The following is a 72,089-nucleotide window of genomic DNA, read 5'->3' as shown; positions in this document are numbered from 1 at the left end:
CATTGGTGGCCACAGTTTCTTTTTTTTTAATGTTGAATATGTCTAATCTGGCTTGACATTTACTTAATGAAGTGCTAGCCTGGGAGTTAGTTTAGAGCAGAAGTTCTTAACCTAGGGTCTATTAATTTGCTTTTAAAAATTCTTGATGACTGTGTTTCAGTATAATTGGTTTTCTTTGTAATTCTATGTATTTTATTTTGTGTATTTTAAACATTATTCTGAGAAAGGGTCCAGAGGGTTTACCAGACTGCCAAAGATCTCTATGATACAAAAAGTTAAGAACTCTCAGTTTGGGACATTTCCTGTAAAAGTCAAAATTAGGAGGGAAAAAGGATTGAGGGTGGGAGAAATGATTGGTATTTCTTCACATGTTGAAAAAGCCATAGTGACAAATGTGAATGGCACCATAGAATCTCCCTTAAGACAAGCACCCTCTCCAGTTCTCTGTTCTAACCTACTTCTTCCTGTTTTAAAAAAAACAAGACAAAACAATTCAACACTATACTTCCCTTGCAATTTGATCCAGCTGATTGCAATGGTAGCTTTCCAGCACTTTCACTTGATTGCATCAGCCCCTGTGATAGGACAGATGACTACCAAACCACAAGTACAAGAGCTCCAACTAAAAATCAGTCCAAGAGGGCCTCAGTCTCCTTATCTGTAAAATGAAAGGCATGTAGTAGAGGTCCCTTCCAGCACTCAACATATGATCCTTTTGAGCCTATGAATTTGTTGCGACTCCTCAGAGCCCGTGTTACAGGCTCTGCAATAGGTTTCTGTAAGTATTACCCTTAAAATCTTTGTCCCATTTAGCAGGCTTCTCCTTTTGCATGGGGACTCTAATAATGCTGCCCAGAAAGCAGGCATGGTTTTGCAATGCAGTCAACCCCTTTTGGGAGATGTAAGCAGCATCTATGACAAAGAAAAAGGGAGTGGGGGGAGGAGGGAGGAAGAAGGGATGACATTTCACTTGGCATTTGTACGAATGCCTTGGCACTGTCTAGTTCTATAGCATTGTTTTAAACAGAGAACACTCTGCACAGTGATTTTCGCTGTAAACCAAATGCCCATGACGTCAAACTTCCAAAATCGTTTTCTAGGAAGTGAACTTGCAACTCCCTGGGAAAATCCTGTTCCTGTAGTAGCTATATTAGTTCTTTTTCATGTGAAGGTGGTAGAGTCCTGTTATAATGCGGCTCATTATATTCTAGATTTACATGTCTCATGGAGTCATGAGAAAAGGACTGAGAGACAGAAGACCCAGGATCAAATCCCACTTTTATTATGTACTGCCTGTATGATGTTGAACAATCTCTAGGGTCTCAGTTTCCTTGTCTGTAAAATGAGGAAGTTAGATTACAGTAGATACCCTCTAAGGTCCCTCCCAGTTCTAAATTTATGCTTCTATGAAAGCTTGATATAACCTGGTTTGTTTTTAAGAAGGATGTTGGTCCTTTCTGTTAACACCAGGGTAATAAAGGTATCCTCAACATTTTGAAACTTCTCTGTAGTTGACCTCTCTCCTCTCAAATCCTCTCCTTTTTGGATTGTCATGGCACTGCTCTCTCTTGGTTCTCCTCCTACCTGTTTGATTCCTTCTCAGTCTCCTTAGCTTGCTAATCTTCCTTTCATACCCTCGAACCTCTTCTTTTCTCTTTCTACCCTCTATCACTTGATGATTTCATTTGATCTCATAGGTTTAGTTGCCATCTCTATGCAGATATCTCTGAAGTCTATATATCCAGCCATATATTCTCTGCTTAGCTCCAGTCATGAATATTTCCAATGACCTATTGAATATTTCACATTGGAAGTCCCACTGGCATCGCAAACGCATAACATAAAAGGCAGAGCTCATTATCATTTCCCCCAAACACACCCTGCTTCTGAACTTTCCTATTTATCAAGGATGCTACCATCTTTTCAGTTGGGTTCACAACCAAGTAATTGTCCTTGATTCATTGCTCCCTCTCACCCTAAGTATCCAATTGATGGCCAAATCTTGGCTTTTATACTTCTGTTGCAGTTTTGTGGTGTGTTGTGGGGTCATCTCAAAAAATTCAGTCAGACCACCTGTAATCCAAGTATAGGCATTTATTGAAATTGATGCCTCTCATGAAGTGGGGCTAGGTTCCAAAAGGAACTAGCAACTTCAGAGAAAGTGAGATGGATTTTTATAGGGTAAAGAGGTAATTATATCATGGAAATTATGAATATTAAAAAGGCAGGATAGGTTTGTCAAGGGATTAAGTAATAGGGGAGGGGTCCCTTCTATGGTTCAGCAGTCAAACATCCTGATCATGCTGCCCCCTGTTTGGCTAGCTATTGTGGTTCTGTCTGGTCAAGATGGATAGTTAGGTATTATGGTCCTGTCTTGGGCTAAATGGATGATGTGATTGTAGTTGAGTACAGGAACACACCTGTTCAAATATGTGAATTAGATCTGGGGGCGGTGGCTAGTTAGGCAATAGTTGTATTGAATCTGGGGGCCTATGGTGTGGTTAAAGTCAGATTGTGTGGCTAAATCAGGACATACCTGCTGTTCAGTGGGGCCCATAATATGGAAGTTAGAATGTTGGAGTGGGTGCAGCTTTATTAGGATTCCATCATTTCCATAACCTTTCTTGCATCTCTCCCCTTCTCTACCCATCTAGTTCAGTTGCTCATCATTCCTACTTGGGCTGCTTTAGTAATCTTCTAATGGATCTGCCTGCCTAAAATCTCTCCCCTTTCCAATTCCTCCATATAGCTGCCAAAGTGATTTTCTTAAAGTACAAGTTTGACCATAGCACTCCACTAATCAAAGAACTCCAATGGCAAGTTGACCAAAAATGGAAAGTGGAAAATGTTGGAAAGTCTGTGGGAAAATAAACATATTAATACACTGTTGGTGGAACTGTGAATTGGTCCAGCCATACTGGAAAATAATTTGGAACTGTGCTCCAATAGTTCTTAAATTATGAATACTCTTTGATCCAATGATACCTCTACTAGGCCTATTCACAGATTAAAAATAAAGAAAAAGGACCTATGTGTACAAAAATACTTATAGTAGCACTTTTGAAGTAGCAAAAAACAAAACAAACAAGAACAAAAAACCAAACCCACAACCCAAACCTAGAAACTAAAGAAGTTAAAAAACCCAAAAAACCATAGTAGCCCTTTTGCCTTTTGAAGTAGTAAAAAACAAACAAACAAATAAACAAACTAAAAACCACAAACCCAGAAACCTGGCAAATGAATATAATGGACTCCTATTGTGCCATAAGAAATGACAAAAAGGGACTGTTTCAGGGAAACTTGGGAAGATTTGTATGAATTGATGCAAAATGATGTGAGTAGGACTAGGAAAACAAGTTGCACAATAATAACATTTGAAAGACAAAACAACTTTGAGAGACTTAAGAACTCTGATCAACACAATGACCAACCACAACTGCAGAGGACCAATTATGAAATGTACCACTTACCTCTTGACAGAGAGTTGATGGATTCAATGTGCAGAGTAAAGAATATGTTTTTGGATATGGCCAATGTGGGAGTTTGGTTTTCTTTACAAAACATATTTGTTGCAAGAGTTTTTTTTTATTTTTTCCCCTTTTCCCCAATGAGGCAATGTGGGAGGGAGTGAAAAGTTAATTTAAATTGTTAGTAATTAGCAATTTTAAATGTTAGTATTTAAAAAATAGACCAGGTGACTAAATAGACATTAGCTGGCCTTCATCTGATGAAGTGGTATCTCCCTGGATGTCATCATGTGCTTATGGACAACATGTGGGACAGTTCCTCCAGCAAGTGAGAGAAAATGAGAACCACCACCAAAGAGACTAGATGTCAACAACCCAAGGAATCATCCTTGTTGAGTTGCTACATGGCAAATGCTTCTGCAGGTGCTGCAGCCCTTCCTGCTTCAGCAACCACTGCTGTTGAAGATCCAGAAAAGTAATTTCTGGCTTCTCTACTCAGACAACCAATGTGGGTGATTCGCACTTTACATCCAAGATGGGTGAGACAAGCTTTGGAGGCATATCCCTCAGAGAACTAGAATAAGCACAAACCAGAAGACAATAGCAACCACTTCTCATCTCTAAAGACACCAGCCTACAGATGTGGACTCCTGTGTTGTTGGAACTGCTGCATGAAAGTGAGACCAAGGATTAGTTAAATATATTTGCCCCCTCCCCCAAACTAAGCCCAGCAATGGGCTATTATTTCTAGGATGAAACATAAGCTTCACAAGTTGATTCTAACCTACCTTTCAACTCTTAATCCATGAACCTCTTCCTTCTCATTATGGTCTAGCCAAATTTACCTTCTTGCTGTTCCTCATACAGGACACTAAATATCCAATCCGTATACCTTTGCAGGGCTGTCTACTATGCTTACCATGTACTCCCAGCTCACCTTTGTGCGTTAGAATTTCTTGTTTCCTTCAAAAATCTACTCAAGCTATAGTCTTTTCTGATTCTACCCCAACCAATGATTTTTCCCCTTCCCCCTTTGACAATTTGTATTATATTTTTATGCACACTTTCTATGTTATTTCCCTCAATAGAATGTAAGATCAAGGGCAGGTCTATTTCATTTTCTTTTTCTTTGTATCTCTAGTACCTGGTACTATATCTGCCACAGGAGGTACTTAATAATGCTTGTTCATTGATATGTGTGTAGGGTGTGTTCAGGGAAGACTAGGACCTCTGGTGTAGGTCTGCTGGGCTCTTTTCAGGGCTACTTTCCACATTTGGTGTCCACCTGATCCACCCAACTCTCACCTGTGGCTCCAAGAAGCTGTGGCATGTGCAGCAGTCACACCCCAGTAAACTTTTGGCCACTTGAGGTTAACCAGGTTGAAGGTAATTGAGGGATCTCAAACCCTTCATTGAGTTAGAGGGCTGTCTATTCCAAGCATGTGAAGAATTCCTCTGGTGGAATGGGTGGATGAGAACAATTTGTTCTAGCAGCAATGAAGTCAGCTGAAGCAGGTACCATGGAGCTCTTAGAGCTTGGTTAGACATCAGAGACGCTAAGGTCATCCACTGCATCCTGAGCCATCACCAGTCATCTTGACTCTGTCCTGCCCCTGGATTGTGAAGATTTTGGAAGACAGAATGAGGCTGACGACTTTGTGAAACTCTGCTTCACTTAAATCCTATTTATGCACAAATCCAAAAGATCACACCCATACTATTTTACCATTTTTTACCTCTCGGAGTCCTGTGGCGACAGGCAAGTGGTGAAGCAGCAGGTGTGGATACACTGGGAGCTACAGTTGCAACTCTGGCCGCAGTGAGATTTGGTAGCCCCCTAGGTGTCTGAGCAGCCTTTGAAGGGCCATACTACTCACCTCCTAGTGTGAGGAAGAGGCTGGAAAAGGTGCCCTAAAAACTGTCTGTTTTACCAAACTCTAGCCTGTTTACTGAGGCAAAATTTGGACGACTGGAGAAGTTTATCAGCATTGTATGTTAGTTTCATGACAGCATTCTTGCCCAGGTTCTGGATGATGCTCTCATGCTTTTCCTGTCACCAATGGAGGGAAGCAAGGTTGTATGCCTGCTCCCATGCTTTTTAGCATGATGTTTTCAGCAATGTTGTCAGTGACCTCACTGATGGCGAATTATTTAACTTAGAAAGATTACAAGCCAAGACTAAAGTGGGGGGAGAGATTGTGCATGATTTTTTTTTGTTCACAGATGATTGCACACTCAATTCAGCCTCTGAAGCTGAGCTGCAACAAAGTATGGATTGATTCTTTGCTTGTGCTAATTTTGGCCTAACAATTAACACCAAGAAAACACAGGTGCTCCACCAGCCAGCACCACACCATCCATGTGTGGAACCATTGGTTACAGCAAGAGGAGAAGTTTTCAATATTGTGGATCAGTTTATTTACCTTGGCATTATACTTTTCAGGGATGTACACATTGATAATGAGGTTGATGCATGCATTGCCAGAGCTAGCTCAGTGTGTGGGAGTCTTTGAAGGAAAGTGTGGGAGAGAAAACTGAAGGTCTACAAAGCTGTTATGCTGACCTCATTGATGTATGTCTGTGAAACCTGGACAGTCTACCAGCGCCATGCCAGGAAACCAAATCGCTTCCATTTTCATTGTCCTAGGAAGATTCCGAAGATCACCTGGCAGGATAAGGTACTGGGCACTGAGGTCCTTTCTTGAGCTAAACTGCCAAGCATTCACACTCTACTGCAGAGAACACGACTCTGATGGGCTGGCCATGTTGTTTGAATGCCAGATGTATGCTTGCCTAAAAAACTGTTTTACAGAAAACTCACACAAGGCAAGTGCTCACATGGTAGTCAGAAGAAGCAATACAAGGACACTCTCAAGGTCTCTCTGAAAAATTTTGGAACTGACTGAGTGACATGGGGGACTCCGGCAAAGGACTGCCCAGCATGCTGTGCCCTCATCAAAGAAGGTGCTGTGTTCTATGAACAAAGTAGAATTGAATTAGCTCAAAAGAAACTTGTGATGTGCATTTTTAGAGAATCCACCCCAAATCTTCACATGGACTATTTCTGCCTGACCTGTATTGATCTGATCAGCCACAGTGGGACACACTGTAACTTGACTCTAGCATAGTGATGTCACTTTGGTCCTCTTTAAGAGCAAAGGACAGCAAATAACCAATCAATCATTGGCTGATGGTTAAAACCATCCTAATGAAGACAGGAAGAGAGGAGAACAGTGTGGATGGATCATTTAAATGAATTAAAACTAACAACAGGATCGAGATTATCTAGAGGCTGGTGAGGTACCATGTCAGGGTTCATAGTTACCTGGTGAAGCAGACAACCTAGACACATGGAAACAAGCATTGTTTTGAAGACTGGCTCTGCTCCTTCCTAGAACAATAAAGAAATGAGAGTGTTTCCTAGATCCTAGGCTCATGGAGTTGAAAAGTTACAGTTGGAATAGAAATGACTCTGGAATTAGAACAGGGTTCACAGCTCACCTCAGTTACTTCCTAATACCGAGGTCCGTTCTTTCTCCAATCTGCCAAGCATTCAAACTCTACTGCAGTGAGATTGGATACTTCCTCTCTGGGCCTCAGTTTCTTTATATGTGAGATAAAGACTATGGATTGTAAGGACTTTGGAGGTCATGTAGTCCAACCTGCTCATTTCACTTATAGGAATGTTTTCCTATTTATTTCATTTTATCTTTATTCTGAATTTAAATGCCAAATAAAATGAGTATTGCCATATGTGTTGTAGAACAGGAGAGAATGGTACATAAAACTGTCAATCTCTATTGTGCAGAGTTTGAGTCTGAAAGTTTTTTTTTCTTTTTTTTAAGGGTATGGAGGGAGAACCAAGGATGTTTATAGTTAGTGGAGAAGGAGTCACTAGACAGTGAGAGATCAAAGATGAGAGAGGGAAAATGATGGATGAAGAATGGATAGAGGGCATGAGTAGCAGGCTTAGCCTTGGTAAAGAGACAAGCCCTCTTTCACTCAGAGATAGAAAAAAAGGAAGAGAGGATAATCAGGTCCTAGGATCCTAGATTTAGAGCTAGAAGGTACCTTAGAGGTCATTTGATTCAACCCTCTGACTGCCTCCCCCATTTTATAGATCAGGAAACTGAGGCCCAGAAGGAGGAAGCTGTGTTTGAGGCATAGATCAGGGTAGGTAGCTAAAGCAATTCACAAGGAATGACCTTGACTTTTTTTTAAGCTAAGTTGGAAATGAAATTCCCTGCTTAGTGAGGTTGTTTTGCTTAGTGAGAGGGGTAAGAGGATGCCATTAGGGGCCTGAGGAGAGAGGAGAAAATTAGCCATTGAAAGGAATATGATGAGGAATACATCAGGGAAGAATGAAAGGATAATCATGTAGTGCTATGGACCCAAGTGAGATGAGATGATAGGAATTTGTTGTGGACCCAGCCAGAATAGTTTCGGGGCTTTCAGCAACACAATAGTAGTAGCAGAATGGGTTTCAGTATTGAGTGGTAAGTCAAGTACAGCTGCCTCTCTAGTTGGCTGTGGTGGAATAGAAGTGTAAGACACGAAAGTTGAGGAGGCTGATAAACTGTGAGGCCAAGGTGTTCAAGAGGACATTAGGGTGTGAGGTACAGAGGAAGATTATAAGATAAGCACTGAACTCCGTGAGAAAGGAGGATGGGTGAACACATCTGGAGGCAGCCAGGAGCAAAATAGTGGCATGGTGGCTTGTACAAGTTGGGAGTCACTAACTACAAACCTTCCAGTGCTAAGGTCTTACCATCTGCCCTGCTATTATTGCTGATGGAGTGAAAGACAAAGTTTCTGAATAATTTCTTCAGAGGGAAGATCTGGAAATTGAATAGTAGGTCAACTCTTCTTCCTGATCCAGTGTGTTAGTAGCATGAGAAAAGGAGTAATCAGCTGTGGAGTGATCAAGGATGAGTTGACTTTTAGTGGGAACCAGGCTTTTGTGAGGGCAAAAAGATAGCAAGATTAAGAGATGAAAGGAGATTTGCCATGGGAAGTTCAGGGGTTCCAGAAGGTACTGTGGAAAGAGAAGGTAGAGAAAAACAAGGATTGGAAAGATGTAGGGCTGAGCTGGATAAGAGATGACAATACATGGAGGAGTAAGAGAGAGAAAGGGTTTTTACCTTGTGAACTCTGAATCACAGGGACCGGGGTGGGGTAGGAAGTTGGAGTTTGCTATCCAAAAGAAAGGGGAAGTACCATTTCATCAAGTCCCTCACTCCCTGGATTCCATGTAGGATCCGTGTAGAGTCCGTGGTTGGACAAGAGAATTGGTGTTCACAGTATGTCCTCTCTCAAAATATAAGCACCTAGGGACTGGAAAAGGCAGGAAGTTGGAAGCAGGTGTTTGGGTCAGTAGGTATTTGAGACTTGGGTTCCTGAGGTATGGGACCAGGCAGTTGTAGGCCATATTGCTCTGAGTCTTCATTGTCTTTTGGACAGAGAACATAGACCTCTTGGGGAGTTCCATAAATGCTATTAAATGGTAGTTTCCTGAGCTATGTGGTGAAGGCATCCCAGGCAGTCCACAGTTTTGCTTTCTTTTTCCTTAAATTAGGGTAGGGTACCCCTTATTCGTGTGTATGTGTGTGCGTGTGTGTGTGTGTGTGCACACGTGCACATGCGCATGCGTGCATGTGTGTGTTTGTGCATCCTTTGTGGTTAGTGAAGCAGTTTGAGAACCATAAGAAGGTCTATGACTATTTTATAGTTCATCTCAATAGTAACCCTAACTAGCTTGATCATCCACCTTAGAGACTTGACATGGTTCTCAGTGAGTTTTGGGTAATTCCAAAAATGAAATGTAATCTCAAAAGAGTCAGAGAATTTCATAGTTGAGACGGGCCTCAAAGGCCACCTAGTCCAACCCATACCCAAAAAAGAACCCCCTCCACCATCCAGACTTTGCTTAAATTTCTACCGGGAGAAAGAACCCAAGGCTGCCCATTCCACTTTGAGATTACTGTAATTGTCAGGAAGCTTTTTCCTTATGCCAGTCCTAAATTTGCTTCTTTCTCATTTCTATCCATTGTGCCCAGATCTGCCCTCTGTAGGCCAAACAGAATAAGCCTAATTACTCTTCCACATGCCAGCTGTTCAAGTATTCAAAACAGTTATCATGTCCTCTCATCTTTTTCTCCAGGCTAAGCAGCCCCAGTTGTTTTATCTACTAAAGATGTGTGCCATTCAGAACTCTTAAAGGAATGTGCAACCATGCTGGCTACTCTTAAACAAATAGCCCTCATTTGGATCAATAAGTTCCATTAAGTTTGTTGAAAAGTCAGTCACTTGATAGTCATCTGCTTCATGAAGGGCAAGAAACAGTCTTTAGGCCCCTCTGGTTCCTAGAGCTTTATCTCAAAATTTTTCGCACCAGGATCAAATAACACAAAACAGTCCCTCAAGATAGGGACGTGTGTGTATGCGTGTAGGACAGATACCCAAGCTACTGTGGAGCCACTGGTTATGGGGAGCCCAATGGGTAGGGCCAGGTAGTAGCAACTGGGAGGAGGAAACTGTCATCTGGCAGCTTCCTATTTTTATTAATTATTCTAACTGACTAGGTGCTAATCTCACTTCTCAATTAATCAACCAAACTTCATTAAACACTTACTTAAAAGAGCTAGGCATTGTGCCAAGGACTGAGAATAGAAAGACAGAAATGACAGTTCCTGCCCTTAAGGAACTTATATCGTATCAGTTGCTTCAGTGGTGTTGAAGGACTGAAAACAATGTGTCCCTCAAACTTTTGGAGCCTTCACAGCTCCACTTTACCTATAAGGCTGCTGCTGATGTTGTTGTCCAGTCATTTTCAGTCATGTCTAACTCTTTGTGACCCCTTTTGGGGTTTTCTTGGTGAAGGTATTGAATTGGTTCACCATTTGCTTCTCCAGCTAATTTTACAGATGAGGAAGCCAAGGCAAACAGGGTTAAATGACTTGCCCAGGGTCATACAGCTAATAAGTGTCTGAGGCCAGATTTGAGCTCAAGAATATGAGTCTTTTAGACTTTATTCATTCTAGGTCCTTGCTAAACTACTAAACTAAAAGTACATCTCAGGAAAAGCATGCACGATCCCACCTCGTGAATCTAACTACGTGCTGAATTTGTTTGAAGCCTTGAGAACCTCTGGGCTCCTTTGTACTTCAGTGACCTGAATAGTAAGCTACTTTTAACTGGCAGTGTAGGATAAACTCACTGACATCTTATCTCTCTCATTAGGAAGGCAGTTCACAGAGTGCCAAGAACACAGTGTCTGCCATGGAGGAGGAAGACGTGAGGGAGAATGGCACGTAGTCTCTTCATTCCAAGTTGATATTTCTTAGGACTCTACTAAAAGGACTTCCTTTCTTAGGACTCTACTAAAAGCAATTAAGTATTTCAGTTTGTGTTTACTAAAAATTGAGATATAGGTATGGGTATTTGGGATGAGAAAGACCTGCTTTAGGTAGTCCAAGATTGTCTTCTTTTCACTGGGTTTTCCTCATCACCTTGGGGTGGAGACTCTCCAAAGTCCTTTAAATGAGCCTCTATTCATTTAGTTCACAGGTTCTAAAATTGGGGCCCCTGAATCAAAAAAAAATTTCGATAAGTATGTTTTAATGTAAGTGCATGTATTTTATTTTGTGCATTTAATAGCATTCTTCTAAGAAGGGGTCCATAGCAATGCAAAAAAAAAATTGAGAATGCTGTGGTTTAGAGAGAGATCTGCTTGAGGCAGCTAAATGGTGCAATGGATAAATCCCTGGACCTGGGATCAGGAAGACCTGAGCTCAGATCTGGCCTCAGACACTTATTAGCTGGGTGACCCTGGGCAAGTCACTTAATCTTTGTTTGCCTCAGTTTCCTCAATTATGAAATTGGGATATTAATAGCACCTACATCACATAGATATTATGAGGATCAACTGAGATATTTATAAAGCACTTAGTACAGTGTCAAACACATAGTAGGTGCTTGATAAATGCTTCCTTCTTTCTTCCTTTTTTAGGGTTCCCTTCATTACAGGGAATGCCTACAGACCCTTCTTTTGGTTCTACCACTGATATTAGGCTTCCTTCATTACCTTTATGGTCAGGCAACCAAGTGCTCCTATTAATAGCAGGCAAGTAAAGCCCAGCAGATATGGGAGCAGCTGTCCACCTAAGAACAATGCCTCCATTTAGGGGATATGTGTCATTATTTGACAAAGATGAGTTGCTGATGTTGGTAAGTTGTAAGGCAGGAACTTAACTTATGAAGAATCCCATTTCAAAATCTAGTAAAAGAAAACAGATAGCTAAAGAAAAAATGTCACCTGGTTCAGGAGGGGACTGAAATCCAGGTAACTTGAAGAGTGATTGCAAGAACTGCGGATACTTAACCTGAAAAGAGAAGGCTTGGTTGGGTGGGGCGGGGTGCAGGGAGTAGGAAGTATCTCCCAGTATTTGAGGAGCTGTGAGGGTAAGAGAGGAATATACTTGTTCTGCTTGGCTCCAGAGAGCAAAACTAGGAACAATGGAGGGGGGAGGGGAAATGGTAGCTTGCTTAGGGGTAAATTTGGGCTTAAGAAAAGGGAAAAACTCATAATTTGAATTGGTTTTAGTGGAATGGGCTGAATTGGGAAGTTAATGGGTTCCCTCTCACTGAAGCCCTTTAGAAGTGCCTCTTGTCAAGCGTACTGCTGAAGATGGCTCAGTACAGTGCCTGGAGCATAGTAGGTGCTTGTTAACTGACATTTTTGGTCTGGTTCAGGATGGAACAGAATGACCTCTGACATCTCCCCCAGCTCTGAGATTCCATATTGTCTATGCCCTCTCTCCTTAACTTCCCCGTGATTTCTAGGAGATCTTCCTACACAGCATCACCTTCCAGTTGATAGTTACTGAGTTAGTCAACAAGTATTTATTAAGTACTTACTATGTGTTAGGATGGAGCACTGGGCTTGGAATCATGGATACTTCTCTTCCTGAGTTCAAATCCAGCCTCAGACACTTACTAGCTGTGTGACCCTGGTCAAGTCACTTAATCCCAATTGCCTCAGTTTCCTCATCTGTAAAATGAGCTAGAGAAGGAAATGGCAAACCACTCCAGTATCTTTGCCTAGAAAACCCCAAATGGGGTCATGAAGAGTCAGAAATGACTGAAATGGCTCAATGATAATACTGTGATGCAAAGAAAGGAAACAAAAAGCATCCCTGTTCTCAAAGAACTCATGGACTAAGTCAGGGGGTGGGGAAAGAAAGAGTGCAAACAACTATATATAAACAAGGTATACACAAGATAAACTGGAGATCATTTCAGGTGGAAGGCACTAAGAGTAAGAAGAACTGGGAAAGGCTTGTTGCAGAAGGCTCAAAGTCAGCAGACACTTGAAGCCGGGAGGTAGAGAGGAGGAGGAGTCGTGGAGCACAACTATTGAAAAATCTTGGAGTCTGGAGATGGAATGTTGTGTGAGAAGAACAGCAAAGACACTAGTTTTACTATTTTTCGGACTATGTGGAGGGGATTAAGGCGTGGGAAGACAGGAAAGGTAAAAAGTGGCCGCGTATGAAGGTCTTTAAAAAGGACAAAAGGGGATTTTATATTTGATTCTAGAGGTAATAGGGAGCCATTGGAGTTTGTTGAATGGTGGGGGGTAGGGTGAGGGAATGACATGATCAGACCTCTGCTTTAGGAAGACCAATTTGATAGATGAATTTAAGATGGACTGGCATAGGGAACTATAGGCAGTGACTCTCTCTCAAATTCATTTTTAAGAAAGCACTTATTAAATGCCTACTATGTGCCAAGCATTGTATAATTCCTGACAGTAAGGGGAAGATGGTAGTCAAGAGAAGCATCAGTTTTCCAGCAATCTTCTCATTAAGGCCTATTCTGTTTCTAAACCCTACTCAAGAAATTATAGGGCTTGTGGCAAAGGTTAAAATACAAGAGTTTTCAGGTAAAGAATTAAGCCATGATATACCCCATGAGTATGTAAGATAGTCAAGTAAATCAGACAGTAGCATTGTTTTAAATAACATACTTGCATATGTAAGTAATGTTGCTATATTGAAAGCAAAGTGTCAGTTTAGAAGTTCAGAACTGAAATTTGGTCACTAATGCCTGGATTTTCGAATTATTGGCCAATTACACATGCTAAGCTTGATTAATATTCTAACCCTTTTATCCACAACTGGTACAGACAAGATAGCCAATCTTCCCCTTTCCAGAAGCCATACAAGCTGTACCATGGAAATAGGGGAAAAACTTAAGCTCCAGTCTATTTTCATCGGTCCAATAAGAATGCTTGTTCTTTCTTCCTTCCTCAAGTGATCTGGAAATGTAATGCCCTACCTATGTTAACTTTCTCAGTTAAAATTTTTAAGCATACTGATCAAAATTAAAAGCTATAAAATCTTCCTTCAAAATGCAATAGGTCATGTTTATGTAACTTTTTAAGCTTTGGAAAGCCTATTTACATGCATTATCTCACTTGATCATCACAAAAAGTGTTATAATATCCACTTTACACCTGAAACTGAGGCTTAGAGAGGTTAAGTGACTTGCCAAGGGTCATACAGTTTCAGAGGCAATATTTGAATCCAGATCTGACTCCATGCTCAGCACTTTGTTTACTGGTTTTGGGGGGACAAAGACTATAAAGGGCTGCTTTTGACATCTTTTTGAGAGTTCTTCCCACCTTCTCTCAACCTTTCACCACCATTCAGGGTAGGTTTCTCCCTCATTTTACTTTTCTCACCTTTTCCTAGTTCCAGTGGAGTGCTGAGTTATGGAACACTGGTAACACTGAAAGCCAAGCAAGGGACACTAGGTGAGCAAAAATAAAAGAGCCTTGAATGAGCTTTTTGAGTGGTGTGTTAGAAAAAGGTGGCAAAGAAAGGGGTGAGCGAAGCAGGGGAATTCCTCAGGACTGTGAAAGCTGATAAAAAGGGCAAGTGCTTCAATAATTCTTAGTGACTATAAAGGCTTTTATAATACCTTCCTGAAAAGCCTCCTCTTTAGCTAACCAAATAAGTCCTATCAGGCTAGGCTATGGTTAAAAAAGCCACATTAGAAAGTTCTGGTAGACTCTTAAAATTGTTTTGTACTGCCCCCCCCCATTACCAGGAAAGAGATATAATATCCTAATTTATAATGGCAATCTCCATGGAGCACGTGCACTTCAAAGCCTGGCAGTGAGCAGAAATACTCACTTCTTACCTTTTGGGTAGAATTGCAAAGCCAGGTTCTATTGGCCCTAGTTGTTCCCTAGATGTGGATGATCAAGTAGTATTCAATGAACGAATGATTCAGCCAAGAAAAAGAGGGTAAAGAAGAAGGGTTTCTATTTCTACACCCCTGTCTTCAGAATCGGCAATAAAGGGAGAGACTTATGACAAGGTTTTTGAAAAATAGATTTTATTTAATCATAAGGGTGATTAAAAGGGTTAGAGGCTAAAAGCTCTTATCTACAGATCAGCAGCACTGTACGTTTTCCAAGTGGGGCTATCTAAAGGTCCCAATGTGTGACAATGTGGTTTTCCCAGACTGGACTCAGTTTCCCAAAAGAATTACAGGATTTAGATATCCTAGAGTATACTCAAGGGGCTAAAGCAGGGGTTCTTAATATGGAGTCTGTGAATGTTTTATTTTTCACCATTTTGATAACCATATTCCAACGTAATTGGTTTCCTTTTTAATCCTATGTATTTTACACACTTAAAAACATTCTTCAGAGAAGGGGTCCATATGCTTCACCAGACTGACAAAGGCATCCATGACACAAAAAATCCCTGGATTATTCAATGTTTGTCACAGGCCATGAACTAGAAGATGATTTCTCTTCTGCATGTATGGATTGCACAAATCAACAGATGTCATAGCTGACTTTTTTCCATAGCTGACTTTCAATACAAGAATATGCAGACCAGGGTCGATTCTGAATCATCACATCTGTTATACCAGCACACAATAGCTCCTGCTTGGCTCTGTTCTCTTATCACTGCTTTCCTGCAAAGTCCCCCACCCTCCCCAGATTCCCAGACCTATATGCCAGATGGCTAGTATTTTTATGATCAATTCCCGTGGTAAAGGCATGAGTAAACATACAAGACACAACTTTATAGCTGGATGGGACCTTAGAGATCATCTAATCATCCCTCAAAATTTACCTTTGGGGAAACTTTGTTTTTAAGTTTTTCATCTAATAACTTGCTTTATGCTATATAGAATCCCCCAAATAGCCAGCTAATAACATCCTCCAGGTGTGAAACAGTGCTAGCTCAGCAAGAAGCTAAACAAAAGCGAACATATCGTTGCCAATGTTACAGTCTTGGAATGTTGCCATGTTTGGAAGGAAACCTGGAGACAGGCATTCTCTTGCTTGGGTGCTAAAAGTGAAACATCCTAACAAAACATTATAAATCTACAACTTATACCCCAATGAAAAAAGGCATAAAGCAGAGCTCAATAGATATTTTGGTACTGATCTTATTAGCCAATCCCAAATCAGTGTCATTATTCACAACTTGTTAGCTTTTATGTTCATCTGCAGCAAAGTTAATCACCATTGAGCCAACCTGGGCTTATAGGTGTTCAGGTACCAATAAATAGGCACTAGCTGGCCAAAGAGAATAAATAGCTCAGGCAAAAATTTGTCAAGAATGAAGAGGTCTCATTTTTCCTCTGCAAAATCCTATCTAAAACAAGACCCATTTTCAAATCACTTAGCCAGTTGGTTCCCACCAGTTCCCCAAAGCACCTTTTGTCCTCAGCTTGATCCTGCCTAAACACAGAAGAGTTGCTACTTAATACTTTGAAGAGTTTCGAAAAATAAATGATATCTAGGGTCAAAGCAATTTAATTTATTCTAGTAATCCCCTGGTTGCAACCTTTATATACACCTGTTCTCTGCCCCCACCCCCACCAAAAAAAAACCCCAAACAAACCCCAAACATCCCAAAGCCCAGTGTTCAAATTCTGACCCTCCCTGTAACAAAATCCTAAAGAAGAACGGGACTTCCTTTGAGATTGATATATTCTCATTTTACCAGACTCAAAGAGGCAAGATACTTGCCTAAGGTCACATTGCCAATCAGTGACAATGCCAAAATTAGAACCTGGGTCTCCAGACTTCCCAGTTTAAGGTTCTTTCAAACAGGGGTTAAAAAAGGTCCCGTTTGTGATTTGTACTTAGAAATTGACCATCACCTCATCAAAGGAAGAATTTGGTACCAGGGAGAAGTAATGTGTGTTTGATCACATTATCTCATGTCATAGGCTGGAAATGCAAGCCAACCTGGCTAGCATGCTTCAGACTCTAGGTTAAATCCATCCACAGCTTTTGTTATTGCTTCCTGCTAAGACTGGGCTCCAGAATAGCATGAGCTAAGATCCTAGACCTAGACTGACATATGCACACAGACCTAGTCTCCCATACTGATCACTGAGGCTATGCCATTTTTCCAGACTTTATTGATCCTTCTGACTTACTGTATTGGTCAGGTTGATCCAAGATCCTCCTCTTCTTATCTAACTCAGTTATATGAATGTTGGAACAATTGGCTACCACTCATTTTATCTGCAGAAACTTCAGGGTGACCTGGTGGGGAACTTTCTATTGCACAGCAGAGAATATTACAGTTTGTTCTAAACTCTTTTCTACCTTCATGCCCTAAAGTGACCCATTTCCTGTATGATATCAATATATACTTCCATAAAAAGAAACTTGAGATACCTTATATAGTAGCGATATCTGAAATTGGAAGAAAATGCTGAAATAAAATGATGAACTTGCAAATGATGATACTTAACAGTATTCCAGAAATTCAGCATCTTAGAACAATAAATTGGCCTTCTTCCAACTTGGAGGGTTACCATAGCAATCACAATCAATCTGTATGTGTATATGTGTATACACACATACACACACACATACATATACAAACACAATACCCCAGTGCTATAGTAAGACATTCAGGCTGATTTTAGCTTTAGAATAAGATGAAGTTATTATATAGAGTTTTGATAAGCATTTCAGGTTAATCCTGTTTTCTTGCCTTGTAACACTCTGGAAGACATCACTGGCTACATAGGTTCCTTCAGATTAATAGGATGAAGGGTACTAAACTGATCTCCTGGCTTCACATCCTTCTACTAAGGCTTTTTAGTGTTTTGTTTTGTATGTTGTTTAAACATTTAATGGCATTCTTTTGCCCACTGGTTCTTAGTTAGAATTTGCTATTTATGATAATTATTGAAAAGACATTTAAAAAGAATTGTATATAGACTTTCCATCAGACCAGAGAATGTTAACTTGACAACTAGATTTAGTAAAGAAGGGCCATGTAAATGCTTTAAAATTTTCTAAGCACAGAAATATATATATATATATATATGTTTATGTATATATATAAGTGAATGTGTATGTATGTATATATCTATGTGTATATGTATGTATGTATATATATATGTTTATGTATATATATATATATATATATATATATATATGTAAAAGAGAGAGAGCAGACACAGGGTGAGTTGAAGATGAAGGGAAGATAGCTAAAAGAAATAAAATGAAATTAAGGGATGAGAGAGTAACATACTGAGAGAGGGAGATAGGGAGAGATAGAATGGGGTGGATTATCTCGCATAAAGGTGGCAAGAGGAAGCAGTTCTATGGGAGGAGGGGAGAGGACAGGTGAGGGGGGAATGAGTGAACCTTGCTCTCATCAGATTTGGCCTGAGGGGGAATACCATACATACTCAGTTGGGTATCTTACCCCACAGGAAAGAAAGGGAGGAAGATAAAAAAAAAATAAAAGGTGGAGGGATGATGGAGGGGAGGGCAGATGGGGGTGGAGGTAATCAAAACAAACACTTTGGAAGGGGGACAGGGTCAAGGGAGAAAATTCAATAAAGCGGGATGGGTTGGGAAGGAGCAAAATGTAGTTAGCCTTTCACAACATGAGTATTGTGGAAGGGTTATACATAATAATACATGTATGGCCTAGGTTGAATTGCTCAACTTCTTAGTGAGGGTGGGTGGGAAGGGAAGAGGGAAGAGAATTTGGAACTCAAAGTTTTAAAATCAGATGTTCAAAAACAAAAAAAGTTTTTGTATGCAACTAAAAAATAAGATACACAGGCAATGGGGCGTAGAAATTTATCTTGCCCTACAAGAAAGGAAGGGAAAAGGGGATGAGAGGGGAGGGGGGTGATAGAGGGGAGGGCTGACTGGGGAACAGGGCAACCAGAATATATGCCATCTTGGAGTGGGGGGGAGGGTAGAAATGGGGAGAAAATTTGTAATTCAAAATGTTGTGAAAATCAATGCTGAAAACCAAATATGTTAAATAAATAAACTGCATTTAAAAAAAAATTTTCTAAGCACAGAACAATTCAGGTGAACTGGTGGAAGATAAGAGATCTAAAGTAATAATTTTTAGAATAAACTTTAAAACATAAGCCCCTGACAATTTGATCCCTTAAGGCAGGGAGCAAAGTCAAATCTAGACCACCCTTGTTTTTGTATGGCCCCATAGCTAAAAATAGTTTTTACATTTTTGAAATAAAGCTTTATTATATTTGAAAAAATGTAAATGCCATTCTTACCTGTGGGCAGGATTTGGCCAGAGAGCCATAGTTGGCCAATCCCTGCCAGTACAAAGGCAAGCCATTAAGGAACTTAGATCCTTGATCAGGTAGTTCTTACTCATTTGCTCAATTATTATGAGCAGCTCTTGGTATTTATTTTAGGTCTGAACTTGAACGAGCAAGGAACTTTAGCATTATAAAATAACTTGACATGTGGTGTAAGTCAAGAGGTTTCCAGTTAGAAAAAAGTCCTTTAGTAAGCCTTAAGTTTCATAGAACTTGGAAAGTTATTCATTATTATAAACTGTACTCAGCTTTATCTTGATATTTTTATACCCCCGCTATGCTTACGTGCAGACACAATTACTTTTAAGATTCATCTTTAAGGTAAGATTTGAAATAAATTTACAACGCAATCTAAAGTCAAATATAAATTGTTTTGGATTAGTACCAATGTTCACTTCCATTAAATGTGGATAATGGAGAGTCTGATTACCTTTTATGGTATATGCAAAGGAACACCACAGAACATTTAGAAGGCTTTGTAGAACATTCCTCTCCCTATTTATATTAAAATTTTAACATATATATATATATATATATACACATACTATGGCCAGGGCCCAGTTTACCTGTCTTTTCAGCTATGAAAAGCAATAAAACCTAGCAATACTAGAAATATGGCCACCTCAATTATTTAAAATAACCCAAAATGTGAGCAGAATTTGATATGAATGTCACATATTGTCTGGAGTTAGTTGTCCAGTGTCAATCCTTCTCATTAGGCAGGCAGCAAGAGTAATTTACTCTACTTTCTTATTCTTTTTATAATCTAGTAACAAATAAGGTATTTTAGTAGATTATAATAGATAAAAGGATAGCCTTTAACTATACCAAATTAGCTGCACTGTTTGGTAAAACAACTTATTCACTCATGCCCATAGTTGTAAAAATGCATTTATTCTTTAAACCTTTTGGGAAGTCATCAATTACCCAAGTTTAATAAGTAACATGTCATTTTTTAAGTTCCAGCTCTAGATAAGCAAATGGTCATTAAGTATCCTACTTTAAGGCCAAGATTAATGGGATCTTCGTTACCTTATATAAAAGGTTAGAATTTGAGAAAAGACTAAACCTAATTCTTCATTTTCTTCTCAGTGTTTAAGCATTCTTAAATCATGACCCTTGAACAGCTCAAGACTATTTAGTTATTACATCTTTTATCTTTATATATTTGGCAAGTTTTTTTTGACAACTTCACCTCCATTTCCCTAAGATTGGTATCACATTATCAAATCAATAAAGGCATTTAGGATCAACGAGGTGTTTCTCTACTCTACCTTGCTATACCAAGAAATATAAATAACATGCTTAGATCCTTCTCTGCCCTGGACTTCCAGCGTCTGATCGTTTCTTGATTTTTAGCCTATTCTGGATTTCTTCAATACCATATACATTGACAATCCATTAAAAATACCCACTGCAGTTCTATTTCCTGCCCCTATCTCTAGCCCATGATTTTTATTATGCCATGACTCTAGAAAGAGTCCTCTGCTCCCATGGATACTGTCTATGCATGGATTCCATGCAGAACTAATTATATATTTGAAGCTTAGCCTCTTAGGATAAGGCAGATCATTCCGTGCAAATAAAGACAGAAGACTTCAGACTGCAAATTCAAGCGACTTCTTACCATTGTCTTTCATGACCTAGAGAATGGACTTTGACTTCTATTCTGCTGACCTTGTTTCTCCCAACCATGTCTTTGAGAATACCCTTTATACACATCCTGATCAGTAGTGGCCAAAATGAAATCCTACTTCTATAAAGCTTCAGAAAAGCAGACTATATTCACCATGTCCAAGTTGGTCAAATAGTTTCTGTAATTCTTGCCTGATGGATGAAGTAGTTCCCCCACCCCAATGTAAAATAGCCTTCATTTTGACTCCCTGGAATTTTTAGGCATGCGGGAAAATATAACCATTCCTAGGAAATAGGCATGGGTTTGATCAGATATCACTAGTCAAAAATGGACTAAAGCAAGGAACATTCTCCATGAAGGATGCTAACAAAAACCATTAGCTAATTGTATGAAGAATTCACTTTTTGGTACCATACACAAACTTTAAAGCCACATGCCCTAGTCCTAGAATGTTAATAGGCCAAAATCACTTCCAAGAAGAATTAGGTAGTTTTTTTTTTTAGTGGCCTAACTTCCACCCCTCTCCCTATTCCACAAGTGCCATGACTTTTTTTGAATAAAAGCATTAAACTAATGGGATTCCATCTGGGGCCATAAGACGTTAAAGTCTGTAGGCTGCTGCGTCTCATAGTTACTAAACCTTAAAGCTTTGTTTATGCTTTCCCTAAGTCCAAGTAATGTCACTTGAAGTGCTGATACATGAAATGCACTCCCACCCTATAGGAATAGGCACAAGCCATCGTTAAGCTGCTTGGTTTAATTTTTAGCATGTGGAAAAAAGTTGTACAGTGGTTTGCTGAACACTCACCCTCTGCAAACCTCCATGGAGGTCACAAAGATTTCACTCACACATACAAAATTAGTTTACAAATTTTTTTTTTGGCAATTTCATCTTAGTAACCCGTTTTCTCCTATTGCCATTGCCCCAACCATTGAAAAAAAGTTTACAATAATTTACATAGAAATATTTTCAAAGTGCTTAAGAATAGTGATTGTTCTTCGGGATATTTACAGATGGCCTATACAAGTTATGTACAGGTTGTATACTATATAGCACAAGTTTCATTGCTGGAATATGGCTTTCTATGGAAAGTGCATATTTGGCCATTGGTGGCAATACTGTCTAAAAAATTCAAGGGTTACAGATATTTGGTAACCACATCCAGAGCTGAACTAAACTGTGGACAAGAATATTTACAAAAAAGTAGAATATAAAAAAGTCGAGTAACAAGCTTGCTCCACACAGATAATATAATCATATTCTTCCAGATGGTAGGAAGAGAATTGTTTTTCAGCCACTGGTTTGGTTACCATCCAAAAAAAAGTTTAGGACTTAGTGTAGATTGAAAGGGCTGTCTCTTGTCCAAATATTCAAGCTAGGTCATCATCTGTGCTTACAACTGATATCTGAAAGGAAAGAAAAAAAATTACTTATTGGGTATCACAGTAAATCTATATATTACAGACAGCATTTTGTTTGTGAAAAACTTGCTTCCCCCTTTCTCCCAATGGAAAATAAAGCAGAGAATGAACAGATGAAACTAGCAAGTGTTTAAAAGTAGCCGGGGGCACCTGAGGCAAATTCTAAGCATTACCGTGAAATAAGAAGTTAACTGGTTTCTAATAGAAATGGGGCATAAAAACTTGGTTGGACTAATGCTAACTCTTTACTACCTATGTGCTGATTGAGTAATCATAGAAAGGCATACAATAAGTAGTTATGTCATGCTAGAACTCTCTGCTAAGACAGCTATTGGGAAGGATGGACCAGACACACATATATGCATGTATTCACAAATATATGTATGTTGAAATACTTACAAAATGTGACTTGTTCTTACTTTCCAAGAGTATTGAGAAAATACTGTCATACACACACACGGGTATGTGCAGGTGTGTGTGTGTGCATGAGCACGTGTGGAGGGAGGCAGAGAAAGAAGGAGAGCTCACTTTGTGAGCTTTGGCTTTTAAGCCATTTGGGAAGCAACTTCAAGTTTACTCACTGCTGGATAAGTGTGTCCAACGGAAGTACTATGTCTTCCAATATCTATCGTGAGATCTTCTTCTGTGGTTTTCAAGTAGACAGGATTGTCAAAATTCATGCTTTTCATGTTCTTGTGTTGCCAATTCCTCCACATAAAGTAACCACCAGCTGCCGCCATAGCCAAGAGCACTAGAAAGCCAATAGTAGCTTAGTAAGTGCACAGTAGGGGAAGGAAATATGCATTTATTACAGCATCTACTATGTGCCAGGCACTGTGCTAAACTATACACACACACACGTGTGTGTATATATGCATATATACACATATACATACACAATTTACATACACACACACTTTAGTTCAATACACTTTGTAACCTGAAGATCATCAAGGCACATGTTCTACACTAGTAAAGAAATATGAGTTTATGGAAAACTGGCTAATGGGTTTACAATGTGCTTTATATATACACACACACATTTATTTGTTTCAAGTTACTTACATTAGACCACAAAGGCAAGTTAACAAGTTATAGAAATTAACAGCTTGGTGGCATTTCCAGTACAAAAGCACTCACTGCAGAACTGTTGTGAAGAGGTTTAATTTGTCTCCAATCTTTTAAAATACTCAATTTGTTCTGTGTTTGTTGCAGGATATGCTGGTCATGTTACTTACAGACAGGAAGAATGGCCCAGGCAGCTGAAGTTCCTCCTGGAGAAACATTTACTTCTGATATTGCAGTAGTCACATTAATTCCTACAAAAGGAAATAACATCTTTGGTGCTATTATATCAGTTCAGATGGTTTGAGACATTTGTGCACTAAACTGAAGGGAATTGAGAGACTGATTTGAGAATTAAAAACAATTGAGATAACTGTGTCTATTACTATTTGTTATACAAAGGAAGTAGTAAAACTTTAATATCCCAAATGTCAGTCAAATAAATATTTACTAAGCATCTCTTATATGCCAGGTACTGTGCTAGGTGCTGGGGATATAAAGAGAGACAAAAGACAGTCCTTGGCTTCAAGGAGCTAACAACCTAAAGGTATCTAATATCTACTTTGCTTTAGACCAGTGATTTTCTTCAGAACTCTCGAGAACCTTAAAGTCTTGAATGTGCCAGGGTCCATCTAGAAGAAGGAAAAAAATCTTTGTCCTTTATGCCTTGCCAATTGGTTTTTAGTTAATATTTCCCAAATATAATTTTTCATGGTTTTTGTATACATTATATATAGTTAGGCTTTCTGCAAATGTTTATAGCCATTAGCTATAGAAGAAAGGTGGCTTTTTATCACTGGACAATAGTAATTTCTCAATGCCCTTGTAAAAGAAGAGTTGTGAGAAAAAATTCTTACTCTGTAGGTATTTCTATATATCTTAGAATTAGGATCATTTTACATTACTCAGCCTTAAACTTCCAGGAATCGGTATAGCAGTTGGTGACTTATATTGTACTGGGAAGTTTTGGTCTCATTCTATTTCATAGTTCTTCAAAGTCATTATAAACCTGGTTAACCCAGGTCTCAAGATGATTTAATGTTGGACAAGCAATACAAGCAACTTATTTTTCCACTTTTTGGCACGAAGTCCAGTTTATTTCTGGAGGAGGAGGTCACAACAATGTAAGTCACACAATAACATCTAGTCATCGATGGTTTAAAAAGGATTGGATGTAGAGTATTGAGCAAGGTAAAAGTCTGAGGCACCCAGGATGCTTCATTGAGAGGAAAGTCTCATGTGAGACAAGTTCAAGAAGTTAAGGCTTTGCCCAGTATATTCTAGACCATTTTTAGAACTGCCAGGAGTTTGTGGTTAAATTAATTATGAACATACTTCATGTTCCACTGGAGGCCACATCCTCTAAGAAATCACAGTTTATGTCTTACATAAATTTGGCACTGTACTCCTTGATTCTACTTATTGGCCAAGAGGTATTGCTGTGACTAGGTCATAAAGAACTCTTTGGCAAATGAAGATTTAAATAGTGTCTCCAGGTGAGTTTGTCATTCTGTGGAATGGTCCAGGCATAAGGTCTTTGCTTAAGTAGTAAAATGTTCATCTTAATACTGTACCATTTCTCTAACAATAGTCCACTTGAAATCTGAGCTGACTTGAGAGCTTCAATTCTTAGTTTGAGATAAAGTCATTTACTGAGATATCAATATGGCTGTTAAGAATTTAGGTGAATCAGGACAAAACCAGTTCTTTCTTTGTTAGATCATATATCCTCAACACTTTTGTTTAGAAACCTACAGGTTAGAAAATATTCATACAATTTTGATTCACCAAAATGATGACTTTAAAGATGTTGTATACTTGAGGCTGGCTTGGGTTCCAGAACTACACTCCCCAATAGATCCTAATGGATATTTATATAAGGCTCTTACTGTTTGTAAAGTACTTAATTTACATTCTCACGGATCCTCATACAATAGAAATTACTTATGAGATGCTATGAGTCCTATGTAAAGACAAAGGCTCTTAGATATTGTGTACTTTTTAAATGAGTTCGTGTTTTACTTTATCCATAGCCCAGCAAATTCCTTGAAAACTTGAACATTGCGTGAAGCTTCTATTGTTTTTTGAGGGGCAGTGGAGGGGGCCAATAGGACAGTCATGCCAAGTATTCACCAGAGCAGGAATACCAATTTTCAAATGAAGACAAACTCACTTCTACATGCCCTGCCATCACCTTCCAGATTATACCCACTGGGACAGGAACAGGCATATTTTGGAGAGTGATCATTGATCTGTGGCGCTGGTAGACATAGGTATTCACAGCCTCCATTTTCAATGTCTTCTTCACACCAGTTTTTACCTATTGGAAGACAAGATAATCCTTGTTAATATGATATTATATATATATATGTATATATATAATAGTAATATAAATAAGTTGTTACCTCTAAGAAATTTTCTAGTTTCACTTTTGAATCTCAATCTACCAATAGTCTACAATCATTTAAGCCATACCTTAATACTACTATATTAATATATGCTGTTAATTGGACTTTCTGGAAAAAGTGCTTCAGATTTATCAGGATATGGATTTTTGTATGGTGCAAAGGCAGAATAACAGCAGAAGCAGACTGCATAGAAAGTCTTTTTGGATGTCAGTAAAATAAGGAGGTGAACTTCTGGTCTGCCTACAGTATCAGATTATCCTAACACTGTCTTTATGGTGGTCACTAAAAGACGTTACTTATCTTGAGGTTACCTGCCGGTTGTACGAGTTCATGGTATACAATTATATCTTGAGCATCATTGAGGTTGTTAACCAGAGTAGCCAATTCTGACCCTGTAAATTTGTTGGCACCATAGACTGCTTCATTCTCACCATCTATCCAATAGACACGGTCCTAGAATAAATTTAAAAAATTGGTATTATCTGCAGGACTTGTTGCATAGAATAACTAAAAATGTAAGAGCTTGGGGATGAATAATACTTATTCAGTCAGAACTAACCAAGGCTTTCATAAGAGCACAGCTATAGAAATAATAATGTTTTCTAGATCATGCTGTGGCAAGTTTGTACTACTGAAATAGATATTAATTCAAGAAATGACCAGCCCTTGAATTAAAACTAAAACTCTGTAATTCTTTAGGCATATATTATATTCAGTTCAATTTTGAAAAAGATTAGATGAGATTAATGAGTGTTTGAATTAAAGTTGACTCTTATGCCAGGATTTCAAAGGAGAAATCAAGAGAAAAAAGTCTCAAATCCAAGAAACCATGCTCCAATGCTCCCCAGCAAACCCCCTCTCCCAATCATTTAGAATGGGGTAAAAACAGAAATAACTTTTGAGTCTACACCTTTGAGCCAACAGTTGAAATACTTTAAATCCTACCTCAAACATTGTGACAGCAAGAGGATGAGCCAGGAACTCTAGAGACTTGAGTACTATTCTACGATCTTGACCATTCAAATCCACACTGGACAGCATGTGTAGCTTAGAATCGAGCCAATAGAGACGGCTTTTTACAAGGTCTAGGTAGGAAAAATGAGTTACATTGTTAACTAATGCATTCAACATAAGATGAGCCTAGAGTACCTATAGTAGTTTCATGTAAACCATTCTCAAAGGATGTTAATCTGAAGTCTACATGTATCTAAATGGTTTCTACTATAATGTTTTTTTATAATTTTTAAGAAAACAAAAAAATACTGTTAAATGAAAGTTTATTTTGCCATTTATACTTGGAAAAGTAGAGTACTGACATACTATGATAGCTATGCTAATGTTCCCATTATTGCAAACTTTCACTCTAAAAATCTAGAAGGGATGAAGGAAGGTACACAAAGGTTTCTTGTTTATACAACTGCCAACATTCTATCCTGCAAAAAAACAAACAAAAAACCCCTAAAAAACTAGCAGTATACTAATATGATTAGGGCAACTCTTCTCAGGTCAAATTTGCCTTAACTTGAAAGTTTTAATTCTAGTCCAGATTTAATAGAGAATAACATGTCTTTATGAGGTCAGATCTATTTTGGTGTCCTGTACCTTAGTTTTAGTACCTTGAATCAAAGAGCTAAAGAACAACCTAAGAGGCATACCAAGCGTAATTCCATTAGGCCATTGAATGTCTACAGTCACCAGTGGCCGTCTGTCAAGTCCATTCATTCCTGCTTTTTCTATTTTAGCTGGTTCTCCCCAGTCTGACCAGTAAACAAAGCTGTAAAGAAAATGTTAACCATAACCATCACTAGTTTAGTAAGAAGAATTTAGGGTACCAACCCTATAAAGCATCAGCTACCAGTTTCATATATTATAAGTTAGAAGGTTGGCTGTTTAATTTCAGTGAATAATTCTCTATTTCCTTAATATGATTGGAGATACTATTACATTATATACTTGGGTACCTAAGACACAATAAAATATAAAATAACTTTAAAAAATTATAAATAATTAACATTAATTATTTATATATTATATTAAGACACATCAGGATTTGATACAAGGGAGATATATGCTAAATAATCTTTCAGAGCACATATTCCCTTAAAAAACCACTTAAATATTATCTAGATACCCCTTCCCTAATTGATTGCTCATTTTAAGGGGAAAAAAACCTGAGTTAAGATGTCATCAGCTATGTGACTGACCCCTGAGAAAGATCTCTTTGGCTCTGTTTCTTTTTGTAAGGCACAAGTGATCTACGGGAATGGCAAAATCACATACCAAGAGGGTGTCTTGCCATTTGTTTCCACAAGGATGGGTATTAAGCCTAAAGAGAAAGAATTCTAACTCCAAGAACTCTTTAGATTGAAAGTTATAAGGTGGATAATTATACATTATTAATGCTACAAAAAAACTTCTTTGGGAAATTATCTTAAGAGTTTACATTCCTATTATCACAAGACTTAATGCTGGTACTTTGTTTACATATGAAACAAAGATGGGTCATTAATGGGTCATGATGAATCAGTCATCTTCCACTTATGAGATATGCTCTAGGGATGAATTTCATGCTTTCAAAGGACTGAATTTTGAAGTATAAGAGATACTTCAACTGGGAAATTATGGCTGACCTTCAGTTGCTGGGAATAAGTAGGAGACACTTTTAACATCCTTTCATGAAAGGAAAGAGTACTAAGTGGCTCAAGTCATAGTTTTAAAACTAAGTTGTTGATGGGCACCTGAAATAAACCACTTGATAAGAATAAATAGCACCAATTTAGCTTTATTATAGCACATGCAAGCCAAGAGTGATGGCACACTTCCAGCCAACATTAGTTTATCAAGTGCCAGCTTAGTCCAGTGCTTTTTCTAGGTAACCTTTGAAGATACTGTAGGTATTTGCTATTAAACTCATTAGGAACCAACTGATTGTGAACTGTATAGGCCCAAGTATAGAAGAACCATGAAGCTGCTGGTTGTCAACATACTTTACTTTTATATGGTAGTTTTCAGGTAACTTAACAAAGAATCCTAGAAACTAACCCAGACAGTGGGTCCACAGCTATGGAGGCAGGCTCTCGCAAATTAGAATTAAATAGGATCTTCCTCTTGGTTCCATCTAAAGTAGCCACTGAAATAGTTTTGGAAGCCACATCAGTCCAGTAGATATTCTTGTAGACCCAGTCAACAGCAATGGCTGCAGGATTATAGACATTGTCGATCATTTTAACATGTCTACCAACTTTGTCACGAGCATCAATTGGGGCACTGAAACAGAACAGGGTCACATAAGATTTGAGAATTTGACAGGACATTTATGCCTTCAGATGGTTAAAAGCTTCATAAAATAGCGGGTAGTATTACTATGTCTTTGCCTGAATTGGACTAGATTATCATGTTGTAGGTCAGATTTTGGCATCAGAATATCTGTTGCTAGAAGCTTTAACTAGTTCACTGACAAGCCATCTATGACTTTCATTAGTGAGAATTTGAATCCAATTTTATGACCCAAATTTCAGATAATGGCTGAAAAGGAATTATTGGAAAACTTGTCACCATAAATACAAGAAATTGTAGCACTGCTATGGCTGTATGCTCTTAGAATGGTTAGTGAGGGTAAGGAATGTAAGTTTGCTTGGTATTCTGACCCTTATTGGCAGTGGTGTGCTGGTAAATGTTAAAACTTGCTCTCTAGAGGAAAAAAAAGTACATGCACACACTTTTAAGTGTAATCTGCATTATTAACACTTTCTCTATATCCCTTTCTTAAGTATGGACAATAAACAAAAAAAAAATTATCGAGCCCTGACTTGTAGCATTTGCTAATTTCTGAGGTATAAATGCTCACACTGAAAACTTTATCTTTAGCTCTCACAAGCCAGTCTGAGCTGGTTCCAACACATTCCTGCTTATTGGTCATTTTTAAACTATTTATCTTCCCTGATCCTATCCTCTGCAATCAAAATTGGATCCTGGTTTATAACCAAATATCATACTATACATATATATACACACACACACACACACACATATATATATATATGAATGCTAAGAAGTTTTAAAACCAATATTTTTCCTTGGAGTTATCTTACCAACAATCCCAACAGTGATAGAACAACCCAGTTATTTCAGTATGGCCAAATGACCCACAGGACAAGTTACCTGAAGATTGCTTTTTGGCTTAGATCAGCCCAAAATAACTTCTGGGCAGCTATGTCAGCATCTAGTGCTATGGTATTTCTTAGCTGCTCTACAAGTTGAATGTATTCTTTCCTTTCCAGGCCAATTTTTCTGATGTCCCTTCGATTAGTGAAGATCAAGCTTGGTTCCTTTCCTGAAAGTAGAAAGTTAGGCTTTAGCCTCACTGTAAGAATCTATTTCCCAGGGCAATACTAAGCCAAAATATAATTGAAGACTTTAAGTACCACCTTTTACTTCAGTCCAGTCTTCGCTTCTGAGTATTTCCTATTTATTTATATTAAGAACACAAGCACTTGTGGTTTTCCCATTTGAGTGTAATAGAAAGAATGTCAACTAATCAAGAACAAACCTTTAACTCTTCCTTTGATTCAAACTGAATCACGACTCACATCAACAAAAGCAAACCCAAAAAGATGCCCAGAAGAGGAATGACTGTTAAGGCTTCTTTGGAAACAATTCACCGTTTTTGTATATGATGGGAACACTTTCATGAGTTGCCATGACCAAGAAAACAAAACCATATTCTCTAGCTTACTGGTGAGGAAATTCTCCATATTCTTGCACCCCAGGACCATTCTATAAACCTTTCCAGGTTAGTGAAATATGATGAAGTTTATACTTTGCTGGCATAGCCTAGAAGAATCCAAGGTCCCTTCCATGCCATGATGAAAATGTCATGCTATTTTTATAGTAGAACCTTTATTTATGACCCCCATTTGAAGCTACTAACTTACTGCCTTCAAATAAGATTGCAGTCAAAGCAAAATGTCAAGCCAAGACATATATGCTAATTGTACCTTTTGTAAGCACTTGCTTACAAAGGTAATCTATATTAAAACACTACTTCAAATTTCATTTACCTACTGCCTTGCACACTCCAGTGGCAAGATCCATTTGATAGCCACGACTACATTCACACTTGTAACCGCCTTTTAAGTTGATACAGATTTGACTGCAGATTCCAGGATTTTGGCATTCATCAATATCTAGGAGGGAAATTTAGAATTAGTATTGCTGTTCCTACTCCTTACTAGTTATACCTTGTCTTTTTCCCTTTCAAGCCCATTGCAAAGGTAGATTTTTGGAATCTTACCACCACACGTCTTCCTATCTATCAGTTCAAACCCAGCAGCACAGTCACATTCATAACCTATAATTAGGTCTTTGCAGATATGGGAGCATCCACCGTTGTTAACCAAGCATTCGTTTACATCTGCAGAGAGAAATAAACAAACAAGAATTTGGTCTATACCTTTTCGTTGTTATTGTTCACTTAACTATTGGTCTATTCTAGGCAATTATTTGAAAAACCAAATTTGTCCTAATGATCAGTGTGAATTTCTTCATGTAAGTATTTCAGTGGCTGCTTCCAGGAGTCATTTGAGATTTTAGGCACATTAAAAGGGCAGGGATTTTTTTAAAGCAAGATTACTGGGGGTGTAGCTAGAGATAAGATGTGTACAAGTTAGAATACGAAAGTGCTACAAGTAAAAATGGTATGGGTATTGGAAAGAAGAGAAGTCTTCATTTCTCTCTGTGATTTGCCCCTACAATTATATCTTATCTTACAGGAATATGTATTTCTTTAATGAAAGATTGTGTCCTCAGGTACACTATAGCAACTAATGACAGCCAAGAGGTATTTCTAGCAAAGGGAGAATGGGAGGGGAAAGGAGAAGAAACCAGGAACTTGATCCCTGCTTTATATAAGATCCATGAAAACCAGCTGTTGGCTAACATAACCAAGAATCTGCTAACCTAGTTCATAAGTGGTATTTTTTATGAGACACTTGAGAAAGTAGGATTCAGAGTTTTGCAAACAGCAGCAATAAAAATAAATTGTTGTAGGTTTCCCCTCCTCTCCTCCTCCCAGATATTCAGAAGACTCCCTCCATCAAAGCTAATTAACTTTAAAGTTTCTCTGAACTTTGATCTAGCTCCTAAAACCCTTTCACTTACTGCATTCCTTCAAAGGTTCATCACTCCAGTCCTTGCAGTCTTGTTGCTGGTTGCACACTTTGCTGATGTCTATGCATTCCCCACTTCTGCACTTGAATTTTCCAGGTCCAGAACACTGATTGGCTATACATGATCCAGAGTACAGACAGAAAAGAACATCCATTAGAAGAGCCCTATGCCCATTTTACCCAGCTGTGAGAGAGTGTGATGATACTCACCATTTTTGCAGTTGATTTCATCTGTGCCATCTATACAATCTCTGACCCCATTACACTGTCTGCTGCCATGAATACAATTGCCATCTTCACATTCAAATTGGTCAGGCCGGCATGTTCGGGAAGCTAGGGAAAAGGAAAGAAATGCCTCTAGATGACAAGCTTTCCCACCAGGTTAGCTAGTGAAGTGGGTCCCATCAATTCTGGTTTTAAGATGGACATGTTGAGAACCAAGATAACAAAGAAACTACTTACGACAGTTTATCTCATCACTTCCATCTTTGCAGTCGGGATCCCCATCACAGCGCCATTTCATATGGATACACTCCCCTGAACCACACTGGATCTCACTGGCTGGACACTTTTCATGAGGCACAGGCTGGCGTCCACACTGCTCAAGGGACTCATCAGACTGATCAGAGCAATCAGCATCATCATCACATACCCAGCTGATGGGAATACAGGAGGATGTGCTGCACTGGAACTCATGGGCACCACATGTAGGAGGAGCACAGTCCAACTCATCACTACCATCGTTACAATCATCCTGACCATTGCAGACAAAGTTTTTAGAGATGCAACGACCACTGGAACAAGTGAATTCTTCTGGACTACAAGTTACATTGCCTAAGAGAAAAATTGGATGATCCCAAATGAACATTTAAATAACTTTATTATTCCCCCCTCAACAAAGTTATAAATATCAAGATCTACAGTCATATCAGAATTCAAAAGCTAGAATAATTTATATTTATTTTTATGACTCTAAGTGATATTCACAGTCAAGTTTCTACAGTACTAGTCCACAGGAATAAATGTTAGGAAAGCGTCTAGGAATATGGATGAAATGAGAAAAGAACTGAGGAAAAATGGAAGGACATAGACCTGTTCTCTTCAAAATAAACACATGTATTATTATGAGCTGTCATTTTTTTCTTCCAAGATAAGGAAAGCATTAAGTTGTTAGAATTTAGAGGTTTAATAATGACAGTATATACAGGTTTACCTCTGGCTAGATCTTCATAGTCAGCTCCTTATATAATCATGACTGCCGTGTGCCTGTAGCACCATGTTATTAGAAAAAAAGTTTCTCTAAACTAACTCTCGCACCCATCAGATTGTTAAAGATGAAAAATGGAAAATGACTATTGTTTGGGGAGTTTCAAGAAAACAGACACACTAATTCATTGTTGGGTGAACTGTGAATTATTCTAGCCATTCTGGAAAGCAACTTGGGCATACCCTTTGACCCCTCAATAACATTACTAGGTCTATATCCGAAATTATCAAAGAAAAAGTGAAAGAACCCACATTTATAGACATATTTATAGCAGCTCTTTGTCAAAGCAAAGAACTGGAAACTAATGGGGTATCCATCATTTAGGGAATGGAAGAACAAACTATAGCATATAAATATAATGGAATATTATTGTGCTGTAAGAAATGACAAAATGGGAAGGTCTGACTGAACTGATGCAGAGTGGAGTGAGGATAAAAATTTATAAAACATTATGAATAAAAAAAACAACCTTGAAAGCCTTAAGAATTCTGATCAACCATGATTCTAGGGAACTGCCCAACTCGACAAAATGAGATGTGATATTTTTGGACATGGTCAATGTGGGCATTTTCTCTTTGACTATGCATATTTGGTATGAAGGTTTTCTTTTTTGTTTTATTTGGAGTAGAGAAAGGAAGTAAATGTTTAATTGAAAAAAAGATATTAAAAATAAACCTGAAAATTAAAAAAAATTAATCTGCATTGGGGTCTAGCTTTTAGAGTTGGATAGAAATAATAAAGCGTTGGACATGACATTCAAACTTGTGTGACTGAGGCAAGTCACCTAACTTGGACTCAGTTTCCTATAAAATGAGTGAGTTAGGCTAGATGGCCTCTGAGGTCCCTTCCCACTCCAAATCTATGAACCTAAATTCGTTGGGAAGCATGGTATCAAAGAGCACTGGAATTAAGAGAGTTTCAGCACTGTTGTTTACTATTTATGCAGAGAGGCAAGTCAGTTTGACCTCTTAGTCTTTGTGCCATCTTCTATCAAAAAAGAAGAATATTTGTACCACTGCAGCATGGGGATATTGAGAATAAAAAGACTCAGAAAAGTGAAATGTTATACAAATGTGAGCTATTTAGCCAATTGCTTATCTAGCGGAAGAGAAAGTAGAGTGGATGACAACTTACACTCCCTTCCTAATCTCTAAATTTTATTATTAGGCCAGGAAGCAATTAACATATAACCCTAGAAAGCCAACATTAGCAGAATCTATTATAATCCTAGGCCTAAAAAAAGAGCATGCTAATCCTGGTTATAAGACCAGTTCATTTTACAGGAACCAGATAAATGCAAGTGCTTATAGGTTACAGCTTTATGTAGATATAAGAAATAGGGTGGAAACCACTGCTCTCTTGGGAAGCAAAGTTCATTTTTTCAAAAGGGAAACATCTGGCAGCTATGTGGCTTTCCAACATAAATTCAGAATGAAACATTAAACTTGACTCCAGGAATGAATTGGAGAAGAAACTCATTGGACTAGGTGCAGTTGCTTTAACCCCAGAAGGCTTTTTATGTACTTTTAAAAAAGATTGTATCCCTATTACTAATGCCCAGGGTTTATCTACAGCCAGAATCAAAAGGCATCTTAGATTTGTTGTATAAGTTAAGAGCTTGGGATCCTACTTAAAAGGGGAATCAAAGTTGACTAAGATAGCGTTTATTCAACCTAAAGCTTCCCTCATAGCCTCACCTTTAACATATAGCATGTCACTACACATTTTCAGAGGCAGAAGGGTGAAAGAGGATAAGAAGCTAGGCAAATGAATGAGAACTCATTGGAAAGCCTCAGGGAAAGGGAACCTGAAGAGGTGGTGGCCAGGGGTCTGGAAGAGAAGACACCATCAAAGTTAGTTTGCTTTGGTTACCTGCATCAAGGAAACAGGTTTACCACCATACTCTGCGCCAAGCAAGCAAGAGAGTAGAAGCCGGAGACTGAGATTCTCCTAGAAAAGGAGAAACTAAGGCCAAGTTGGCAAATTTTAATAGTCACAGGTTCAGAGAGGTAGAAATTTTTCATATTTATAATAGGAAAGAAATTTTGGTTCTCCAACCCCCAATTCTGGCTTGACTGGGTTTGGGTCAGGAGTGCACAGGTGTTATGATCATAGGGTAGGAAAGGCAGTTTTCATTTCCAACTTGGTCATGGTCCACTTCAGATCTATTTCTTTACCTCCTTCTCCTCTGACTTTAGGAACATCGGGGATGTATTAGTTGATAGATCTAGGAACTTTCTTAATAATAATAACAAAAAAACCAGAGAGCTTTTAGAAAGGGGTGGTTAAAATTGCTAATCAGAAAAGTTGAGTTCTTATTCTTACACCAATAGCCAAGAGCAAGTCACTGAAGCGAGTCAAGCTGTTTCAGTCACAGCTTTTGTTCCCTTCAGCAAAGAATCCTTAGGATAAGCCATTCAACGGATTCAATACTTGTATCTTCTTACCACAGTTTTCTTCATCTTCTCCACTGTCACAGTCGTTTTCACCATCACACTTCCAGGACACTGGGATACACTGGGTTGATCGAACACCACAGCTGATCTCATTTATTCGGCAGGTTCTCATATCTGTTGAGGACACATAGTCTCAAAGGAACCTCAGAACTGTGATAAGTGATACAAGGTGCTGAGGAAGATTACTCTGAGTTGCTTGGTACTGGTGATGTTCACGATTCAGCCATCAGAAGAGTGTATTTATGAGACTGACTGTTCCATCTGAGGTCTTGGTATCTATTTCCAGTGCTACTCCTTGGGACCCTGATATATTTGATGACCAAGCCCAAAAGGCTTACTTCAAACCCTTGAAGTAATTTCTAGGTGACTATTAGCTTCCAGGCCTATTAACTCAAACTACTGGCTTCCTGTTTTCCTTGCTGCACCTGGCAGTAATGTGATATAGTAGAGACTGCTAAATTTGGGGTCAGGATTTGGGTTCCAATACCAGCTGTGCTTCTTACTATATGACCTTGGCCAAGTAATTTCCCTTCATTCTTCACCTAAGTAGATTAGAGGGATAAAGTACTGTATAGTTCTAAAATCAACAACAACAATAGCTAGCATTTAAGTGCTTTACAAATTTCATTTAATCTTTACAACGTTAAGCTATCATCCTCATTTTACAGATGAAAAAATTAAGACAGGTAGAAGTTAGGATCTAACCAAATATATGCCATTCCCTATATCAGCGTTCTTTGTTATGTACATTTCTTGTAAGTCTCCAGGATCCCTTCTGCATTCTGACCTCCTTTTACCCACTTGGTCCAAAACTTCTCTAGGCAAAGTTCTTCAGACTAATCCCAATTTTCCCTTCCATATTCTCCTCCATATTCTCTTTCCATATGAAGAATTATGATTTCCCTTTTAGAAGTATTCCTCTTCTATAAAGTTGGAGTTAGGAGAGAGGAAAAGAGAAGACTCATTTTTTAATTCCTGACAGCACTTAGTCAAATTTCAGCCGTTAGCATTTTACGTGAAAGGTACTCTCTGAACCAATGGAAGAGAATAACATAGTACATTCTAAAATCATTTCTAGATTATGCATTGCAATTGGAATGAATAGGTTTTGCTCAATTGAGTTTGTTTCCTGAACATAGCAAATGGAAAGAGAAGGTGAACTGGGATTTAAAATTAACAAATAATTCACAATAAGTCAACTGTTGTAAGTTGGAAAGTAACAACTCATATCATTAAGACCTGCTGAAGCAAGTTAATTTTATTTCTATGTTTTTCTCTGTCCCTGACAAATAATTTAAATATCATTTTAATTATGGCCCTTTCATTAAAGTAAATGAAATATTAGACCTATAGTTGTTCTGTGGTTAAATATATGTATATATATATGTGTGTGTGTATATATATATATGTGTGTGTATATATATATATATATATATATATATATATATATATATATATATATATATATATAATATTTGTAAGTTTACCACTAGCTATACTATTTGAGTATTCACTCATCTGCAAGTTGACCTACAAATCATGTTGTCTCATCTAGAGGGACACTTATAAAGATAAGGAACACAGGTCCTCAATTTCTTTTATCTATACTTTTAAGGAATACCTCCTACCTCACTTTGTCCACTGTGGGATTTGGCATGTTGAAAGCTTTCAGGATTAAGTACCATTTCTATAGGGTAATCATGGTTAAGAGCACATGGGCAATTTATGCACCTAGTCAATGAGTTCTCAATAGGCTGGATGGCCTTGAGGCAGCATTGAAATGCTCAACACTATATATAATGACCCAAGAAAACTTTAGTTTAGCCAGAGGCTCACAAACTAAAGTGGGAGAAAATTGGCAAATTACTTGTATTGAGATGAATCAATGACCTATGTCAATAATTGCTTCCTGGATATGAAGATCCTTAAAGATATTTAAATGGGGGTTGGTTTGTGAGAGAGGGAGAAAAGATTAACACCAAACATTGAATCTCAGAAGCAATAATTAACTCTACCATGGCCAAATAGAAAGAACTTTTCTAGTCAATTCAGTCCCTGAGTTGAAAGGTACACCACACGATGGAAGTCATCCTCCAAGTGTTGGAAGAAACTTCAGAGGCCATCTAATTTAACCCTTACCTGACTAAAGTTTCCTTTAACATTTCCAATAAGTTATCCATCCTTTGGTTGGAAGCCTTCAACAAGATGGAGGCCTTTACTTCCTGAGGTAATCCATTCCATTTTTTTTGTATAGCTAGGATTTTTAAGGAAGTTTTTCCTTATATCCAGCCAAAAAAAAATCTCTGCATTATTTCCAGTTCTGTTTCTTGGGGCAAATGAAACAAGCCTATTCCCTCTTATGTGACAGCCTTTGAAGTACTTGAAGACAGCTACAACATACCTCCTTTATCTTCATTTATAAGCTCCAAAAACATTCTCACCTTGGCAAGTTAGCCAACAAAGTAACAGCACTTACTGCATTGTTCTGGCCTTTCATCAGATCCATCTTCACAGTCTGGATCCCCATCACACTGCCATCTGTTCGGTACACACTGGCCATTATGGCATACAAAGTCAGACTCAGCACATGTCTTCTTCACTACAAATAAAATTTTATATTCAGTTATAGGGTTAGTGTCAAACTTATCTGATAGTCCATTTGTTTGCTAGGGTACGAAAGTGGCCTCTCTGGAAACCTGTATTTTAATCTCTTTAATGCTGAGGTTTCCAAGTCAGCCAAATAAATCTTTAATTGTGGCTGCATGTTGTTCTAAACTGGTAAGTGCCAATATCTAAGGGTCACTCTTTTCTTTGGGTATAGCAGGTATTATTCCTAACAATGTTTGGTCCTGTGGAAAATTGCCACATGAAGATATTGGAAACTGAACCTTACCAGAACAGGAAAGGAGAGAAAACATCCCTAGTGAGGCTCTAATGGAAGAGGTTCTCCTATGAATTGGGGAATTAGAACATCCATTGCTAAAAAAAATTCATAAAGGAATGGTCACGATTTATCCTAAGATATTACAGTACAGCAAATTAAATAAGCTGAGTTGTTTCACAAAAAAAGGAGATCTAGAGAGCAAGGAAAATCATCAAGATGAATGGGTGACCACAGCAGATGAGGCAACATAGTCAAGGCTAAAAGTTTACTTCCACATTTTCTTATGTGAAATAATAGATTATGTATTTTTAGATTTAAACAGAAGGGCCCTAGCTAGCTAGCTTGCTACAAATCATAAATTTGACCCAAAGAGGAGGAAAAATCCCAACGTTTTGACTGACGCTTCCCAGATACCCAAAGTACATTTCCCTAAAACAGCCAAGCCTAAGAGAACAACTGTGACCAATATTCTACTAATGTAGTTGAATGATTCCTAAAAGGATGGAAATGTGCTTTAACTGTAATAGCTTGGTTGTATTAGACTTGAATTTATATTTTATTATTGTTTTACCTATGATTTTAACGTATCTAGTGGTAGGTACCACTTCCAATACAGATCAGGAAACTCATCTCACCTTCTAGTTTTTTGAAGACTTGCTAGAAGGTTTTGTATAACTTGCCCATAGTCACATAGTACGTATGATGGGTAGAACTTCGACCTCGGTCTTTGTGACTCCAAAGTCACCTCTCTATTATGTCATGCTGGCTTGTGCTTCTGCTGAGAATTATTTTCTTTACATACATATTGCCCCAGTTTTAATTGTATTTTATAATCATGACTTTATCCAAATAGTTTCTAAAAACCTCTGGCTTCATAATATAGACAAGGAAGTTAATTCTATGGGGTTTTTCCAGATATTTACATCCTTTACTAGAGCCAAGGAAAACAGACAATGCGACTTGTGGTTATTCCCCAGTCAGGGCCTTCTGTTATTCCCTCTCCCACCCTTAAGTCTAAATCTCCTCAGATTTTGCTAAGGTAGAATTCACATTACACTTATCCTCTTCTTGCTAAGTGGTCCTTCTCTCAATGCTACTGATGTACTTTGAAACTGTCTGAGGGCACATATCAGCACATACCACTACAGTATAAAGCAGACCCTTAACAGCCTTCCACCAACTTAATTCCTTCAGAACTAAGCTAAGACTTGGTCAGAGAAGGAGCTCAAGTTTGAATAAAGTGAGTCCAGCTGGGGGAAAAGGACAATTATATACTACTTAGTACTCCCATGGTGAAATAGCAAACAAAAAGTTTAGGAGGACTTAAGTCAACCCTTCAATGATAAGATTTAGACGGTGAGAGAGGGAAGGGTCCTTTTCAGTCTGGTTAACAGAATTTTAAAATGATGGACAAAGTGAGTTATTTACAATAGGAATGACCAAGTCTTTGATTTCGCCAAATGCTCTTAGTTACTAAAGGGTATCTATGTTGACATTTAGACCAATTATTTTGTAGAGTTTGTGGGTGACAGTACTGAGACAATTTATTTTTTTAATCAAAACTGTACTCTATTCTAGAAATTCTATGCTTATCTAACACTCAAGCTGTGAGGCAAGAGGACATAAATATTGAAGTTTTCTCATTCAACTACATATGAGTTCCTCTTCTAACCTACCTAAAAGCCCATCCCTCAAGGCCAATGTTAAGTACTACCACCATAAGCCTTCCAATATAACTGACCTCCTTCAGGTGGTCCAGGCAGGAAGACTTATTTTGGATCTTTTCCAAACCCAGGCTTATATTATTCCTTCAGCCAGAGAAGACACATATTAGATAAGTTCTTTAAACAGTACTGGCGTATCTACCATACTCTACCAACAGTAGTGCTATGTAAATATAGAAAGAGCTCGCATTATGTAAATTGAGTTGCTTAATGGATAAACTGTTGCGTATGCATTCTACATGGATGAACAAAGAGACTTCAGTTTTTCAGCTTAGGGTTGAATTGAGATCATTTATGGCTTTCTCTCCATAAGAGCGAACAAAGTAAGCCAGCAACTTCCACTCACAGGGATGGTGACTTTTCTTCCAGATAATGGCCTGCTACAGAACTAATAGACAGAAGTCTAATTCCTTTAAGCCACAATATAGTCAAACTGATAAATGAGAAGAAAAGTCGCTCCAAGATGGATTTCTTTGGATGGCAAGGAATTTAAAAAATTTCATATCACTGTCGAATTACCTGTGGCCAATTGGGGGTCATGTAGTAGACGTGTAGGTAGTCACCCCTCTGAAATGAAATATTAGAACTAGATCCATGTGCTTCCCCACCCCCATTTTCTAAATAAGGAGATTAAAGGATTTGTCAAGGTCACACAAACCTATTCCAGATAGGGATAAGGTTAATGTCAAGTGAATAATGTGGCTGTGGAACATTAAATTGGAGCATATTGGTTATGGGAGATGCTAGTAACGGGATAAGCAGAAGGAAGATTAGTCTTCCCTATTCTCTCCCCCACCCCATCCAGTAATGGTTTTTCTCTTCTCAGAACCAATATTATTTCTTATGAGAATTGTAATAGAAGAATAAGACTAATAAGAACTATGGGTATTATAAGAGCTAAGACTGTCATACCTAATCTTTCTCTCTCCCAACAAGGTATATTGGGCACAGATGATGAACATTTGTTAATATGTGAAAACTGCCATTTCTCATTCCATTCTATATACTTCTGATTCATTAGCTTCTCCTAACTACGTTTTGGAACCAAGTTATTATTATAACTGTATTTACAGTGGCCAAAAGATGAAGTTAGAGATTCTGTAGGCTCTCCCGCCTCACAAAGGAAATGGCTCCAAAATCTTGCTTTGCTCAAGGAATGAAACCTGTTATTAAGGGAGATTATGACAGACAATGCTTCTTTAAATTAGCACTTTAAAAAACTTTCTAGGAACTTAGGGACTGATACAAGTCTGAGGACCAATTCTAGGGATTGAGAGAAGTTTGAGGACTAGTCTAATGAGACTATAGATCTTTTTTTTTTTTTTCCTGAAGAGTCATGTCCTTCACTTTATAAAAAGGTCTACTCTATTTTTTACCTTCTTACTCAAAGTATGTTGATTCTAACTGATTTTAAGTTGACTTTTAGAAGACTTATTTATCTACCATCAGTAAATCTAGGAGGTTTTTTTATTTTTTAAAATAAAAGTTCTAAGTTCAAGCCAAGTCCCAAAAGATTTTTGTCTAATAGCTTTAGTAATGTTAGGCATTACTAATAAGGCAGGACATGATTTTTCCACAAAATACCAAGTTTCAGTGATTTGACAAGGAGGAAAGCATCCAGCAGGTTCCGAGGCTACTTACCACATGAACTCTCATCGCTGCCATCACTACAGTCTTCCTCACCATCACACTTCCACAACAAAGTAATACAGCGGCCATTGCTGCACTGGAATTGAGATGACTCGCACTTTGTTCTTGTCCCTAGGGTTAGAAAGACCTTAGATAAATCAGTGTTCTTTTGAAAACAAAGATAAGAAAGGACAGCTTGTTATCCTGAAACTAGAGATGCATCCTAAGTTCTTAGGGAAGGGGATTATGGTACCATTAGACTTATTTAGCAGTAGCCCATCTTCAAGTACCCAGAGTGGACCTATCAAGTGCTACTTCTTAGCAACTAGTTTGGAAAATGACTACCCTTTGAGACCTTTCCTCTGAACTCTCCTTTCTGTGATGAAAGTGGCACCTTCTTGCTAGTCCCCTTTGGTTCATATCATTGTCATCAGGGATTTCCCTCAGTCTTACTGCCTTATCTCATCAGTTGACATGTTACTACTTCTACAACAACTTTTGTACCTGACCCCTTCTCTCAACCCCCACAGCTACCACCCTAGTTCACATCTCATGGCCTCTTGTCTGGACTCCCATAAAGGCATTTAATTTGTTTCCCTGATTTAGTTTCTCTTTTCCAATTCACCTTTCACACTGCTGTTAGTTTAATCCTGATACTACTCTGCTTAAGCAACTTCAGTGGACTTCTATTATCTCTCAGATAAAATGCAAGTTCCTAAGCATGACATTTAAAGCCCTTCCAATTTGGGCTCCATTCTCTCTTTCTAGAAATATTTCATATAATTCCCTCTTACAGACTCAACCTCCAGCTAAACTGCATTTCATAAATCCCTATATTCTTGTCCAAGTATCCCCCTGTGCTTGTAACACTTTCTTTTCACCTTTACTATCTAGAATTCTTAGCTTCCTTGAAGGCTTAATCCAATTCTATTTCCTCTAGTTATTACTGGTCTTTCCAATGGCATACTGGTAAATGTCTAACAAACAGCATCTCTCTGGGAGGTTGGGGGTAGGGTGGGAACCAACCCTCCATGCATGGCACTTTTGAGTTTAATCTGCATTTTTAACATTTTATCTATCACTTAAGTCTAGTCAGTAAAACAAAAGAATAAATCAAGCCCTGATTTATAGCATTTACCAATTTCTGAGGTATAAATGCTCACAGTGAAAATTTAACAATTGGCCCCCAGAGCCTGTTAAAACTAGTTCTAGTGCACTTTGGCTTTCTCCCACCTCAGATTATTTTATACTTATCTTTATTGATCAATGAATATTAAGTGCCTGTTATATGCCAGACACTGTGTCAAGTGCTGGAGCTACAAAAAAGGGCAAAAAAACCAATATCTGCCCTCAAGGAGCCACAATCTAATGGGAGAGATACCATGCAAACAAATATACAAAAACCAAGCTACATACAGGATAAATAGGAAATAACAGAAAGAAGGCATTAGAATTTGGGAGAGGTTGGGAAAAGTTTCTTGCCAAAAAAGGGATTTTAGTTGAGACCTAAAAGGAAGCCAGGGAGGTCAGCTGGTAGAGTTGAGGAGGAAGAACTTTCCAGGCGTGGGGGACAAGTGGACTGGCCAGGAGGCCAGTATCGCTGAATCACAGAGTTCATGGTGGGGACTAAGATGTAAGAAGACTGAAAAGGTGGGAGGATGCTAAGTCATGAAGGACTTTGAATGCCAAACAGAGCATTTTATATCTGATTCTGGAGGCTAGACACTGGAGTTAATCAGAAAATTGCTTCAGTGGCCTAACAGAGGGAGGACACACTGGAGTGGAGGGAAACTGGAAATGTGCATCCCAACCAGTAGATACTGCAATAGTCCAGGTATGAGGTAATGAAGTCCTGCTCTAGAGTTCTGGTAATGTCAGAGGAGAGATGGAGGCTGATGATAATAATGATAATTATAAGAGATGTTGCAAAGGTGAAGTTGACAGGCTTTTGGTAACAATTTAGATGTGAAAGGTGAGGCATAGTGAGGAGTCAAGAATAGCTTCTAGATTTTTTTGCTTTTTTGAGAGGGGGTTGGGGAAAGGCAAGGCAGTTGGGGTTAAGTGACTTGCCCAAGGTCTCACACACAGCTAGTAAGTATCAAGTGTCTGAGGCCACATTTGAACACAGGTCCTCCTGACTCCTGGGCTGGCAGTGTTCTATTCACTGTGCCACCTAGCTGCCTCGAATAACTTCTAGATTTTAAGCCTGAGGGACTGGGAAGATGGTGCTGTCCTCTATAGTTATGGGAAAGGTAGGATGGGGCAATGATTTATGGGGAAAGATAATGAGTTCAGTTTTGGATATGTTGAGTTTAAGATGTCTACTGGACGACAACCAGTTTGAGATGTCTCAAAGGAGATGCAAGATTAGAAGTCAGCAAAGATTATCTGGCTATGTGATATAAATTGCTGGGGAACAGGGACTATTTTTCCTTTGGCCTCGCTATCCCCAAGTACTTTATAGGCCACCTTTAACTGAGATCAGAACGCTATAATTTGAAGTAGTTTAAATTTAAGCACACATTAATAACCTATTTGTACAATTCCTTAAGGCAGGAATTCTTAAATGTTCTCACATGTCATGGCACACATTTGGCAGTCTGCAGAAGCCTATGCAACTCATTGTCAGAATAATATTTTTAAATGAAAAAAATACATGGGCTTACAAATGAAACCAATGAAAACAGAGTTATTTTCCAGACTCCAGGTTTAGAACCACTGTTTGAAGTCTTATCAATATTCTTCACAGCCCCCAGATAAGGTGGATAGTACAAGTATTCAACTAGCATTTACTAGGCATCTTCTACATGCCAGGAACTAAACTAAGCAATGGAGATACAAAGGATAGTCCTTGTCCTCAAGGAGCTTAGAGTCTAAAGACTAACTGCGGCAGCCTTGAAGTGACTTGCCCAAAGTCCCAGAAAAGACAAGTAGAAATGCTAGCTCAGGTCCTCTAAATCCATCTACTACTTCACTATATCAGACTCTCCTCCTGTCTTCCAAAGTCTCACACTGCAGGCATAAACACAATGTATCAACATTCACCTTTTGGCCTTAATATACAATCTAGCAAGGACTCGCTCACTTTCTACAGCTCTTTAGAAGTACGGAGGCTAGATAAGGTGGTTTATTTACCTGCAAGTCTAGTGGTGAAAGATTTTGAACCTGGCAAAGTCCATCTAGATATCAGGACCATAATTTGACACGGTCTATTTTAGAGGCATCAAACTCAAATAGAAAGAGGCGTCCCTGCACTATGTAGGGACTCAGAATACCATAAATTAACATTAGCTATGTTGTATTCTATTTTTGTTTTATTAAATATTTTTGAACTACATTTTAATCTGGTTCAGACTCCTTTAGGAGTTTTGCAGCTGCAACATGACAGCTCTGTTCTGTATACAAGGAAGCCCTTCTTATGGGATAGCATCCTCAGGGCATGACATTTGCAAATCATGCTATTTTTTACCCTGGAACCTTCAGTTTACTTTTGTTAGTAAGTAACAGGAAGATAAAAGGCTTCCAAACAGAGTTTTTTTTCCCCACAAAGTCTAATCTGTAACGGGTAAGCAGCTGAGGTCCATTTGTGAGAACAGTGACAGGCACACACTGTTACTTACGTTAACGCACCGAGCAACAATAATTGGGATGCTGTTAGTAAAAGCTATGTATGTTTCTCAACAACTAAGAGAATTTTTCTATTTGAGAACTTGGCATTTACAAGTTTGGTACATCTGAAATATTCAGGACTTTTTCCTTATAGGACAAGTCCATTGCTAGAAAGTTATTCTAAACAAGCTTTTTTTTTTAGCAAGATTTTTTTTTGGGGGGGGGTAGTCATCTCTGTTATACACTCTACTCTAAGGCTCTCTCTTATAATAAAGCACAGTTTAGCAAAACTAACCAATAGAGATTACACTTGTTAATACTACCAAATATTAACATTATTTAACTGTAGTGTCTCTTCCTTTCAAACAAGGGGGAAAGATACTTCATTCTGTCTCCTTTGGAACTGACATTGCTTATTGTAGCTGCTTGCAGTTATGGTTGCCTTGGTGGTGGTCTTTAGTGTACATTCTCCTAGTTATGCTTATCCTGTTCCCTGTAAGACTGTAGCAGTTTTCTCATCCAAATGAGCACGTGAATACCTGTCAGGTTGAATCCTTGTGCCAAGTGTCTGAGGTTAGGAGAAAAAGTAACACCAATGAGTATCGATCCTTGATTTCAAGGGACTTAGTTTAGCCGACAGGGTGAGAAGGAGAGAAATAACTATTCCACAAGATGTGTTAAACACTATAAGTAGTATAGAATGCTATGGGAGTTGCTTCAGACTGTTACAGCTCATGATGGCCATGCCTTTTCTCTTGTCTTAAAAAGTGATAGAATTGTAGGAATTGTTCTGAATGTGGAAATTCAGTCCCTGAAGACCCTCTTCTTCCATCATCCCAATCTCCCCACCCAACTACACATCTGTGTCTGTGTTGTTTCCAGGAAAGCAGATGCTCCCTGGAGTCTCTGGGACCTGAGTCAGTTAAAGCAGAGTATAATGTGCATTGCTGTTTTTCAAATGCAAACTAGTGCACGGATGTGTAAATTCAATGTTTTTGTTACAGATTGAATAAATGTTTATTTTGAAGATAAAAAAATTATTATGTTAGCAATAATGAAGCTCCATTTCTATAGCAATTTACTTGTGCAGGCTGTTAAATTCTCTCTCTAATATGCAATACTCTTTACCTACTCATAAAGTAGGGAAAAGAGCACTAGCAGGCAAGTCTGGAAATCCAAGTTTTAATACCAATTTGTCCTCAGATCCTTTATCTGTGAAGTAAGATTGGACTAGAGCAGGTTTTATGTCATGGATCTCCTAGCAGTCTGATGAAGTTTATGGCTCCACTTCAGTATAATGTTTTCAAAGGCATAAAATACAAAGGCAACCAATTATACTGAAATAGTTAATTTTTTTTAAGTTCACGGACTCCTGGTTAAGAAATCCTAGACTAGATCAACGGTTCTTTCTAGCTCTGTGGTCTTCAAATCAAATTGTCCCTTCCCTTTTGTACTTTTACTTGGACAATAATAATCAGCAGTCTTGAATACCAATATTATATTTGGAAAGAAAGTCAGAGGCTATTTTGATCAAGAATTTCTGTAAAGATTCACATAATCAAAAGTCAACATCCTTGAAATGGTGTACCCTCATCCTTGTTTGGAGATCAAGATAGTCAGATCAGCATTTTGTTCCCAGTTCTGGCAGAGGACACAAATCTCACTTTAAGGATGTAATAAGAATAAACAATTTTAAATTGTGACTACTTTGTACATCTTGGGGATCCCATGAAATGCTAATAGATTATTTTTGGAATGAATTAGGCTGCTCTTACTATCTATTTCAATAGCTATAAAATCATCTTCTGAGCCGAAGATTGCTATGAGTTTAGGTGAAGGAAGTTATCTTCCTTCAAACTTGACACCTGATAAAATTAGTGGTGGAATATCAGTTTTCTAAAAGACTACCCATTTAATAACCATCACCTGAAATTAATTGTTCTTTTCAAAGAGTACCTCAACAGGTCAGGACAGCCCTGCTTCAGAAACCGAGTTGTCTTTTTTAATTCTTAAGCATCATTTACAGTAGCTTACTACAAAATATTTTCAGCCTGCATAAGCAAATTGCTACAGAAATGGTGCTTCTAAATATTGAAGCTTTTGCATATGCCTTTCAGGCTAAGGTGTCTCATCATAAGTATAGCTAGGACAGTCTGCTTAAGGGTTCGTAACTAGGTGGTCCATGGATAAATTTCAGTAGGTCCATGAACTTAGATGGGAAAAATTATTTTCACTAACCTCTAACTGAAATTGAGAATTTATTTTAAAAAATCTTCTAAGAAAGACTACATGAAATTCAGCCTACTGCCAAAGAGGTCTGAACACAAAAAGAGATAAGAGCTCTGGTCTAGATTACATCTTGCCAGCCACAGTTAAAGCTTGCTTTATTAAAGTTACAGAATATGCCACTTAATCGTCCTTTACATTTCAGCAAACTCCAATATTCCTACACCAGATGAACTATCAGGGAAATCACTGGATTAAGTTGAGGGAAGAAAAGAGGCCAACCAATTTAAGGAGTTAGGGTGTACCCAGAAAATATGATAACTTTGGTTGTGTATCTTAGTTTTAGAATTTACTTCTATTTGTCTGGGAATACATGCCTTTTGCTTCTGTCTATTCTGTTAGACCTAGTTAGAACAGAAGTATGCTGAGCAAAGTTGGAACCCAAATATTAAACTGGCTTGTCTGCATCAGATTTTTACAATCTCAGCTACTAACACACCTCCTTTGGATCACTACAGGCATTTTATCAAAACAGTAGGTGTTTTATAGCTAAAAGCTGCTCACCCAGGAATGCCATCACAGAATAGATTACACAGAAAGTTGCCAGGGTGCTTGACCAAATGAGAGGCAGCTACGTGGCATAGTAGATAGAGCAGTAGACCTGGAGTTAGGAAGGCCAGAGTTCAACTCTGGCTTTAGACACTAACTGTACTGGACAAGCCAATGAATCTCTCTCAGCCTCAGTAAAACATCCTCATGTAAAATGAGGACAATATAGTACCTACCTCCTAAGGTTGCTGTGAGGATAAAATGTGAATTAGTGAATTGCTTTACAAGCTTTAAACCACTATAAAAATGCATGTGATGATGATGATGATGATGCTTTTTTGCTGGTCAGTTTGGAATTATCGACTAGGTACCTTCCACTAAAGTGATTCTTCTAGTAATTCAGAACTGCTAGAAATGCTTTTCTATCAGGGTCACTTTAGAAGTCAAAGCACCAAGTGCTCGAGGGAAAAAAGAGCCACAAATACAAGTCCAGCTTATTTTGAATATACCTATTTTGCCTAGTTTTTAAAAACAATAGATCAGATCAGCAAAAAAGAAAGGAAGAAAGTAAAGAAAAAGGAAAAGATAAAGGGGGAAAAAGCATGATAGGAAAAATCATACCAAAGGCCCCCATATCCCTAGATGGCAGCCACAAAGATGTTTCCACAGGCTACACACACACACACACACACACACACACACACACCCCTTTCAATTGCTGACCTAGTGAATTTTAGGGGGCACAGTAAGACTAAGTGAACGAGGGACAACCTCATACTAACTCCCAAGCACTGCCATTTCCTTCTTTTTATTTGTGAAAATCAAATATATATATGTGTATATATATGTACATGCATATATATATGTATATATAACAGCCTGTGGATATATCACATATATCCACCTTGAATATTTCCTAACTCTTTGAATCAGGTAGCTCTCCTGTTCCCTGTCCCCCATCCTGTGGCTCTCAGGTGAGCTGAAGCACACTATAAGACAATGTGGCTGCTCCTGGTGACTCACATCCCACGTTAACAGTTCACTGGCTTCAAGGAGAACTATGTTGACATGGACATTACATGGGACTGGTTTTTTCCCCTGAATCTTGCAAGTGCTGCTTGGAAAAATTAAACCCATGGTCTAAATGTTGGGAGGAGAAAATAAAATGGCAGATCACTGAAGTCTAAATCAGCAAAGTTTTATAAAGGTGAACCAAGTGTTTTAAGATAGAAGTGTTCCAAGTATCTGATATCATAAAAACCTTAGCTTACTAGGGAGCATCCATAGGGATATGTAGACCAAGTTAGCTTATATAGTCTGTGGACTAATTCAGTAAAATGATAGGACAGACTACCTTGGTACTATTTTAAAATCAAATATGTATCCTTATCCTAAAAATTCTATGCTGGGAGAGCTCTTCATCTAACCACTTGAGCTGTGGGGTAAGCAAGTAAGTATAGTCATAAAAATGAAGGCTTTATCATTAAAAAAGGTGTAAGTTTACTTTATCAGATATTGAAATTTATTGTATCTTAGAGTACTCTGAGACTTGTTGGACTCTAAAAAGAATGCTTATGGTTCTATAAATTTATACATACTTAAGAATATATATAAATCATGTATATATTTATATGCTACATATATGTAAATTATATACAATTATCTATAATAATAATAATATATTGCTACATATATTGAAAATAGGTGGTTCCAGTATCCTGGAAGTTGTGGGTTTCAGCAATAACCAAGTTTAAGTATAAATATAAACTCCTTACTTAAGGACAGGCAAGCCTAATGGGAACACCATAGCCAAGTATCAACTTTTCACGTATCCTCATTGCTTGAGCCTACTACAATTCTCTACTGGAAACACTCAATTTATTTTGGCACTTCCAAGACAGCCAAGGGCATTTATTTTAAGCCTTGTTCGTTCCCACTGCTTGCTTTCACTCCAATCTTTCTACACAGGCTGAAATGTAGATTAGGATTCCTAATGCCTGAGCTAGCACGTCAAAGCAGCAAAATAATAAGGGGTGGGGGAGAAAAAAAAGATTTGAGGGAAGGTGTGAGGTAAGTAACAAATGCCAAGACTGTTAAAAAATACTTTATATTCTAGCTCTAAGTCAGGTGTTCTGGAGAGAAAGAGATTCCACAAAGGTCATTTTCACATTGGCCAGTTAATGGTTGTGGGGGGGTGGAGGACGAGCAGGGGAAGGCACAGCAAACCTTGTCAAGAAAGTTGACTCTTCTCATTCAGATACCCTAAATTAAAATCTACTCTTTTCCTCCTTCCCTGGAAAACTAGTTTTTTCTCATAAGTTACTATTTATAAATAAACGTTGGATGTCTTTTTGAGGGGTCTGGCAGAAGTTGGTGACCCCTCTGTGCTGCCAATTAGAGCAGGTTTTCTCCCCAAAAGAGTTTCATCTGCTGACCTGGTGAATTTTAGGGGTACAGTATGGTTAAGTGGATGAGGGATCACCTCATCCCAGCTCCCAGGCACTGCCATTTCCTTCTTTTGCTTGTGAAAAGAACATTTGGATATAGTAAATCCTCATTAAATTCAGAAGCCACTAGTTAAAAAGGCAACATTAAAAAGGTGATATTTGATGAACAAAAAAGGCAAGTTCTTAGCTTGTCTCATAACTGAACATAAGAGGTGGGGGTGGGAGGAGAAAAATATTTAACCTACTTAAAAAGAAACTGCTCTCAAATAGAACTACCCTTATCTATACTTTCCATAGGCAAGAGGGTGCTGGAGCCAATTCTAAAAGATTGTTAAATTTTCAGTGTAAGCAATTACACCTGGGAAATCAGCAAATGCTACAAATCAAGGCTTGGTTCTTTTGGTCGATTGTCTAGAGTCTAGACTTAAGAAAGTAATGGAGAATATGTTAATGGAGATTAATCTTAAAAGTATAGCCTGTATATGTTTCTTCCCCTTCCCCAGCTGATTGTTAAATATTTACTGGTACACTCCTATAGCATCTCAAGTCTAGTAAGTCCTCTATTTAGCACAACTTTGAGACAGATCACTATGCTAATGAGGTCTTGGTGACAGAATTCTGAATAGGGACAATCTCTGCTTTAGGGACACAAACAGGATTAGTGAGCTTTTTTGGTCCTGGATCACAAGAACCCGGAGAGATTAAAGCTCTATAAACATGGCGAGAAGATAAAAGGTATGCCCTTACATTAGTCAGTCACATCTTTGTGTTAAAGCAAAGTATTTCTTTCCAAATATTAATAAGTTTAGGTACTTCTCTTAGCTATTTTTCCTATTAAACTATGGCTGGGGACAAAATGGCCCAAGTGATATAGACTCTGGGTTTTCTATGCAATATTATTAGAGTTAAGTCTGGATACTCATCTAACAATAAACTAAAAAAGATGATTCAAAAATAAATTCTAGTTCAGATGGATTGCAAGGGAAGGCTAGTCTAAAATGCTCCATTATCATTAGGATGGATAATATTTGGAAGTTGTCGTAGAGAGTATTACATAGGGTAGTGCATCTTACTTCAGTTAGAAAGGCCTGGGTTTGAGTTATGCCTGACACATACTGGCTATGAGATCTCAAGAGATTTATTTAATCTCTTACTGTCCCAGAAAATGCTAGGACTGTTGATGAACAGTTATTGATATGCATTGGTAGAAGAAATTAGCTCTACCAAAGAAAGTACAAGTACAAACAAAAAAACACATACTATATTGTCAGGTTTTAATCTGGCATAAGTCCATAAATGGCAAACTCCACATTAGCTTTGTATCTATCTACCCTAACCCACCACACCTAGCACACGCTTTGTATGTTAGATGCTTAATGGTCATTGGATGTAACTAGCATTCTATTAGGAAAACCATCCTGATGCCCTCTGTTTTCAAATACATTTGCTAAAGTTCTTAAATGAAGAGATTCAGTAGTTTGACGCAGTTGTATGAACTAGGTGCTTTAGTACATAAGACAACTTTAAAGTCCTATGACAGTGACTAGCTAGTATTCATCTTTTCACAGAGTAGGCGAAGTATAGAGAAGAGGATGAATCTAGGAGTCAGAAGAGTCAAGTCTGTGTCCTAGTTCCACTGCCAATTTTGAAATGTTGGGAGTCATGTAACATCTCTGAGATGCTGTTTGCACATCTTAGAAACAGGGATAATTTGTACTGACTTTTAGGTATGAGGATCAAATGAAATCACGTATGTTAAATGCTTTAAAAGCCCAAACTCTATAAACCAATTATCCAAGAATTCCTCAGGAAAATGACAACTCCTATTCTTGCATTTGTGTCTCTAAAAGCTAACCCCAACCTACCTTTCCAACCAAGGCTACTGCTATACTACACGAGCTCTTCACTCCAATGAAGTAGATTATCCATTCCAATCTTGGGCATTTCCAATTCCACGTCCTGATATACTGCTTGCTTCAAGTCTTTTCCTTACTCCAGTACATCTTCTGCATAGCTGTCAGGGATTTTCTTAAAGCATAGACCACATCATTCCCCTACCTACTCCATCTGCAGTGGCTTCCTTTTACATATAGCACTTCGCACTTAAAACCATTCACAACCTAGCCCCACCCTGTATTTCTAGCTTTGTTATAAATTATTCCCCCTTCATGTGGTCTATGACACAGCAATACTGGCCTTCCTGCTGTTCCTTGCACAAAACTTTCCATCATCCTTTTCTGGACATTTGCATTGGCTGTCCCCCATTGCAACCCCCTTACCTTATCTGCCCTTTAGATTCTCTTTCTTTCAAGGCTCATCTTGAGGACCTCCTTCTACCAAAAGTCTCCCTAATCCCCTGCTGATAGCGCCCCCAAATTAGCTTGTATATCATGTCCCTCCCCACAGACAATAAAGTCGTGGAGGGCAGGGATTGTAGTTTCTATTCATATCCTTTATGCCTAGCAGAGTGTCTACCAAGTGGGAGATAAGTGTTTGCTGATGACCTTTTTCCATTCAAAAAGATTAAATAGCCAATGTATAAAAAGCCTTATAAAAGGAACTGGGGATGAAAAGTAGTAGTGCCAGTTCTCAAGGAGTTTATAAGCTAATTAGAAGGGGATGGGGAGCATAGGGAGGGGAGGGTGATATGTGTATACAAAGTAGAAGTTAAATTTTGATAAAAGAAAGTTTTGGATTTTTAAAGTACTATAAGAAACTAGCGAGATATCAAAGAGAGTGAGGATGGGAGATCCATCTAAAGTAGGCCTTGAGAAGGTTTTTAGTAGTCAGAAATATGGAAGGAATGAATACCTTTATTAGTTCTGGGAAAGGTTTGTGTGAATGCCCAGAGGTGGAGGAAGAACAAGAATAGGGAAAAGCTAATAGCTTCAGTTTGGCCAGAAACCAGAGTGGTAGAGGGCAGCATGGGGTAGTCGGCAGAGTACTTGAGTTTAAATCTTGCCTATGACCCTATGAACCAGAGCCTTACTTTCCTCATTTATAAAATGCAGACGTAAAAAAAATACCTGTATCACAGTCATTTGAGGAAAGCCTTTTGCAAGCCTTCAGACACTCCTGAAGTATGGATCACTATTAATAAAAGCTGGAAGAGTTGGTAAGTATCAGATCATGGAAAACCTTAAATGCCAGCCTAAAGGGTTTGTGTTTCCTCCTATAGACAATGGGGAGTCATTGGAAATTTGAGCAAGGGAGTAACATGGTCTGATTATATCCATTAAAATATTTGGCAGCTGTGTGAAGAGGGAAGAGATCAAAGACAGACTTGGTTGGTGGCTTCTGCAAGGTGCAGGCCATTGTAAGGGTAAGAACTAGGGTGGTGGCAGTATGAGTAGAGATTTTGGTGATTTGGGGGAATTTTCTGCCTTTTTCCCAGGATGAATTTAAATTCTACTGACCTATTTAGACCCAGCCCCAGTCCTACATCTTAAAAGCTTGCTAACAATTCCAGCCATTAATGATTTCCATCTTCTTTCCACTCCTTCAGGTATCACCTCTCCCAACTAGAAAGCAAGTTTAAGGGCAGGGACAGTTTCTCAGAGAAATATTTTAGCATTTGACATGTGTAAAGCACTAAATTTGCTAATCACATAGCACTTAGCGTGTATCCATATGTGGTCTGATTACCAAAGTCATAGTCAGGAGAGTCAAAACCCAAAACCCCTATTTTATATCCCACAGAGATTCTTAACCTTTTTCTTTTTGTCATAGACCCCTTTTCAGAGGAAGAGTTTTAAATGCATAAAAGACTTAGGATTACAAAGGAAACTGATTATACTAAAATATAGTTATCAAAATAATAGAGATGAGTTTTCAGACTCTGTGAAATCTATCCGCAGATTTAACCCTTATTCGGTGGTTATGAACCTTTGTCCTAGAAGGACACGCTTACTTTTCTTTCCTCTAAGGTACAGCTTGCCATCCCCTGTTACTTTATTCCCAATGCATGATTAATAAGGTTAAAAGGATCACTGATTTGGAGCCAGAAGGGACCATGAGAGGCCATAAAGCCCAATTCCCTTATCTTACCTCTGAGGACCGGAGAAGTTAAAGGATTGGCCAAAGGTGGTAAAGGAAGAATTCTAAACTGAGTCCTCTAACTCCAAACTTAGCGTTCTTTGCACTGAAATATTGATCTTTGATGCTTGTATTACTAGTGCAACAGTAAAGGAAGAGTTTAGGGAAAAGGAATTCACTTCAAGGGATAATCCAAAAAGCCAAAAGCATGAAGAGAATATATGTAACAAAAAAGATCAGATTCTTCCCTGTGGTTAAGCTATAGCCAGGTCACAAATTAGGCACCCTAGCTTTCAGCCCCAAAAGGTAACAGCTTGAAAGTTGTCTGTGGGCTACTGTAACAGCCTCTTCCTTTATGGTAAGTCTCTGGGTCTTGGAGCTTTTGCATTGGTAAATAACTTAGACATTTTCCCTTCTGATGTGAATTTAAGACTACTAGAAGTGTGTAATTTAACATCTAAACCCATCTACCAACTGTCTGGAACACTTATTCCCAAGTGCCAGTCTGCACAACTTTTATGTGTATACCAAGGCCTTACGTCTTTAAAGAAAAAAATAAAACACTTCTCCTCTCTGTATCTTGATTTTCTCATCTTCCTCTTTTGTTACAGCTCATGTTTTCCAACCTCTAGTTGCTAGCTGTGGCTACAGAGGGATAAGTCTATGGTTACCAATTTAGCCTTTACTAATTTGTAGAATGATTTTTCTTGGTTAAGTGGTGTAGCAACCTTTTGTCATCCAGGCTAGATCTATCAACTATATATTCAAAACAAAACAACAAAAAAACCTTTGATGGATTTTTTATATTAGTAATTTCTGGATACTCTCTTACACATACGCAGTCTGCCCAGTTTTAACTTTTGCCTTGCCACTGGACTTAGATGACTCTGGAAGAGAGAGTGAAGTTGACAACTTTGTGCAAGTCTGCCTCACTTAAATACAATTCATGCACAAGTAAAGACATCATCCTGTAATCTCATTGGTCCCCTTAGAAATAGAGGAACACCACTACCTTGTTTTATAACCAACAAAGACCAAGTCTTTCACAGAGTATGCAATATTTTGTGCCTGTAATTCTCACTTATCTAAGGAAAGAAGGGATGTGTTTCCTCATCCTCATCTCTTCTCTGAGGCCAAGACAGTTGATTATGATTGATCAAGGTTTAGCCTCTACAAGCCATGTTTTGAGAATAATTTCACAGGCTTCTTTTCATTATAGCAGCAATGAAATAAGTACTTAGGTACTGGTGAGAGGTCATTACCTTCATGACTTCTGACAACCAATTTCCTATAAAACATAATCCCTAAGGTTCAATGATTTAGTTTGTTGAAGGGAAGAGGAAGAGTTATCTAAAGCAGGTCTATATTTTTACGGAAATTTTTAAAAGTCAATTTTCTTTGTCCTTAAAATGTTTGGTTTTTCCCCTTTTTTGGGTAAGTCTTCATTGCCTATTCTTTTCTTCTTCTTCCCCTCCCTCAAGAAGATGACTATTTTTGTGGTGGTAAAACTTGTATCCAGGTTAAGACTACAGGAAGAATCCATAGCCCATACCACTTAGGCCACTGTGTTCCCATTCAAAGGTATTTGGTTGCTTCTGACCAAACATAGTTTGATACATTTTTGTTAACTCTAGGAGTCCTAGAATTCTCTCCAGGTGGAAATGAGGTGTAATGATTAGATGCCACTATTTCTTTGGGGCCACTAAGCGGAAATTGTAATATCCTTATAAAGCAAATAAAGTTTAGCTCTGTTTAGGTTGCTATGACAGACTCGCAGAAAACTTTACTGAAAATATATGAAGCATTCTCTGAGGATCCAGCCTAAGTTTTAATATATTTATTATTGTGCCTAGAAACCTAATCTTTATATTTAGCATCATGTGCTTGCCACTATTTGATAGTAACAACTATGATCTTGGGGTAATAACCCTTCCCTGATGTTTTGGGGGCAAAGAAGTTAAAGACGGATACCCTTCTGATGCAAGACAGCTAAGTTTTGTAGGGCATTTGATTAGTAGTTTCAATTACTTAAACATTTGAAGTTTAGTTTTTTCTTACAAAGCACACAGTAGTTTGTTATAAGAGAAAAGTATAGAACTGAGCTCTATAGGAGAACAAGAAATTGCTTATCTCCAAATGCAGGGTTTCTTAACCTGAGGTCATGGAACTTTTTGAAAACTATTTCAATATTAGTTTCCTTTGTAATCCCTATGCATTTTATACATTTAAAAACATCCCGAGAAGTGGTCCATGGACTCCACCAGACTGCCAAAGGGTCCAAGGCACAAAAAAAGGTAAGAACCCCTGCTCTAGCAGTTTATAACAGGTTAGCATTACTTGTACAGGTAACTGTTATTAGGTAAGCAAGACTCATGTGTAAAAAAAAAAGACAGCTAATAATAACTAATTTGTGTAGCACTTTAAAATTTGCAAAGTGCTTTAATACATTTACTCATTTTATCTTTGCAAAAATCCTATTAGATAAGGGGTAACTTAAACTAATTATTATTTTTTTTTTACAGTGTACATTGGTGACTAGTCAACGGAAAGCCAAGTTCTGCAGAGGTTTAAAATTAGATGCTGGGTGGGCAAGGCAGGGAGAGTAGTTTAAAGGAAAAAGGACCAGGCCGATATGTCAACCTCCCCTCCACATCACCTCCCCACCCCCACGAGAAAGTCCATCTTAAGAAGTTCTGAAGACGGTAGAACCTTCACACAAGCCTTTTACAACATTTCACGGTAAAATAGTTCAAATTATTACTTCGAAAAGTTACAAGATGCACCACACTGAAAAATCTGATACAGTAACCAATCGCAGAAGGTAGAGGAAAGGAACCTGTCAGAATACAGGAAGGATATTGCTTAGAACACTCTTTAGTGACCAAGAGTGGGCAGTTTGGGATGTAAAAGCTTCACAGTTCAGTTTTTCGGTCTTTAGATTTGAAGTTGTTGCCCCTTAAAGCCCAACCCCTAATTCACACGGCAGATGGCCGATAGTTTTGTCCTCCTGCCTCTATGGAAATGCAGTCTGGGACCCGGAGCTTCAAGCCGGGGATTCAGGCAACCTCCTTCCCCTACTCCAAACTCTACTGCCAGTAAATGGGCAACTTAGCACCTCATCAGTCTTTTAAAATCCTTTTGCCAAGAGCTCATTGGGTCCTTCTAAGGACAGAGATTTCCATAGCTGAAGATAGCATCTGTCGACCAAGGTGTGAAGAGTAGTCCATAAAACCTCAGTGCCCGGGGTAGGACAACAGACGTGTATCACCTTCCTCCGCCTCCCCTCACTCCAAAAGAAACCCTACCTCATAATTTCGTGCTATTTCCTTTTGCTCTTTTGTTTGGAGAGAGCGCTAATTACAGTCACTAGATTTCGGACTCTCTTCCTGTCTCGGAAAGCCTCCTGAGAAAGCCGCAGGGCGACCAGAATTGAATTAAGTCCTGCATCTTCCATTTCCCCCTCCCGGGCAATACGTGTAGAAGGCCCGAGAGCATTTCTACTGGGGGGCGAGGGAGAAGAGGGGAAGAGAAAGGAGGTGAGGATGGAGCTATCAGAAAGGACCTACCTAAACCTCTGCTCCCACCCCACATCCCAGGGAGCGACCTGCCCCAGAACGGGACTACTCGAGCCTAGCAGAAAGCACAATTCACACTGTTCCCTCCCTTACATGAGCACAGCCACTCCGAACGTGCGCCGGCTCACGGCAGCTGGAGTACTACCCACTGGGCTGGATACGACTTCACCAACACCCACTCTCCAAGCCCCTCGCCGGCCCGTCCTCCCCCACCCTCAGGCGGCTCCGGAGGATCACCAAGGGGCATTCGCACCCGGCTCAGGCTGGCCTTAACCTTTACCTCCCTTCTTCCTCTTACTCCTGGGGGAGGAGAGAAAACCATTGTTGCAATCGTTCAGAAGCTCACGTTCAAGGAGTCCCCGAGGGGGGTTCATCGAGGAGAATACGGTTTCTTCAGACCTTCTTGAATTTCAGAAGGGTGGGGATTTTTTGGGGGGGGGGGCAAAGTGAGCTTTATAAGTCAGATCAGCACTACACCATCCCTTCTGTCGACCACCTCCTTTTCTCTCTTCCCACCCCCATGGTACTGACAGACAGAGGGGGCTCTGGGGCGCCGCCAGGGTGGGCAGGGAGAAGACAGGAGGGGAAGGGGTGGTGAGTAGAGATGAGGGAAGAGAAATCACACCTAGGCTTATTTCTCCAGGGCCAGCAAACTCAGGGTGCCCCATTCTCACTTACCCTCCACAATGCTGCGCTCTCCAGACAAACACCACATCGCGATTAGGAGCCAGAGTCCCCAGAGCGAGGACGTGCCCATGGTGCCTGGCTCCTGCTGCTGCTCCTGGGCTGCTGGTGGTGGAGGTGGTGCCGACACCGCTCCCTGGCACAAGTTAGCAACCCTTAGGAAAGGGGGAAGGGGACAGGGCCTGAGGGTGGGGGGGGGAGGAAAGGGAAAGGGGGAGGGGAGGGAGAAGGTAAGGGAGTTAAGAGGGAAAGTGGGGGAGGGAAGAAAAGAGGACGTCCCCCTCCCCTACAACTTGCACAATATCCCCCCCCCCCTCCCCACTAACCAACCCACCTCCCCCTCGCTGTTGCAGCTGTGCAAAACCAAGCCTGCTAAACGAAAATAACGCAGGCGATGCAGAGGAGGGGAAGGAAAGGGTGAGGGGGTGGGGAAGGGAACCAAGGAGCGAGCCGGAGCCAGGAGCCGAGCACAGCGGCGACTGTAGAGGGGGGTAAAGGGAGGGAGAAGGAGTGAGAGTGGGGGAGCGGGAGGAGTGGTCAAGGAGGAGGAACAGACGCCGGCAGACTTCACCCCTCCCCCCACGCCTGGCTCTTCTTATACACGCCAACCGGGTGCCTAAGCCCTGTGTGTCTGTGTGCGCACGTCTGTATGAGTGTATGTATGAGTGTGTGTATAAGTGTGTGCGTGTGTGCATGCGTGTCCGTGGTGGCTGCTGCTCCAGCTGCCGGGCCGGGGCTGCTCCTCTTGTCCGCTCGTGACTCGCTGGGGCCCTGGGTGGCTGCTGGTTGGCTCGCGCGCCGCTCGCGCCTCCAATCCTCCCGTGCCTGCCCTAATTTCCTGATCCAGGGAACCTGCCGCTGCTGCCGCCGCCGCCGCCGCCGCCGCAGCTGTTGTGCGCTCCATACAGTAATTACTGTACCGTCCTGACTGCTCAGACATGAGGTGGCCAAGCCAGCCACCGATAGTAACTACAGCCGGCAGCCTCAGCCACCCTCATGACCACCACCATCACCTTTGCCGGGCTTCCATACAGGTGACTGCTGAGTTTTACCTGCTGTTTTGTGGGTCAGCAAGCATCCCTCTACCGTCCTTTCCTTCATCTTCCAGGAGCTTCCCCGACCCCCAAGAGACCTTCTTGTAGAGAAGTATGGTAGGTAATCTCCTAGTGCCTCCACCTCTTGGGTGATGGAGAAGAGGGGAGCAGTCCGCTTGGGCTAATCTTGCATGGGGAAGGGGATGCCTGTTAAAAGTGCACTTTGGAATAGCAATTTGCTAAAAATAAATGTGTCTTTGAGTGTTTCTGTGAGCATGTGGTTTGTTCTCTGTAACAGAAAAAGACTAAAATAACCCAGGCTGGTGTGGAGGAAGGTAATTGCTAGCTATGCATTCTCTCATCAAGGATTTTAGTTAATTGCTAATTGCACAAAATGATAGTTGGAGGTGCTGTAATTAAAAACTTAACCTTTTATTGAGAGGGGGAGTCGATAGATTTGTGCCCGATACACTTTGGTACATTCAGTTACAAGGCTTTAGAAACAAAGTGAAAACATAAAGGTAAGAGCCCTGCTAGAAATTTTATTTTGCTCTTGGCCACGCTGTATACTTCTAATTTTCCTATTACTCTCTCCTGATCTTCCTTAACTTCTTGACTTGCTTTGCTTCAGTTGTTCACAAGCAAAGTATTATCATGCAAAACTTTCATAGAAAAGAAATTGTAATAGCAAGACAGTCTTTGTAAGTTTAACAACAAAAAGTGTGATTCTTACTAAGTGTTCTGAGTTCTTTAAACAAGTGATAGTTGGAACTTTTAAAAACATAAATATTTATGTGGTGTTTGTAGTGTATCTTTTTTTTGTCACGTCAGCAAGTAATATACCTCTCTAGTAGAGACTGAGAGGACATTTACATTCATGGGGCCAGAATATCCATTTTGGGACTGATAATGATGAGGTTTTAATTTCATAGGTCTTCACAAATTCTTGTTTACACTGAATGTGGCTATTATTTCTTGATCCCATATGTTCATTTATTTGGCCCAAACTACTCTTTTTGCCATATAATCTTGTGACCTTCCCTCCCCTACCCCAGTTTTTTTTAAAAGCCACATATACGGTGTTATTTAAAATATCTGAATAATGGTAGATTTCGTGGTATATGGTGAAAATTCAGTTTTGAGATGAAAATAGGACATCAAAAATCATAGTGGGAGAAAGGGTCAGAATCATCAAATCAACTGTTTTTAAAACTTAGGCAGCATTCTGTGACTGATGGGGTCAGACAGGGTTTGAGATGAGTTAGATTCTAGTTCAACTCTTTCATTTTCCTAAGGGGAAAAGGTGTCAGCATAATTTTGAGAGTTACTCTAGAAACAGTTGTATTGCAAGCTTTTTAGTACTTTACCTAGAATTAAATAGTGCTGAGGACTGAAACCTGATAATTATTGCCAAAAAAGGAGTTTCTGACTAAAAGGTTCCATTTTTAATAGAATCCTACAGATGTTAAAGCTCAGATAACACTTCAATTTAAATTACTTTCCTTTGTAAACTAAGTCAAAAGAAAGCATCATTTTCCACTTTACCACTGATTTGCTTTGTAACCCTGGAAAGTTATTTTTCCTTTTGATATTTCAGTTTTTCTCACATGTAAATTGAAAATAATGCCCCTGCCCCAAAGCCAACCCACAAGGATGTAATAAGGATTACCAAGATAATGGCAACAAAAAGCTTCAACCTCCATGGATGATGGTGATATATAAATAACCTGCTATTGGATCAGATGAGAGATAGGTAAAGGTCTTGATTTTTAAAACATGGGAAAAGGATGGAGACTTTAAACTTTGGCTTTGAGTTTGACTTTGATTCCTGGCCAAATTCAAGAACACTTTAATAATGAGATGATGAATTAACATTTCAAAAGGGAAGCAGTGATTGGGGCATGCCAACCTAGCATTATTTTCCTTTTTTGACCAAGTTACCAGGCTAGTAAATAAGGGAACTGCTACGGACATAGTATACTTGACTTTCAGTAAAAAACCACAGTCTCCTGTGCCATAAGATAGGATGGCTAAGGTGGATTCACAACTGGATCCTTATGGGAGTGATGCCAACTTGGACCATTCTGGGGATGTAGCTGTCTTTGGCTTTGTGGAATTCAACAATTTTATGAATGACTTAGATGGAATGTTTATCAAATTTACAGATGGCATGAAGCTTGGAGGAATGTCGAAGACACCAGAAGACAGGATCCAAAAAGATTTGAAAAGCTAGATTGATGAATGGAATCCAATAAGATGAATTTGAATTGGGTTAAATTTTGAAAATCTTAATTATCAATTCAAAAAAATGAACTGCACAAATGCAGAAAAGAGGAGACCTGGCCAGAAAATGGTTCCTGCACAAGAGATTTTTAGGATTCAAGTGTGGCACACCACCAGCAGCAACAACTAAGGTGATTTTTTATGCTACATTAAGAAACATGGTTTTCAGAACAAGGGAGATAAAACTCTCCCATTGGATTTTGTCCTGGGTAGACCACATCTAGAGGATGGCATTCCGTTCTGGGTAAAGCATGTTATGAAGGGTATATTAATCAAATGAAACAAAGGACCAAGATAGCGAGACGATTAGGGGTTATACCATAGTAGGAACAATGGAAAGGAGGAGGAATGTTTAGCTTGAAGAAAGGAAAGTGTTGGGGTAGGACATACTTGAAGGGGATAGATTATTTTTCCTGGTCCCTGAGGATGAAGCTAGGGGAAATTGTTGGAAACTGCAGAAAGGCATAGTTAATTCCATTTGACAGGCACTTATTAAGCACCTGTATTAGGGACTGAGGCTACAAAGAGAAAGGAAAAAAAAGGTACTTGTTTTCAAGTTCATACTCTATCAGGAATGTGTACATAAATGAACAAATCCGAAGTAACTTTAAGAGAGACAGAAGACAGTAACAAATAGAGTGATTAAGGAAGGCTTCCTGGAGGTGGTAGGAGCTGAACTGAAGCTTCAGGGTAGATAAGCATTCAGAGGCAGAATTGAGGAACACAATATATTCCAAGCATGGACCTGGGGTGGGGGGAGGAGAGAGGAGAATTCTTAGACAAATTCATAGATGAGTAAGATGATGTGTTGAATTTGAGGAGTAGTTAGCTCGATATGCCTGGAAGGTAGAGAGCTGGACTGTGAGTAGGGTGGAATAAATATGGAAAGGTAAGTGGGGAGGGAAGTGACATACTCAAACCTATGCTTTAGTAGGATTAGTTTTCCAGCTATATGGAAAGGAGGAGAGAATGGAAGCAGGAAAACTAATTAGAAGGTTATTACAATAGTCCAAGTGAGAGATGACAAGGGCCTCAGCTGCAGTGGCTGGGGGAATAGAGAGGTGATAGATAGGAGAGATGGTTTGTAGGTAGAAACAGTACAATGTGATATCTGATTGGATGTTGGAATGGGGGAGAGAGATGAGTCAACGATGATGGGGGGGGGGGTCAGGGACTAGGTGACTAGGGTAATGGTGCCTTTCACAGAAAAAGGGTAACTTAGAGGAGGGAGGGGTAGGTTGTAGGGAGGAGATGGGTTCCCTTTAGAACATTATTTAGAATTGAAGATGTCTAGGGGCCACTTATTTGAAGTTGTCTAGCCAGTTCTTTCTTTTTTTTTTTTTCTTTTGGAGGGGGTAAGGCAGGGCAATTGGGATTAAGTGACTTGCCCAAGGTCACACAGCTAATAAGTGTGTCAAGTGCCTGAGGTCACATTTGGACTCAGGTTCTCCTGACTCCAGGGCCGGTGCTCTACTCACTGCGCCACCTAGCTGCCCCATAGCTAGCAGTTCTCAATGTGGGAATAAAATGCTAGCAAGAGATTGGGACTGGGTATAATTGTTGGAGCCATTTTCGTGGACATAACTGAACCAATGTGAGTGAGTGGATGAGATCACCAAGGGGAAGAGTAAAGGGGCAAGAGGAATGAAAATGGAACATTGGAAGCTTAAAGGACAGGAAATGGATGATTCAGCAAAGAAGACCAAGAAGATGGGAGGACTAGGAGAGAATGGAATCATGGAAGTTAAGGAAGGAAAGTATATGGAAAAGGAGTGACCAACAAGGGCAAAAGCAACAGGGAGGTCAAGGAATGTATGGATGGAGAAACGGTCATTGTATTTAGCACTTAAGAGAATGTTGGTAGCATTTTGAGAGGTCAATTTCAATAGAGTGGTGGTATCTAAAGATAGATTGCAAGGGGCTTTTAGCAAGTAGGTGGTAAAGAAATGGAGGTAGGGAGTGGAAGTAACTTGGGAGAGTTGGAGATATTCAGAAGACAGAAGAAGCAATGAAATAGCTCCTGAGAGGAGAGCCTTATAGGGAATCAATCAGCAGGCCAAATGTAGAGTGAGCTTCCTGGAATAGTATTCTCTTCCCAGGGTACTTTCCAAGTAGAGCCTAGGTGACCATTTGCCAGGGATGTTGTGGAGAAGATTGAGCTTCAGGTATGGATTGGACCAGATGACTCCTGAGATCCTGTCCAATGCTTTGATTCTGAGAACGTTAATCAGAATGAGTGCATTCAACTAATATGCTAAGTACATAAATAGTATAAAATATGAATTTGTCGGAGTGGAGATGGGTATAAATGACCTGGCCTGGGAATAATGAACTTGGTGCTGCCTGAATAAAAGTGAATTATTTAGCAGAATTTACTTGAGCCAGTTCCTAAATGCATATTACGTATTCGGTCTTTTCAGCCCATGTCCAGAGACTCCTGAGATGAGGAACAAATAAGTGATTCGTAGTTTCAGGAAGGGAAATACTGGTAAGGCATAACCATTTACAGAGTGTTGATAATGAATAATAATGTCTCTCAAATCCAAACTAGCCTCATCTCTATGACAATTCTCCTTCTTTTCCCTTCCCTAACCCCCACCATCCCCCAACCCAAATAAACAGAGTGTGGCTCCAGCCTGAGTATGGGTGAGGATCTAATGAAAAATACCCTGGGTAAATCTTGTCCCAAACTAATGGACATAATTTGCATATATTTGATCAGCAAAAGCAAATTGTCCTTTTTAAAAAATGTTTTCCAGTACACTCTATGTAAGGAGAAATAAACTAAGATGTCCAGTATTAAAACATGCTCTCTTGAAGTATATGGAATGCTCACTCTAAGAAATGAACAACAGTAGGCATGATTTTAATGGGATTTGGACTTTGTCACACTATAGAAAGTTAAAATTTTGGGTGGGGGGGGAACTGGGGCTTCTTGAAGCAGTTGCAAGAACTGTTCCTAATGACTTTCTTTGCTTTTTCCTTCCCCCATACCCACCTTTTACAATCATTGTTTTGTTTTTAATTTTGGTGGTGAGGAGGGGACATTCCAAAACTGTGATTTCCCTCCTATATAGAGATCTTGATGAAGAAGCCAATGTAGATCAATACCTGTTACAACTCAGTAGTTTTAGAGAATTTCAGGGGTTGGAGGGGAGGACATTAATGGGTAAACTGAGTCACCCAGGGTCACAGAGACAGTATGTATCAAAACTGGGACTTAAACCCAGGTTTTCCTGACTCAGAGATCCAGTACTCTATGGGGCCAGGTGACCTCCTTTAAAAAATTGTATTTATATCATTTTTAATATTGCATTTATTTCTAAATATACACTCCCCCCCGCGACCCAGAGAGCCATTCTCAAAAGTAAGAATTAGAAAGGGGAGGGGTATTCAGCAAAACTAAACAGTACATCAATAACATCTGACAGTATGTGCAGTATTCCACACTTACAGTGCCTGGCCGTGAGAGAGAAGACAGGAAATTAATTTCTTTTTGTTGGCCAAGCTTGGTCATTATAATCACAAAGTGTTCATTTGGTTTTTGTTGTCATTGCTTTTCCTTTCACATTGCCATCATGGCAGATGATATTGTTTTCCTCGTCTTGCTTATTTCACTTTGTATCCATTGATATTTTTCCTCGGGTTTATTCATATTCACCATTTCTTATGGTGGAGATAACATTACATTTATGTACCACAGTTTAACTGTTACCAAACTAATGGACATCTACTTTGTCTCCAGTTTGCTGCTACTATAAAAAGTGTTTCTTTAAGTATTTTACTATTCTATAGGGCTCTGTTTGGGGCTTTTCCTTCTATCTTTGACCTCCTTGGGGTATATGCCAAGAAGTAAGATCTCTGGGTCAAAGTATGGACATATTCATTCCTTTTTTAAAAATAATTCAAAATTATTTTCCAGAATGGTGGGAGGCATGTGACTTTAAACAAAAATCAAATCGGCAATGAAATTCACTCTTTTTAGGTAATGTTTGTTCAGTTGTCATTCCGGCCTTAGCTTTCTAACACAGAGAATTCTAAGGTCTGAATGAAATTATGTTCAGAAAGTAAATTGGTATTGAAATGAGATTTTGGAAAACAGGCAGAAAAAGGTTTATTGAACAGGTGGTAATGGTAGAAGGCTAGTAAGCAAAATTTCCCCTGGACTCTGAAATGGGTGGAATGTTATGGAAGATTTATGAGGAGGGATTGGTAATATTTCTTTGGAATGCACGAGTGATAGTGCTTTTGAGGGGGGAAGGGAAGAGTTGAAAGAGTACTTGGGACTTGGTTATGTTGTCGTGACAGATTGCATTTCTCCTTGATGAGGGAAAAAATGTGAATTCAGGTTTACTTGATGACTAATGTGACTTTGATAACAGAAGATACAGCAAAAATATTTACAGACCTGGGAAATGCAATATAACTATGTTTCATGTACACTTTAAATGAAAACATATCAACATTGTGCTCTCAGACTAGATTTAAAAACTAGTCTCTTTTCTATGTATTATAGACATTTTGCTGCTTTTCTTTGGTGAAGGGATTGTTTCTTTGGGAATCAAATAATTGCATCGAATGTAGCCTTTTTGGTGATACGAGTTCTAAAGATTTGATTTGAGTTCGAATCACATTGTCCTCCTTTTTTGGTAAAAAATAATTTGTGAAATTTTGGATTTTTAGAATATAATAATTTTGAAGGAAATTCTTATGCAAATGAACTGGCACGAAGAACTCTGGCCTGTGGAGCTAATTTTGATAACATACTCAATTGTTTCCATGGTATCTTTGTTTACGGAGATAAGCATCATCTGTAAGTTATGGCTAATGGAGCAAGGTTTCAAGTATTTGGCTAGAGCATTTGTATTTCTAAACTATTAATTCCTTTATGGAAGCAGACAGTTGACATTCCTAATATGTTCTCATTCATTCTGTCTCTCTCCCTGTGGAGTGGGTAGGTAAGACTTGTTTCAATATACATCAGCACATTCTTCTTGAATTGGCTATTTTTTTTTCCTAAGGAACTTTGTAATGTACTTAACTTCGGTCATATTTCTTAACATGTGTTTTGTTTCATTTCAAATTTACTTCAAAGAATCTGTGATTTCCACAGCCACTCCTTCCTCTAAGGCAAATCATAAGCCCTCTATGCTTCAGTAGGTAGTTCCATGATTTAATGTGGCCAAGAAAAAAGTAAGCATGTGTCTGTGTCTCTCTAGAGGTAAACCTTCTAGTGGTGAGGCTTTCCAAATTTAGTAAGCATGATAGAAAGAGCAGTGGGCTTGGAGTGAAGACACCTGGTTTCAAATCTCTACTCTGACCTGTTCTGTGTGAGCACAGGCAACTCATTTAACTTTTCTGTTTCAGGTTCCTCATCCGTGAAGTTTGTATAATAATAACACATGACCTATCTCATAAAGGTAGGCTAGTGGCTGGTATTGGACAACAGCAATACGACACGTTTCTGGGCCCGTATTTGGAATCTTTCCAATTTGGTCAGACCTGCCAGGGCTTATTCTGCCAGCATACTTTTGAAAATTGACTATTGTCTTCATGCTACAATGAGGCATCAGAATAGGTCTTTAGGTAGAAGCTCATTATGAGATTGCTTTCAATATACAGTTTCATATTCATAGTATTACTGTTAGTTAAAACTACAATTATAATGCTGTCAGGTCATAGGTACATCTTTGGAATTCCTCATATGTGGAGCTGTATTACAGAAGATGTTAGGCCTATGGTAGAAGTGGAATGTGTGTGTGTGCGGTGGGGGAGAGAGGTTAAGGAGATCTGAAGTCGTGTCTATTTGATGAATTTTGTCAGTCTTAGAAGTGCCTTTTAGAGTAATAACATAGACAACTGGATGAAGTTTTGTGGACTTAAACCTGAAAAAGTTTTCTGACATGAAATTACAGAAGAAAAAAGTTGAAGCTAGACCTTTTGAAATGAGACATTGACTCATGATATTGGAAGGGATTTCAGTTGTCATCTAATCCAACTCGCATCTAAGCAAGAATATCCTTTACAACTTTCCCAACAAATGGCCATCTAGCTTCTATTTAAAGACCTCTAACAGGGGCGGGGCAGGGAGGCTGTGGCTTTAAGGCCACATGTAACCCTCTAAAATCCTCAAGTGCAGCCCTTCCACTGAATTCAAACTTCACAGAACACATTTCCTTAAAAGGATTTGTTCTGTAGAGCTTGGACTCAGTCAAAAAGCTGCAGTCAAGGTCAAGGACCTAGGAAGCCACATGTGGCTTTGAGGTGGCAGTTTCCCCACCCCTGAGTTCCTCTAGTAATAAGGAAATAATTACCTATTAAGACAAGCCACTGACTTTTGAATGCCTGTAATTGTTAGGAAGCCCAAATCTCATCTCATCTCATATCTCATCTCACATCTCATATCTTGTCTTCCTTTTTCTTCCCTTCTCTTGTCTTCTCTTCTCTCTCTATCCCCATCCCCATCCCCTTCTCTCATCGTCCAACACTCATACTCTCTCTTAACTATCTTGTCCTGCTTCTTCATCTTCCACTCTTTGCTCTTATTTATGGACTTTGAGGCCAAACATAACAAGTCTGGAAAGATAATTTAAAGCATTTTATAAGCTTATGATGTGCCAGACATGATGCTAAATATTGGAGATACTAATACAGGCAAGTAAGACATTTTCTACCTTCAAGCAGCTTATGTTCTAATAGGAAAAGACACTTAAAGGAGATATAAAAGGTGAGGTGGGGGAAAGGGGAGAGTTGTGAGTCAAGGGGAGCATGGCTTGGAAGACCCTTTTGAAAGCTTTTCAAATACTTCAAGATGCCTATTATTTCTTCCTTCTCTCCACCCTAGTATTCCACCAAATCTTATCTTGTCCAGTCTAAAATCCCTAATCTGGTGTTGTTTTCTCCTCCTGTTTATATCATGCTGCTGCATGTTTGCTTGTTCGCCAAAAACTCCACATTTTTTTCAAGTAGACTGTTGTGGAATCATACCTCTCTCATGCAGTACTCGTGTGGTTGGTTTTTCTTGAACTGGTATAGGGCTTAATTTTTATCAGTCTTTTAAATTTTTTCATCTTATTTGATTCAGCCTGCTGCTGTGGCCTTCTAGGACCTTTCTCGATCTTGATTCTGTCATCCAACACATTAGCTATCTTTCATCCCCTCAGTCTCTTGCTCTGTGTCATCCTCAAATTTGGTAAGCATGCCATGTATGACTTAATGTAAAATATTGATAAATATATTGCATGCTAACGGTCCAATGGCAGAGACATTTGGTATTCCACAAGAGATGCTCTATACTGATGTTAGTTCATTAATCAACACTTACTAACTTTCATGGTTCAACTGTTGTTGTTTGTCCTTCATTCTCAAAGAGGACCATGACATGACAGAGGATGCCTTGACTTGTGAGTGAACTGGATTTAAGTGAGGGAGGGCTGTGCAAAGTCACCAGCCTCACTTTCTCCTCTGGAGCCTTCTGGGTCCAGTGGCGAGATACACATCAGGACAATTGGAGATAGCCTCCATGGTTCAACCAATTTTGAATACAATGCGCTATTCTCATTCAGCCCATCTCCTTCCATCTCTTTCATAAAAATATTTCCAAAGGCTTTGTCAAATGCCTAGGTGAGTCACTCAGCCTCTCTTAGTGCTCTGAGTAACTCTTTTAGACTATGAGTTGCAGAAAACCGGTATTAATGGAGGTAGTTTCCTCACCTGGGAGTTCCTTGTTGTTGTTGTTTTTGTTGTTCAGTTCAGTCATATCTGACTCTTTGTGATCCCGTGGACCATAACACCCCTAGCGCTTCTGTCTTCCACTATCTCTTGAAGTCTGTTCAAGTTTATGTTCATTGTTTCCATTGATACTGTCTGTCTCATCCTCTGCCATCCCCCTTTCCTTTTGCATTTAATCTTTCCCAACATCAGGGTCTTTTCCAGTGAGTCCTATCTTCTCATTATGTGGCCACCGTATTTAAGTTTCAGTATTTAACCTTCCTGTGAATAGCCTGAATTAATTTCTTTAAGTATTGACCAATTTGATCTCATTGCTGTCCAAGAGACTCTCAAAAGCCTTCTCCAGCACTGCAATTTGAAAGTGTTGGTTTTGTGGTGCCCAGATTTCCTTATAGTCCAATTCTTGGAGAGTTCCCTATACCTAAGTGATTGTAAATTCAATCCCTGTCTTCATCCTTCTGAAAACTGGGACATTTGCCTAATTTTTTTTATCACTTTCCCCATTTTCCATGAGTTTTCAGACATCTAGACCAGGGGTGGAGAACCTGTGGCCTTGAGTCCACATGTGGCCCTCTAGGCCCTCAAGTGCAGCCCTTTGACTGAATCCAAACTTCACAGAACAAATTCTTTTATTAAGGACAGATAAAGCAGATTGGCAATCACAGTGGCAAGTTCTTTTACTGCTTTACAGTGTATGGCGTAAGTTGATATCTCCCCAAACCCAGCTGAGATAATTGTAGAAGGGGGAAGATAAGAGGTATTGAGATGCTTGATGAATAACAAAATTGTGTCTGTCCTGCTATCCGTTTGTAAGAAGTATCCCTTTTTGGAAAGGGGAGTGGAGAGAAGTTGAATGGCAATTTGCCTTTGGATGGCTAAAGATTGGCCAACACATTGGTAGCTTGGAGAAACTAAGCTTGCTAGTTCTGAGAGAGAGGGAGAATTGAGATGGTTGAAGAAAAAAGGAAGCAATATGGTAGAATATGACCCCTTCACCTCTAGCAGAGTGCTATAAGAGGAAAAGGGAAAGAAGATTACTTTCTCCTTCAATCTCTAATAAGCCATGATGTCTTGCAGGATAGCTGCCCATCCAGTGGGAGACACTGCTTCCAGCATAGTTGAGAGAGAGTTGAGGTTGAAGAAGAAAGCAATTTCAAGGAATATGACCTCTGGCAGCAGAGAATAGAGTCAACTGTGGATTCAAGGGAAAATTATCCCTAGCACTTGGGAGTTGAGCTATGGAGATAAGTAGTCTCAGAGGTAGTCTATTTGACTGATTCACCCAGCAGAGACACTCAGCCCCACAATGGGAGCGTACTACAAGAAAAGAGAGAATATCTGGACTGTGGTTTTGTTGTCGTTTAGATATTAGTCATATCCAATTCTTTGTGACCCCATTTGGGGTTTTCTTGGTGGATACTGGAGTGATTTGCCATTTCCTTGTCCAGTTCATTTGGCAGATGAGGAATCTGAGGCAGACAGGGTTAAGTGACTTGCCAGGGTCCCATAGCTCGTAAGCGTCTGAAGCCAGATTTAAACTCAGGAAGATGTCCTCCTGATTTCAGGTGGCATTCTATACACCGTGCCACCTAACTACCCTGTAGTTCTGTAGGCTTGAGTTTCTTTGGCTACATGTCTTCCCTTTGTGTGTTCCTCACTGTTGGTATACTTACTTTAAGTTTGTACCTACTTCTTTTATTTATGCTTTATGCATTTGTATGAGAGGGTGCTTACTTTTTTTTGGGGGGGGGATATGTTTTATAGCTGTTACGTTGTCTTAATAAATGCCTTTTCTTTAAACTAATGATGTCTACTGGCTGACTATTGAAGGTAAGCACACTAGTGAAGAATCCTGAGATCTAGTTTTAAGGTTGTGGATTCACAGAATACCTTTGAACCTGAGGTAGTAGTTGTTTTCCTGGGGACACATCATATAACTTCTGAGCGTTAAGGTGGGGAAGATACCTCACCAGAATTACTACACTAGTATATGGGTCAACTGGACTTGGTTTATTGGGTGCAGCAAAGTTCACTTTTATCTGCTTATCTTAAGTTTCGTCTTCTCCATTGATCATTTTTGTTCTATCCTTCCCAGTCAGAATATCATCATCTTTGGTAGGAAAAAAATAGAATAAAAATGGAAGTTGAG

At 39.1% G+C, this 72,089-nt stretch overlaps 1 protein-coding gene across 2 annotated transcripts; it reads right to left on the bottom strand.

Moving 5' to 3' along the window:
• Positions 1 to 21,482: 21,482 nt before the first annotated feature.
• VLDLR (very low density lipoprotein receptor) lies at positions 21,483 to 59,996 on the bottom strand. Of its 2 annotated transcripts, XM_036738181.1 has the most exons (19): positions 59,945 to 59,996; positions 58,887 to 59,074; positions 41,780 to 41,899; positions 38,007 to 38,129; positions 35,522 to 35,644; positions 32,270 to 32,641; positions 32,018 to 32,140; positions 31,800 to 31,922; positions 30,934 to 31,053; positions 30,701 to 30,826; positions 29,802 to 29,973; positions 28,683 to 28,907; positions 27,296 to 27,414; positions 26,586 to 26,725; positions 25,952 to 26,093; positions 25,406 to 25,552; positions 23,406 to 23,486; positions 22,749 to 22,918; positions 21,483 to 22,152 (listed from the first exon to the last, which is right to left on the bottom strand). In XM_036738181.1, exons 1-19 carry the CDS (start codon positions 59,968 to 59,970, stop codon positions 22,117 to 22,119), a joined length of 2,676 nt encoding a protein of 891 aa, XP_036594076.1. In that variant the 5' UTR covers positions 59,971 to 59,996; the 3' UTR covers positions 21,483 to 22,116. The 2 variants fall into 2 exon arrangements, with proteins under 2 accessions (XP_036594076.1, XP_036594077.1); XM_036738182.1 differs by lacking the exon at positions 35,522 to 35,644.
• Between the last annotated feature and the right edge of the window lie 12,093 nt (positions 59,997 to 72,089).

This window comes from Trichosurus vulpecula, chromosome 9, assembly GCF_011100635.1.
Source record: "Trichosurus vulpecula isolate mTriVul1 chromosome 9, mTriVul1.pri, whole genome shotgun sequence".
NCBI classification, from domain to species: Eukaryota; Metazoa; Chordata; class Mammalia; order Diprotodontia; family Phalangeridae; genus Trichosurus; species Trichosurus vulpecula.
The sequence above is the reverse complement of the archived record's forward strand: the minus strand, read 5'-3'. Positions and strand labels throughout refer to the sequence as shown.

Excerpts from the sequence above, each read along its gene's own strand:
- VLDLR (XM_036738181.1), bottom strand. The coding sequence starts at position 59,970 with ATGCTTGCTGACCCACAAAACAGCAG. Across the intron at positions 30,827-30,933 it reads AGATAGGAAGACGTGTGGTG|ATATTGATGAATGCCAAAAT; the intron begins GTAAGATTCCAA and ends TTTCCCTCCTAG. Across the intron at positions 22,919-23,405 it reads CTGGGCCATTCTTCCTGTCT|TGCTCTTGGCTATGGCGGCA; the intron begins GTAAGTAACATG and ends TTGGCTTTCTAG.